A 72,089-nucleotide genomic window follows, 5' to 3' on the forward strand; every position below is an offset into this window, starting at 1 on the left:
CGTGTACAGTAATCAATGTGATAATATCGTAGTAATCGTTAGTAATGGAGATCTGATAAAATGTCTTACTTAAGGGGTCTGTTCAACAGGAACTTGTTTATGCAAAGTTAATATCCTACACGTTTTGGTCGAGGGCTGTCCACCATCGTGTAATAAGTAAACGATTCTGTTGGAAATTCGGTGCAGATTTCTCAATTCGACTGATATTCTAGAAATAATAAAAGTACACATGAAGAATGTCGTAACATTAACCGAAAAGTTTGCGAATAAAACACATGAGTACAGTAATACAAATCAGACAAACATTTCTTTTCTGAATACGAACAGATGCAGAAGCTTTAGATTTAAACATTTTTTTTAATTTATTTTCAATATCAGTTTTATATTTGTACATTCAATAAGGCTTTTGATTAAAGTTAGTTGTTTCTGCAAAGGATATTTTCTTTCTAAGTACGAATATTTAATAAAGAAATATCGCTATCACAAAATTAGCAAGAATGAAATTTGCTTTCATCGAATATTTTTGTCCGACATCTATCCACTACTAACAAAGAAATCCGACATATTCCGGGTAAAATCAGGATCAACAAATGCTCCAAAATTCTAATACATTTTTTTACATCGAATCGGCGAAATCGCCTATTCTTCAATAGAATGCATTACTTGCAATCTCTAGATCAGGACATATTGCGTTGAACCGGGAGGTGATTGCATTTTCGTGTGCATAGCACTGTGGAGAACCTACTGTTTATTTTATAAATTATGTTTATATATAATGACTTACAGTTTAAAAAATTAAAAAACACATCATTTCGAACGCGCCCTTTTCATAGCAAAGAACATACTGTCCATTTCGTATACATTTCTTTACTTCCTCTGCAGTAGTAATGACTTCAATTTAAGTAGAAAATGGGAGAGCCAAGTATCATGGTTCAATTGCGCTTTAAAACGAGAACTAAATTCCGAACGTTCCCTTATCATATTAAAGAACGTACTATTGCTTTTATATATCGATCCTTTTCTTTTTCAACAGATCATTTCGATTATCAATCCATATTGAATACATGCCGATACAAAACCTATCTAAGAACACTGGCATGTACCCAAGTACCTTCGTGTAAAATGTCATAAAAACCAGCCCGACCGTTTTCAGGTCTGTAAGAGACGAACGCAAAGTTTGTTTTAGAGAATAGAGCTCATTTACATCTACATTGCTTCTGTTTTATTAAATTTTAAAATAAAAAAAAGTCTGATTATATTTGCCTAAAATAGATAAAAGTCCGAACTTAGAAATAGCTAGTAAAAGATCGAATTTAAATAACGTGCATTTTTTCATTTTTAAAAAATACAATATATTATACATGGTTAATATTAAACGCAATTTCAAACCAAAGCCGTCAGATGTGTAGAACAATCTTCACTAGTTAAAGCATTACAGAGAATTCGCAACAAAAATATTGCAATGCGAAATACTAGAGTTCGATCTTGACAGCCACTACACAACTTGCTTTTTACATTAAGATTTTTTTTTGCCACTAGGCTAAAAAACGAGTTTTACTAGTTTATCATCCTTTATTTAATTCTGCTTAGCAATATGGGCGTTTTCAGTACAGTAACCAGTGTCGGAGTATCGCACACGTATTACCAGAAATTTATTATCCGAATTTAATTTAGTATCGACATTAAACATTAAAGGGGAGGGTGTGTTCGCAACTGTTATGTACTTTCACCTAACAATATAATAAATAAAAGTATCGTAAATAGTGAGACTTAATTAGACATTGAGGTCAGAAAGCAGTTAAGGGTTTTCTTTAAATATAATATATAAACGGCTATATGTCCGTCTGTGTGTCTGTCTGTGTCCATATTTTCAAACTCTAACTCTTTCAAAACTAAAAGTTTCCGAGCAGAGCCAGGGGCCTCAAAGGATTAGATATTACACGGAGATTTTTTATGCGTTTTAGCTGATATAAACAGTTTTTAATGGGTCAAAATTGAAAACACCCTCATACATTTTGTACATTCCTCATTAGTATATATTTAATTTTTAATGTGCGTTTGTAACATCAATGGATTTGAATGCTAGTTTCGGTTTGATTCTAGCTGATGGCGTACAAATACTTTTTTTTACTTTTTAAATTTCGACTGTACAATAATACGTACGAAATCTGGACAAATAATCACCATATTTAAGCGTATTTTACGCCTGCACTAAACCTCCCCCGCTAGTTATAAACTAAATACGTTTCCCTTTTATAAAATGAGAAAGATGTTTGTCAGTGTTATGTGTTTTAGTGAGAAATTAAAGCATGTAAAACCTTACTTTAAACAAATCAATATTTCAGAAATATTATTCAATGCAATGTATTTTAAAGAAATAAGAAAATATTTTAAACCCGTAATCTTACAATTTCAATCTGTTTTTTTGCTTCCTTGCTTTAATGGTAGAATCATTTAATAAAATAGTCTAAGGGTATTAAATGCTGAATCGTTTGTTGAATATGGAAAAGCAAAGTACATACGACTCACGATTGACATGCGCTGATTCGTAATAGAGTCTGGTTCTTTTGTTTCTCAGATTTTGGTATTTAGATTCTTATTAATCTGATACCGAAATATCAATCTTTAAACTCATCTTTAAATTTAAATCTAATGGCAAACAAAATTGTTTGGCGGTAAATTATGGCACTTCACTAAAACGGAAGGATATTTTCTCATCCGAAAAATGAACTGTTAATTAGAAAGAGACGTAAGGGTTGCATCGATGCTTTTGTAAGAAATACGTGTCCCCTAAGCGTGTACAGTAGTACGATTTTCAGATACAGAAATTAAGGATGGGGATAATGATAGATATGTTCGTATAAAGTTCAAACGTTGCTGAGGGAATTCGGACAAGCAACCAGATTTTATGTGGATGATACATCACTTAGAAATAGGAGACAAAAGGATCATGGAAGATAATGACAGGGCATCTAATGGTTCGGGTGACGATCGAAGTAGGGTAGTAGAAATTATAGATAGTAAATAAGTACGCATTACTCGTGTTTGACAAAAGGACTCTAGAATATATATGATAATGTCAAACAGAATTTTGACAAAAAGAGGAGCATGCAAAAATTGCTTCATAATATGTTGATAACCAATTGAGACACAGCTAATGGCCCTGGCCCTTTAGGTTATGTATCAACCGTAAATGTGTTGAATAACCCGGCTTACAGAGGTTAAGCATTTAAGAGACAAAATGCGCTGCCATACTAATAAAATGTTAGATTTACTAGTATCGTCTCGAATAATAAACAGCAAAAGGAAGTGCCAACGATTTAAGTAAAGTATTCTAAACACGATGTTTTAGAAAAAAAAATATATATATATAATAACTGATGTTATAGGTAAGAAAGTATTGAAGATTGTGATAGAAAATTGGAAATGAATGCATGAAAATAAACTTTACAACTTATTTACTTTTTGGTCGCGATTGAAAAGAAAATAAGTAGTGAACTTGATATACAATTAACGGAAAACATATTTGCTTTGACGGCTGTCGGTACAAGTAATACACTTTCATTAGTCAAATAAAAATACATGAATGCAGGATTAACGAGTTCAATAGAACTAAGATTGTTTTCCTCCTTTATTTAACTGGTTTTATAACATATTGCAAACATTCAAAACTTTAATCCTGGACAGCAAAACTGAAACATTCTGACAATACAAACAAATACATCTTAGCTATTGAAACAATTAACAATTAAACAATTAACTGAGTTTCCAACATTCCAACGAATTAAAACGTTGTCCTTTAATATGTAGGAAAATAAATTGGAAGTCCTTTTTTGGAATCGTAAAACGAAATAAACAAATAAGAAATTATGAAGGAAAAAGATAAAATTAAGCTATTGTCAAACTATCCATTGTAACATTATATTTGGATGTATTTACTTTGGAGTTTTTTGTTGTTTTCTTTTATAGCTCGAAGCAGGTTTTCAGAAATTCTTTTAAATAACAAATATGGCATGAGAAAGAGCCGTTGAAACATATTTAGCACAAGCATCACACAAATGCAAGTGACAAAGCCGAAGCATATTATGACGTCATAGCAGAGAGATAGAAGGGAGAGAAAAGCGATGATCAATTGAGAACCACGTGGGCAGCGACAGCGAGTAAAACCGTGCTCCAAATAAAGAGATTTAATAAACTTCATATCGGGAACTGGACTTAAGCAGATATGTCGACGCGGGAGCAGACAATTAAATGTTGGACAAGCAGCTTTGTTAAGCACATGGCGAACAAATATATTGTAAAACCTAGATGCAATCCTAGCTTGGAAATATCATGAATAGATAACTTTTATTTCAAATAAAAAAGCTAGGTCTAATTATTTTACTTTGATTTTAGTTAAAATTTTGTAAACAGAGTCGTGCCAGTATTAACATGTAACTAAAACGTAGCACTTTGTATTATCAATCGTTCTGAGCAATAATTTATAACTCTATTCATTTATCATAGTATTAGTTATCCCTCGTCTTTTTTCCATCTGATTATTAAAAAAACTCACACGTGGGACTACACAGAGAATCAAGCTCCCCCCATCCACCACAGCTTCACCTACAATGGTACAAGAACATGCAACTCTATTGCAGCTGCAATAAGAAATATAAAGAGAATGTCTTCTGACACTTTCAAAAACCAACTGGACATCTGGCTAGAAAAGATACCTGACCAGCTACCAACACCAGTCTTCCATAGTCCCAACCTCAATCGTCTAGTGGACTGGACCTCTGCATGAAGTGGACAGCCTGGGTGCAGTTCAGCTCCAGCTCAGCTGTGTCAATAACGAACGGAATAACACAAACTACAAACTAATGAATTATATTATTAATCCATCGTTTTATTCATCTTCAGTATTATTTATTATCCTATTATTTGTTCTTTTTATTCACTCGGTGTTTTATTTGCCTTTTTATGAATTAATCGTGTCATTCATCCATTGCATTAGCCATCTTATATATTATTATTTTATCGTATTATTCATTCATCGTTATTTTTTTATATATTGTAATATTCGCTTATCCCTTTACTAATCTATTATGTTATTCATCCATGGTATTATTCAGATATCGTATTATTTATTCGGAGTATCATTGATTTGCATTTGTTTCATTCAGTCAAAGTTTTTATCATATTATACACCCGCTTTTTCATTAATCGAGTCGTATTACAAATCTATCATAATAATCATTCGTCTTTTCAGTGAGTGTATTGTACTTTCTGATAATAATTCATTCTAATCCATTAATAGCTTGAGATTTCCAAGCTTACGTTTCATATATTGAGGGTGTGCGTCTCAAAGAAAACAACCCAGATAATGAACGCGAGTAAGAATCAATGTGCATCATTGAATTCATCCATGCAGATAAAATTGAACCGATCAAAAGTCCGCGACACTATTGAACGTTTAAGAGGTCAATGCATTTGATGTCAGTACAGTTTGAAGATGTGTTCGTCAATTTCACAGTGGCGATAGCGATATGAGTAACAATACGCACTCCACACTTTTAATGCATGAGCATTAATAATTTCGTTCATCGCTTGCAATAGTGCACGATGAAGAGTGGTGAATATATAAAAATAAACTTCCGGGGCACAACGTTTTTGTAGCTTTTCAAATTTTACCGTTTTGGGTTGATAATATGGCTAGGAGGCCTTAGATTTCGGACGACCCTTGTAGGAGGCGATTTAAGTAATTGTTGTTCCACGCTCGAAAGTGAGAAATGGGCAAGATTATATTGGTTAGGCTGCGTGGTTCTGCGAGTAATTCAGGTATTTACTTCCATTCGTACATACTTTACCAGAGTGTAATTGATATTAATTTTAAACTTGAGAACATTGCCTTGTTTTGAACAAACTCCCAAAATGTTTTCGTTTAATGAATTATTTGCAGAAACAACAATATTCAGATGATTCAAGATTCTTATCTCATACTTGTTGCTTCTTCCGTAAGTGTAAAACTTCTTGGTATTCATTCTTTAATGTAGAATTATTAATCTCAAACAAAACAGAATTTTATTACCTTTTTATCTGAGCTCATCTAATTTAAAATCAATGTAATGTTATTGCTTTCAATTTCTGAATAATAATAATATATATATATATATATATATATATATATATATGAATAAAAAATTTCATGAAGTTTAAATTAAAATTATTTAAATTCTATCGCACGGTTTGAATTTTATTTTCGCCATCTTGTAATTTATAAATATATATATATATATATATATATATATATATATATATATATATATATATATATATTGAAAAGTAAATATGTGGCGTTGTTCTTATTCGCACGTCGGATAGCTTTAACGCTAATCTGAAATGATATTGCTTTATTAAATTGATAGGTGAAAGTGCAAACACCTTAATAATTTACAATCTACATGTAAAAATTGACTTCTCAATATTTCCATAAGATGGTTATTTCACAATTAAATAAGTATAAATGATCATGAGAAAATCCCAAGTCTTTGGAAAGCTACCAGCTTAATAGTCCAATTATGGTTTGTGGATAGTACGTTAACTTTATTTCCAAAGTGTTTCTCGAATCCATCTTAAGATTTTGATAAATTATTACATATCTTTATTTTAAGATCATAGCATGTCATGAAATCTCAACGTGTCACAAATTCAGTCTTTCAAAAAATTGCTTTCATTATGTAGTTCACGGAATATACTCTGTTTAGATCAGAATTTAAGTTTAAATAAAATGTTTGCAGTATGCTTTTTAATTATTAGGTTGAACTACAAAACACGATTATCAAACTGTACAAATACCTAAATATGTTAGTAGATTATCCAATTCAAATTCTGTGAAATGCGTAATAGTTTGCTGATATTTTGTGAATACAACGTTTGCTGTGTTCCTTACATTATATTCTATTATTTACACCGAACAAGATATAGGGCCTACTGGACATAAGGGGCTGCTATTTGTCCCAAATCAATTAAGAACAAAATGATGGGAGTTGAGCCACAAAATGTCTGTTCACATTTCATTTTAAATACTACATGTCAGTACAGGCATCAAAGCAGGGAACAGGGAAGAAATTCCAAAATCAATACATCGGAGGGAAGCAATTATTAAATTAGAATACTTCCTGGCATCTAGGAACTTCTAGATATTAATTAAAACGTTTAACATTATTTAAGTACATGTTACCAAACTTTTAAAAAGGTCTATTTAAATTACGTTTGGAAGCAATTAGTTTTTTTTAATTAACGAATCTCAATGCGGAATCTTATAAAATTAGTGAACGTAAATTCTGTCAGTGTTTATTACAACATTTTAAATATAATGTTTCATTTTAGTAAATTTCAGCAGTGTTCATTAAAGATTTATTAAAAATATTTCACTTTAATTATGACCCATGGAAAATACAAAAGCAAGTAAACTAATATTTCAGAAAAATAAAGAGTAAGCGAAAATATAGTTCTGTTACTGAGTTTTTTTTATTCAGTGAAAATAACATGGGTACTAATGCACTTATTAAACCGTGCTGAAATAGTGTTATTTAGAAAGCCATTCTTAACATGACATAATATCTTCCATGACTAAAGGATAATATCAAAACATTATTCTTAGTGTTAACATGATACCATTAAATTAGAATTATGAGAACATCTTAAAGATATGTAAACGCAAGGGTTAATATTACATTTATGTTCTACGACTATTGTGCTAGCTGTTTTATTTCCAAAGTGCCCATGCGATATCGACTTATGCAAATGATTAAATGTTTTCATTTTAAGTTTTAAAGTTTCATCAAGTTCTAATTATTTTTTTCTTTTTCAAACAGTTAAAATACCAATTACTTAAATTACGTTTCAAACGCTGATGAATTTATTGCTCATAATTCTTGTTAAATGCTATTTTATAGTTGTTCATACAACTGCAATTATAAAATTTTAATTATGTTATAAATCAATTTATTACGCATGTCCTAATAAGTTATTTAATTGAAGCCTACTTCTATATTTCTGCCTCGTTATGTAGGCAATAATATTAATGGGGCGCCAAACGATTCTATATTTTTCAAACCTGATTCAATTATTAATATATATACATATTCATAGGATAGCGTGTGTGTTATTTGTGTGTCACGCTTACATCCTTTTTTTCTTCCGAGTCAATGTCGTTAAATTAGTCTGACCTTCTATTTCTTGTAATAAATAATTTTTACCAAGAATTCTTTAAAAGTTTCGGTTTCGATTATAGCTGAAAGAACTTAAATAATATATATATATAAGGTTCGGTTTAGTTTTCGATTCACGCTGATGCACTTTACATATATATATATATATATATATATATATATATATATATATATATATATATATATATATATATATTAAATCATTTTATAATATACGAATAGATAGAAAATTTAGTCTATAAATATATATACGAAATTTGTATGAACAAAATTATCATATTTAAGTGTATCTAGCGTCCATGCTAGATAAGATAAATAGTTTTGCAGTTTTAAAATAATAAATAATACGAGGGCGTCTTTGTTTACCCTTAACATGCACGAAATACCGACATAAATATATTACATCTGAAAGAGTCCGCTTTGGAATTACAACAGATTCCATTACTCTTTATAATTTTAATAGTAATTATGCATAGTTTAGTTTATTGTTTTCAATCGATGTTACTTGTTAATAAAAATCATCGATGTGTAATCGTATGTAAACACATAAGTACATTTGATTTGTAAGAAAAAACTTATATTGTTTTGATCTAATCACTTATAAACACAATTTAATTTACATATTTATCAAATATAACCAGATTCAAATGTTTAATCTATCTCCTTCGTTTGTCGTTCTTATGTGACGTCAAGAATCTTGGCGGAAAATGTGTATAATGCATGGTCGAAGGATATTTCAGCTAAATTGAATAGTAGTGCTTTAGCGTTAGCGTATATTTGACTAGACCTCTCACGCAGCTTATACATCGGAGATTCTTAAATTGTTTTAAGTCGAAAATGTGTGTCAATTGAAAGATTCTATATATTAATCCAAAATAAGTATGGCAAAGTTCACGGAATATGTCTCATATGAAACAAATTTTCGAGAAATATTAAGTAAAAAAAAATACTGATTTTATTGTTTGGGTATTTTTTATTCGTTTCTGAAGTGGGTTTGCGTTATTATTTTCGCTATGTTACTTGCCAGTTGGAAATCTCATTGAATATGCTTGACTAGCATTGCCTCATTCTACTTACAATTTCCATTTTGTAAGTCTGACTAAAAAAATCAAAACTAGAATCAAACGGGACTAATTAGTAAAAAGAGGGTTTAATCGGCTGGTTAAATTATAGTTTAATTGTGTATAAACATTTCTATTTGTCAAAGTACTGGCGATGTACTACAATTCTGTCGTTTCAAGACTCTGCATCCAAAGATGTACACATTAATCAACTAAAATGGTAATGCATATTTTATAATTTTTCAACATAGTCCCTTAGAACGCGATACTTAAAGTTTCACAAACCTCTCTCCTATATGCATTTATATAATTGTGCTTATGTTTGTATAAGTAGAAGGCCATCAACAGGACGTTGATTGCGAAACAGGTATCAAAACTGAAATATCACAATCAACAAAAGTGAATATGATTTTCACGTTGTCTTGTGCAGAACTTAAATCTGAATTTGAAATTATATTTAAAAACGAATAATGATCTCTGGCAATATTTTATATAATATTTAACATGGAAAAATGTCTATATCTGTGTTTTGTAAGTTTATTGAAGGTGATTTTGCAAAACTCTAATTACAATCATTTACTAGAAATCGTAAAAATCATGAGGGTAAAATCTATTATATGGTGTTAATATATGCGGATTGTTCAGTTTAGAAAGTTTATAGTTCATAGCATACTTAATTAGCTGAGCAAATCTGATCTCATATTTTGAATGAATCGTTTCTAATATTTCATTTCTATCATAACTTTTTCTTATTTCCATTGTAGAAGTTTTTATTTACCTTTGTAGATATTTACTTACTTGCACATTACTTTCAATATACATTTTATATTTTAGTCAAACATTGCACTTTATCGACATTTTCAATTTGCGAAGTTAACTTATTAATTCAAATTCGTAAATACATATTCTAAACTTTTATTTTGTTGGTTATTATCTACTGAAAAAAATAGTAATATGCGACACTCTATGAAATAATTAATAACTTTATAGATTTTTTTAACAATAAATGTTCTAGATGTTGATTTGCATGGTTAAGCTCTCACACATATACAGGGTGAAGCTAAAAACTTCACACATTTCTCTTTTCGAAAAACCACACAAGAAATGCGTTTATGAGAATTTTATTACATACTTAACAATGCTATATAATTGCCATTTTATGTAAACTATTTCTTAAAAATAACGTCTTCAAGACAATCTGCTTTGAACTGTAAAACACTTATGTGAGCGTATCCTAATGATTTCCAGCGCAATTCTCCTGGAATTCCATTTACTGTTTTGCAAATTGAAGCGGTCAGTCAGGCAATAGATGTTGGTCTCTGCTTGAACACCTCAGTCTTAACATAACCTCATAGAAAATTATCACATGGTGAAAGGTCAGGCGAACGCGCCGTTACAGGTGCTCCGTTAGTGAGACCATTTTCCACAAAATGAATAGTTTAAAAAATTCACCAGTTTTCTTTTTTAACAAAATGGTAGTTCGTTAATAACATGAATCTACTAAAAGTGGGTGAATAACTTTGCTGCCTATACTGACATGTAGTATTTGCAATGAATAAAAGTGGGATTGTTTGCCCCACCTTGTATCATTGCAGTGTAAAGATGTGTAGGTAATGGAAAAGGTGTATAAGTGGGAAGAGAAAATGTAGGCATAAAAGTATCGTAATTTTTATGTTGTATTAAAGAAATCATTGTCTTAAGGATAATTGGTTCCCAACACCCTGGAAAAGCTCATCAGTATGCACTGTATTTAAGAATTCAGGTGATGAGTGATCTCCCTCTCAGTATAGACCAATAAGTCTCCTGTGTGTCATGAGTAAGTTGCTGGAATCCATATTAAATAAAGAAGTAGTCAAAACCATCAGCAGAAATAACTTTCTTAGTGACATGCAATATGGTTTCCGTTCTGCTAGATCTATAGAAGATGTGCTAACGGTTATATCTCACAGGATTTGTGAATCTCTCGAAAAAATTTCCTTTCTATGGCAATTGCTCTTGACATATTAAAGGCCTTTGATAAGGTATGGCATGAGGGCCTACTTTACAAGATTTCCAGTTACGGTATAACTAGAAGTGTTTTCTCAATTATTAAATCATTTCTTTCTAATAGGCCCATAAGAGTAGTGATTGATGTGCAGAAATCAGAAGCCCACAGTAATAACGCTGGTATTCCTCAACGGTCCATCCAGGGCACAAATATATTCTTATCATCATCAAGGACCTCCCAAAACACATACTTAAATCATTCGTTGACGTCTATGCTGATGCCACGACCATCTATGGCAACACATCAAAGGCCGTAAATGACAAAGTTCTCTCTGATTCTCTCTCCTCTGATCTTGAGCGCGTTGTACAATGGTGGAAGAAGTGGCTTGTTACTTTTAATGCAGCTAAAACTAAGCTTCTATCTTTATATCATCAACGCTCTGGTGCCCATCTGGCATCAATTGAAATGGATAGCTCTCGTCTTGGGGAGGCTCCATGTTTTCACAGGCTTTTGAGATTGACTTTTATCCTAATCATAAATGGAATATGTGCATCAAATGTGTTGCCAAGGTCGCTGGGAAAATGGTGGGATCCTTCTACCGTTCCATTAGACACTTCTCAGCATATACTGAACACATATTGGATATATAGATTTGAAATACAGATTATAGAGTAGTCAACATTTGAAAAACTTTAATTGATTTTCATCAGGGTAAATGGGCTGCTAACGGTACAAAATTGAAGAAAATTGGAACTTAGATGTTATCGGACTTGTTGTTATTTGTTTTTTTTTACACAGTGATCACCACTTATCAAGGCCCGGAAGCCACTCAGGGATAAGGGTTATTGCAAGTACATTACGTTAGTGTGGAGATTTGATGAAGTGTTTACTTAAGGGGGCGGTTAATTAGGAATTTGTTAACGTTGGATTTGAACACATCCAAGTTGTAGTCCGGTGGGAAGCAGGCAGACGGAACAGAGTTCCACAGGCGTGCAGTTCTAAGAAAGAAGCTTTGTTCATGGAAGCCGGGTTTTGATTTAGGCACAGATATAGAGTAAGGGAAATTTTTCACAGTGGATTCAGCTAGGCGGGTGTTTTTCATGAAAGATTGGCGAGTGGGGACCAGAGATTGGAGTTCAGACGAGCACCTGCCATGGAAATAACGATAAAACAAGGATAGGCTCGCAGCGTCTCTTCTGTGGGAGAGAGGTTGCAGGGTAGAGAAAAAGGCATCCCCCCACTAAGCCAGGAAGTCTATTTTGTACTCTGTCAAGGCAGAATAGGCTGTTTTTAGCAGCTCCTTTCCAGATATGGCAATAGTATTCCATCCTTGGACGAGTATCTGTTTGCAAACCGTTTAGCGAGGTGTGGAAACACTTTTTCAAGATCTTGGTAAGCTGGTCTAATGGGTATCGTACTTGACATTTTAGGCGTTAGTTTCGATCTCAACTCGAATATTTTTATTTACATTTAAGTGTTAAGAAAAAAAACCATAATACTCGCATGTATATACGCCAGTTACTTTCTGTTTTTATTTCAATTAATAAATGGAATTTTACGTTACGTTTTAAATCGAGCAACGGCGGGTACATATTATAGTAGTATATAATCCAGCGAATATATTTCCGCAGATACCCTAACACATGTACAAATAAGCCTCTTTCTTTATTTCTGTCTACTTAAGTAACCGGTATTACAGAATAGTGTTATTCTTTTTCTATCTCCCCTGGGATCCTCCGACCACTCTGTTGTATCATTTAAGATAAAAATGAAATGTAATAAGTCTTCGGACGTAACTCTCCACCGTACTGTATACCAATACTCTATGGCTGACTTGGATAGCTTTCATATCTGATCTACCTCTGCATTCCATGTTTAAAAAAATGTTTAAAAGGATGTGTCCTCTATAGTATCAGACCTGACCGAATGCTTAATTTTAGGCATAGACCGTTTTATACGATCCAAAAGATTCCAACGAACACCTAACACCCAGCCTTGGTGTTCCCCAGAATCTGCTGCTGCCATCGCGTATAGAAATCACTTTTTCAATAGCTACCAACGTAATAGATGCACTGCGACTAAAGTTGTTTTAAGGGCTGCCAGCAACCACTAAAAGAGTAATAAAAAAATGCAAGAGAGCTATATGCTCAGTCCGTTTAATCCAAAGGAGCTGAGCAGCTGCTTGGTTCCCACCAGTTTAGGCAAATAACAAATAGCATCCTGAACAAAAACGTGCGTTCTATCCCAACCATTATCAATGGACTAGAGGTCATCTCGCTAGCATGCGACAAGGCACAAACTATTTGCCAAGAACTTTGCAGCTAATTCCACCCTATGCGACGAAGCAATCAACTCCCTGTATTTTCTCCTATAACACACAACACGCTATGCAAAATACAAATATCTGTGAGTGAGGTCGCCAAGCTGATCAAGAACCTTGATTCCAGTAAGGCAACTGGCCCTGACGGCATTCCAATTATACTGTTAAATAAGCTTCAACCAGAACTTACCCCCATACACACAAAACTGTTTAAGCGTTGCCTTAACGAGAAGTGCTTCCCAACACCCTGGAAAAGCTCATCAGTATGCACTATATTTAAGAATTCAGGTGATAAGTTATCTCCCTCTCAATACAGACCAATAATTCTCCTGTGTGTTATGAGTAAGTTGTTAGAATCGATATTAAGTAGAGAAGTAGTCAACAAACTCAACAGAAATAACCTTCTTAGTGACACGCTATATGGTTTCCGTTCTGCTAGATCTACAGTAGATGTGCTAACGCTTATATCGCATAGGCTTAGAGAATCTCTCGAAAAAAAGCTTCCTTTCTAGGGTAATTGCTCTTGACATATCAAAGGCCTTCGATAAGGTATTGCATAAAGGCCTACTTCACAAGATTTCTAGCTACGGTATAACTAGAAATGTGTTCTCGATTATTAATTCATTTCTCTCTGGTAGGCTCATAAGAGTAGTGGTTGATGAGCAGAAATCAGAAGCCCGCAGTATTAATGTTGGAGTCCCTCAGGGGTCCATCCTGGGAACAAATCTCTTCTCATCTACAACAATCTCAAAACACTCACTTAAATCATTCGTTGACGTCTATGCTGATGAAATGACTATCTATGACAACACATCAAAGGACGTTATCTCTAATTCTCTCTCCTTTCATTTGAGCGCATTGTACAGTGGGGAAAGAGGTGGCTGGTTATTTTTAATGCATATAAAACCAAGTTCCTATCTTTACATCATCAACGCTCTGATCCCCGTCTGGTACAATTGAAATGGATGACTCTCGTCTTGGGGAGGCCCCATGTGTTGATAAGCTTATGCGTTTGACTATTACTCCTGATCTGAAATGGAACACGTACACCCAGTCTGTTGCCAATGTCGCTGGGAAAATGGTGGGAGCCTTCTACCGCTCCAGAAGATATCTCACTGCTGATGCAATTCTCTATCTATATAAAAGCCAAGTACTTCCAAGGATGGAGTACTGCTGCGATATCTGTGCAGGAGCTGCTAAAAACAACCAGTCCTGCCTTGAGAGAGTACAAAATAGACTTCGTGGCTTAGTGGGGATGCCCTTTTCTATTCCCTGCAATCTCTCTCCCACAGAAGAGACGCTGCGAGCCAATCTTTGTTTTATCTTCATTTCCATTGATAGTGCTCGTCTGAGCTCCAATCTCTGGTCCCTTCTTTCTCGAAAAACACCCGTCTAGCTGAAACTACTGTCAATAATTTCCCCACCCTTTATCTGTGCCTAAATCAAAGCGTAGATTCCATGAACAAAACTTCTTTCTTTGAAATGCACGCCTTTTCCTCGCCTGACTTCAACTTGGATGTGTTCAAGTCCAACATAAACAAATACCTGATGAACTGCCCCCTTAATTAATGACACTTTATCAAATCTCCAATACTTTCGAATACTACAACGCTATCCCATTGATTACTGTACACGCAATAATCCTTATCCCCGAGTTGTTTCTGTCCCTTGATAAGTGGTGACCTCTATGTAAAAAATATCTTCTAAGTTTGTGACAAATATCACGGTCTTCAAATTTAGCAAATCTACTATAGGAATACATCTTTATTTCGTTTCATCATACGAAAAATATGGACATTTCCCCTTGGCCTTGTATGCATATTTATTCTTTATGTATCGTTCAAATTTACGTAAACGTATTTTCCGGACGAGGCCGAGATACTGCTGTTTTTATAAATTCGTGACTTACTAATCATTTTAATCAGCGTCGCAATTAAATGTTTACACGAGATAAGCGGTATTAATTTTAATGGGGTTTAAGAATTAAAACTAAAATTCAGAGATTGAAATAATCAAATTGTAATTATAAGACTTGTTTCATTCATTTAAACAAGTTAAAAAACAATACTTATCCAGGTTAGAATAAATTTATATTACGTACAAACACATTGTAACATTTCCGGTCTGAGATTGTTCCAGGTAAAGCTTAGAATATTTTCCATTAATTACCATCGGAGATGTAACGGCTCGCATCGACCCCGAGCGATCAGTGCCACTTGATTTAGCATATGTTGTCGACAATGTGGACCCGCCGTTTACTAGGAAGAAAGGGGTGATGTTTCTAGCGATCTTAGCTGTAGCTAGGTTAGTGACGTGGGTCTCGCGTCTGAACATTGTCTATGAGGGGCAATCTGTTTGGGATAACGATCTGGTTGGTTAAACATCAACTAAAAATGAAAATCAGATGTGATTGGGAAAGATTGCACCGCATAGACTTTGCTAAGATATGGGTACACATCACTAGTTTGTGCATCCGACGGGGTGCTCAGTTTGAGCTCGTGCTCCCGCCCTAGTGGTTATTGGTCGGTGGTGCTGGAGCCTCTTTTTCGGAACCTAGCCCTTTTGACAAGACACAGTCTTCGTGGGTAGAGCTTAGTTAGGCAAAGTAACCACCATGGGTGGAAAATGAATACTTTATTAGGGCCTAGTCTAGGATAAGTATGTGTGTCGATCCTGTTCCTGACTTTAATTTTTTCATCGGCACTAGGAGAGCTTCCAAAGATGCCCAGCCCACCTGTTTGTTTTGTGCCCAGTCTACTTTGCCCCTTACGTTTTATATCTTGAAGACGCCGTCCATCCCTGATGACCCAACCCTATGTTATTTTCGCGGAAGTGCTGTACCCTAGGTCCCCCACTCCCCATTAATGAACGACCTGCTTGCTTTCACCCCTTTCTTTTTGGGAGGGGATCGGAAGACAGCGGGCGCTCCATTTAACGATTAGCCAGTAGGTAGGGAGGGAGCCTTACTTACCCGCCCCCATAGGCATTTTGTTTAGTTGTTTCATTTTTCTTTCTTTTGGGGTGTTTTCTAGTTCGCCCCCCTCCCCTTCATCTCACCCCCATATATATAAAAAATATATATACTCCTTGTTTTGTACATATTTAATTTTGTTTGGTTTAACTGTAAATATTTAACTTTGTACATATGTTTTTTTTTGTTTTGTTCATTGTAAATATTTTATTTTTTCGCCCGCCATCCCGTAAGCTGGGAGTTGATGTTTTAAGTAGGTCCTGGTAAGAATGCAGGCGGTTGTTGTAGTATGATAGCGATTCTAGAATAGTTATACCTAATAAAGTACTTGTTTTTATAAGTCTAGCAAAGACCCCGTTTTTTCCCTAAACCCCCTTACTGGCCTTGGTGCCTAAGCGCTTTCGGGCCGAAAATGAGGCCTTGGCAGTAGATAATGTCAAGGTCGGGGCTGAAAGGCTAAATAACTAGTATCTGTTCTTACTACATGCTGTACTTATTGTGATATAAAGTGGGGGGTCAATTTTCTGTATTAATTTAATGTAAAATGATCACCCACTTTACAACCAATCAGTCTCAAAGCCATTCAATTCATTCTCCAGATCATTCAAGTTGTTTTTCATTAAAGTCATTCTAAGTTATTTACTTTTAATTTATTAAAGTCATTTCAGCCCATTTACCGATCATTTTAGTTTATCTGTAAGAACTTCATGTCAATCCTACATTCACGTATTCATTCATTACACGAGGGCACGCGACTCATGACTATCGGCCTTGTTTTGTAAAGATTGGTAGATGCGACATATGAAACCGTACATGAGCATGAATAGTTATATTTGTCCTGCATGTAAATAGGGCATTGAATCGAAGAAACTTCCGAAAATGACTGCTAATGCACACTAATAATATTTAACATATGAATGGATTTTCTACTAGTTGCATCTTGTAAATATTTGGACCGGAATTAAAAAGAAGTATAACTAACAAATAAATTGAAAGTTATTTCATTCCACGTGCATTAATAAATTCTTCATTATTCAACGACGATGGCTCTTACATAGAAACTGATAAGCTAACCCTCTTCTTAGCGTGCATTAATGAATCCTTCACAGAGACTTCGTTTCTAGAGCAATATTTGATAAAGGATAGCATAAAATCTAGTTCACAAGTTTACCAGCTCTTAATTAGCTGGAAATGTCCTCTCTATTATTTAATCCTATCTCTCTGATAGGCATATAAGTGTAGTCGTTGATGAATAAGAATCAGGAGCTCATTGTATTAATGCTGGTGTACGTAAACTTCCATTTTGGGCCTAACTCTCTTCCTGACCTCATCAATGATTCTTCAAATCATATTTTTACATTACATATTAACAGCGATTATATGTTACTGGGCTTGAGAACGTTGTTGAATGGAGAAAGCTGTAGCATGTTAATTTTAATGCGTCGAAAAATAACAACTCTGACCTCTATCACGCCCCAATTAAAATTAATGCCTCTCGCCGTGCCGAAGGGGCATGTTCTGACATTCGCTCCTGATAAAACATGTAACACATGCATCAAATCTGGTGGCAATATCGCTGGAAAAATGGTTGGATCACTGTGCCGCTTTAATATGTATCTCACTTGCATTGCAATCCCTTCCCTGTATAAGAGCCAGGTACGTCCTGAAATTGAGTATTTTGTCACATCTGTGTAGGAGCTGCTCCGTGCGCATTATCCAGCCTTGGTTATTTAAAATACACTTATAAACCTAGTAGACAATGCCATATAATTGCGAGCCTGTCTCTTCTCTATCATTATGTTTATGGTAAGTGCTCGACTGAACTTCAATCTATGTCCCTCCCTGCCAAACTATTAAAAAATGACTAGCTAAAACCACTACATACAATTCTCCCATTCTCTATGTATGCCTTAATATAAACGCAGATTCCATGAACAAAGCTTCTTACCTAGAATTACTCGCCCACGGAATCCTGCGGTTTGCCTCCTGTTTGAATGTAACATGGTAGATTTCAAATTCAAGGTAAATAAGTACATGTTTAGCTGTCTCCATGAATAACTAAATTATACCTAGTTTACACCATTAACGATTAATTAACAGATATCACTAAGTTGTCTTCGTGTTGACTCCTAAGAAAAATAAAAAACGAAAACTTTCAGCAATCACCTTTTTCTTTCCCCTAGAAAATAATCATGATATATTTAATTAGTAGTATAGGTTTCGCTAAGCATATTTTTCGAATATCTAAAGTCATCCCTGAAACCCATTGCGTACAATAGACATATATTGCGACGCTAGACCGTTAGCTTTTAATATACTTATTATATTGAATCCGGTCTTTCAAGATCATCAGAAAATATATTTACAGTATTTATGCATGCAAATCATAGGTAAGATTTTTACCTAAAAGGGTATGAAACAACTTCATGTTAGGAGATAACAAGAACGAAAATAAATCATTGCAAAGACAGGGGATATCTACTGACTTTATTCTCGAAAAGAACAAGGTTAAATGTAGAAGTGAAATAGCAGAAATAGAGTTGCATAAGCACGCGGTCCTTGCAAAAAGACTTCTCTGATAGCTGTATTACAATACGGCATAAGAACAGTGAATTAAAAGACCACTAGACCAAACGAGGAATAAACTTATCAATTATAACAAATAGTCTGATCGCACAACTGAACGTACATTAAACAGGTAGCCAACTTAAAAGTAGCCAAGAAAAATGTAATAGAGAGAAGGAAAATTTTTTTTTATTATTTAAATAACCTGTAGTGTAATACAATATGCTGGAAGTGTTCCCCGTTGACATCTATGTTCTGGGCATGTTGTACTACGTTTGAAAATATTGGCTGTAGATCTTCTCTGGAGCTTTTTTCTGATAGCGTTGGTAATGTTCTTTTTGTTTTTAAAATCATCCAAATATAGAAAATTACATGATGACAAGTCCGAGGAACGTGGTGCCCATAACCCTTTGCTTAATGTTATCTCTTTCGTAAACGTGTCATGTACTCGTGTCGACCAGCTGTGAGAATGTTGCATGTAGCACCATCTTCTTAGAAATAGAATTGCATTTTGTCTTGTGGTGTCAGTTGGTTGTTAAAAGATTAGAGAGACTGGGATACTGTTAAGTGGGCCACTTCGCAGTACTATAATTAAGCGCAACACATTGCGTGAAAACAATAGAACTTCCATTATTGAGTCTCTCTTTTATCTTCTTTTCTTCTCTTCTTCTCTTCTCTTCTCTTCTCTTCTCTTCTCTATATAAATAAAATGAACTCATTTTTCCCCGTCTGATTTTGACATTAATAGGATTAAAAATCAAGATATTTCATGCAAATATAATATGCACAAACGGCAGAACAATATCTGAGGTGTGTTATAGGCTTATTATTTCTCAAATTCCTCGATAATCTTAGATTTCTATACTTTTTCTGCTGAGAAGTCACGGCCAAAATCGGTTAAGATCAATGGAAGTGGTAAAATATTTTCTCTCTAATAAATTCCTCCTCCCCCTGCCACGACTTAACACCGTTTGGGGATCGTTCACAAGGAACAGTTGAGAAGAGAACACCGGTTTGGCTTCGTAGTTCTTTCATGTGAAGTTATTTAAAATCACTAAACTAAGCTGCAGTGCTCTGTGGCGTAGTGGTTAGCGTGCTGGACAATTCACATTATATTTTCACGTTCGCGCCGACCTACCGTAGTCGATTTTTTTTTCCTAAACAACTGGAATGGACTTTTCTTGGTGGCCGAACTGTTGACGTTGCAGATGTTTTTTTTTGGTTTTTTTCACACTTTATTTTCCTACTTTTACTCATGACTCCGGGTTTGATCCTTCCTACTTACCTACCATAACATTTTTTAAAACTCCCCCTCCGTCCCGGAAACAAACACTCGGGCAACACCGGGTACCCCCGCTAGTCTTTAATAATGTAACCGGTATTAGAAAAAAAACTGTTATTCCTTTAATTTGGTGTGAATATTCATAGTCTTCAAATTAACAAAAGTCTATAAAAAAAAAATTATATCTTTATTTATGTGCAATTATATGAAAAGTCTTGATACTTTTTCTGAACATTGTATGGGGCGTTATTCTTGATAGATCGTTCCAAGTTATTTGCGGACTGTTACCTTTATCTTCACAATTATTGTTTCGCGACGTTTGGCCAATTATTCATCTGGCTTTCGTCATGTGCTTAAACGCAACGGGTTAGGAATGCTGGTGAGCCTATAACAACTGAGGATACAGTTCAGACTCAGCATTCCTATCCCGACGCGACTAACCACCTGATGAAGGCCAAAAGGAATAATTTACCGAACCCTCGTGAAAGAAAAACTATGAAGATGAAAATAACTGTCCGCAAATTAATCTTAAAGAATTCCAATGATAAAAATAATTAAGTCATTTATATTGACGGGACACGGTTGCGAGTATTTAATAAAGCCGTAATCTACTCTTAATTTTTAACATATTTTTAAAGTGTTAAATCTATTTATTAAATATAATCCTTAGTGGTAATAAATGCGTTTCGAAACCATGGCAAAAGCTTATCAGCAAATATTTACCTTTAGTGGGATGCAGCCTCAAATCAATACTAACATCTTATGCTATGGAGACTCTATGTTGTTCATTCTACAATATTGATTTACAAGAACCACCGATTGTCCTCACTAATAGCACTGCATGTAAGATATCGTTAAAATATCTCCGCTTAATATTCACCGATCAACATTATTTGCAACAAATAATTGAGCACTAAATCTACTGCAAAATATGTATATTTCCTCTACTTTGTTAGAAAATTACTTGTACAGTGTATGGTAACAAAAATAGTTACAACTATTAATCGAACACAAGTTTTCAAAATTAACATTTATTCGATATTTTATTCATTAATTTTTAACAAAAACACCAAATTTGAATTTGATAACAAAGTCTCCTCACTTTTCCTCTTGTTTTGTATACAGTTCAATAATTGATGACGTGTTTAATCCACTCTCCTCTTCTGTGGATTACAACTGCAGCACATTGAAGTTTATGATGACATTGCCACACATTTCAAGAGGAATTGTTCGAATTTCCTGACGGATGTTGGACTTCAGGGCTTCAATGCCATGACGGTTGTTTTAGTACACTCTCTCCTTCAGGTACCACCATAGGAAGTAGTCATTTCTCTCTGATAGGTTCATAAGAGTAGTGGTTAATTAGCAAAAATCAGAAGCTAAGAGAATTAATGCTGAAGTTCCTCAGTGGTCCATCCTAGGTCTAACTCTCTTCCTGATCTACATCAATGATCTTCCACATTTCATCCTTATGCGTAGACATTTATGCTGACGACACTAATATCTCTGGCAGTACATTAAAGGCCGTAAACGACCAAGTTCTCATTGATTCTCTCTCCACTGTTCTTGAGCATATGGTACAATGGAGAAAAAGTAGCTAGTTATTTTTAACGCATCTACCACCTTCTATCTTTACATCAACAACGCTCTGACCCCATATGGCTTCAATTTAAATGAATGGCTCTCGTGTTGTGGAGGCTCCCTGTTTTGACAAGCTTCCGAGCTTGTCCTTTACTCCTGATCTAAAATATAACACGTACATCAAATTTATTTCAAAGGTCGCTGCTAAAATGCTAGGATCATTCTATTGATCCAGTAGATATCTACCTGATGATGTAATTTTCTACCTATATAAGGGTCAAGTATGTCAAAGGATGGGGTATTGTTGCCACATCATCTATAAAGATCTTATCCTACTTTGACAGAGTTCAAAATAGACTTCGTAACCTATTATGCCCTTTTCTCTTCCCTACAATCTCTTTCTCACAGAAGAGACGTTACGATCCTGTCTCTGCATTTTCATGGCAAGTGCTCGTCTGAACTTCAATCTATTGTCCCCCTTGCCAAACATTTACAAACAACACTCGTCTAGCTGAAAATACTATCAACAATGTACCCCCCTCTTTATAATTACTAAACCTAGATTCCATTAACAAAGCTTCATTCTTTGAACTGCACACCTGTTGAACTCTCTTCCGTTTGCCTGCTTTCTAGCTGACTACTATATGGTCGTCCTTAAGTTAAATGTCAACAAATTCTTGATGAGCCGTCGCCCTTAAGTAATCCAATATACCAAATTTACACTAATAACCATTACTCTTATATTGTCTCATTAACTACTGTACACTCTTTAATCCTTATCCTCCAGGGGCCTCTGGTCCTTGATAAGTGGTTACTTCCTTGTTAAAAACAAGAGTAGACAGGCAATAGGTTGTTTATGCAGCGTGAGATGAGTCTATTCCCCAAAAAGTACTCGTTGAGAAAATCCAGGGACACATTTGAGCAATGCGGAGGCGCATCATCCTGCTGGTAAATGACATTATTAATATTGCCTCCCTTCTTTCTCCTATAAGCAGGAAAAATCTCCTCTTCAAAATTTTTACCTTACTATCAGTGTTGACATGCTGATGATTTTAGACTTGAGGTACGAATTTCATATTGTGCTTATTAACATGTCCATGTAGGTGGAAATGTGTTTCATCACTGAAAAAATTAAATCCAACAAACCGGGGTGATCTTTTGGTAATGCATTGACTGGTGTTTCTACAAAAATATTATTTCCTCTTCTCTATTTACTGCCGTCTGAGCTAGCAAAATCTAAATCTTGTAGTTAAAGAATCTGTGTTTAGTATGTGTCCAACAGAGGTTCTATAAAGAGCGGTCTCCTGTAACAAACGACTGGTTGATTTTCTTGATGGTTCCTCCAGAAACTGCCTCACGGTCTCAGTGTTGATGGCTGTCCTTGCAGACATTAGCCTACCATTATGTTTTTTATCGATCTTGATTCATATGCTTCTACGATCTTTACTCTCTGTTCTACAGTATATTGGCTTCGATGCATTGAGGTTAGAATTCAGTTTTTAGTTGTTGATATTTAATTTTTGAAAATTGTCAGAATGTAAAAAAATGGTGATATTTTTATTGGCCCACCCTGTATATCATTTTCATATTCCTTGTTTGAGGTGTCTAACCACTTTCTCGTTATCTTACACAGTATCCAAACGAGGAGACTGCAATCTAATTTTTCACGCAGTATTGATCAAACATTAACGTATGACACTCAAATGATTCATTGTACTGTGATAAATTCTTTTCGACTCCATATTCCAGACTCTACAAGCAGCGAAATTAACCCCCTTAACTGTCGAGGCCTCTAAATCTAACCTTATAATTTATTAGTTATGGAATCCCCTCACCGTTCTCTTCTTCCTAGACTGATCTAATAAGCAGTGTGTTATATTATTAGAATTAGAGCATTTATTGCTCCAATTTCCTACATATTAATTCATAGACATGATCCTAAATAGTAGCTCCTTAGTACAAGTGGCTGCATACATTGTTTGTTTAAATAAAGAATAAGTTAAGTTTTATTGTTATACATAATATAGACTATTAGATTTTAAAGATTTCATTCCACTTAATTGCCATTTATGGAATATTGTAAGTTTTGAAATATCTTTTTAATATTTAACAAACCCTTGTAAAAGTTATATATTTCTAATATATGAAATAAGATTTTTGCAGGATTTATGTGTTTTTTACTAAGGTTTTACCGTAAAATACGATATACTTTCGCCGTTTTCCGTAGTTCTACAACAGATAACTAATTATTGGTGCTAATGCACTTACTGATCCGCGCTATTTTTAAAATCCTATTTCCAAGTTTAATTACATTTTTATGATATGTTTTTATTCAATTGTAAGGTTATAGTACAGAATAGGTAAAAAATCCCCTCCCCTCCCCATGTTAAGAATGGCGTTTTAAATAATAACGTTATTATTTCAGCACGGATCAATAAGTGCATGAGTACCGAATTATTAATAGTGAATAGGTGCGTTTAACTTTAGAGTAAGAATTAGTTCTAATTATGCTTTCAAAAACCTTTTCACTTCTATAAAAAATAAATTGGTTTGCAGCTTTCGTTTTAAATAAATTTTATTTAGTTACTTATAAAATAAAATATTAATCGCACTCTAAGTGTCTATAACATGCACTGTTGGCCTTTATTAGACACACTCAAAAGATAATTGGTTTTTGGTGAATAAATTATATCCAAAAACAATTAAAAAAACAGCTTGTAAGTCAATAATTTTCATCAATACTAAGAATTGACTAAGAGCTTATACTCATTACTTCCTCCATAATTATTGAAATTATGCATTCTTTCTTACCTAAGTTCTTTAGTTTCCTACACATTTACTAATCCACATCACGCGTATTCGTCTCATCAAATTACATGTTAATTTAACTTAAAATCTTACCGTTTATTTAAAATGAAAAAAAAACTACTTAAAAAGTAAATAAAACTGTATTTTTTCTATTCAGTTTAGCATTTCCATGCTTGCCATTTTGAATATTCAATATTTTTGCAATTATAAAGGTGCACACAGGTGTTCTGCTTAGTCGTGCGTTCCCTCGCAAACCGAGTAGCCGTATCTACCACCCGAGAGCATTAGGAAACTGTAAGTATAATTTTAGATACATTTTTTTGTAGAAAACTGCTAAGGTAAAAGTTGCGGTGGAAGAAACTTAGTAATCGGATATATTCGGAAACGATATTCATTATATATATAGATATATATATATATATATATTATATTAATACATTAGTAACTAAGTTGACCTCAGTAACGCCCATACAATACTAACATGTAATATTTATTTTAACTGTCTAAATACCACGTTCAATCTTTTTCTAGATAAATTATGATCTAGCTGCTGCTGTACGAATGCATTGTTTGTAACCAAACTAAACATTTCCACTGATTAATGTATAAATATCAAACTGTTCAAAATATACAAATCGAAACACTATTAAACATTTCTACAATAAGTTTGTGCATGTAAGCAATTTACGAGGTGGTTAGATAAAATTATAATATATTTTTGTTTAGATGCAAGTACAAGTGTGCATATGAGACAAATAAATGGGGCGAAGTAGGCATTAAGCACATATTCTCACACGACAGTATAATAGTAAGACTTAAGCTGGATAGGGCTGGTAAAGCTAAGCTTATAGTCGATAATATATACAATGCCTTTGAAAAAGCCTGGTATGATTGCTAATGAAAATTAAATCGTTCGGTATAACTGGACGAATATTAAATATAATTAGATCCTTCTTAGACAATAGGGCCATCCAGGTCGTCATTGATTGACAACTATACAACCAGCATAACATTACTGCGGTAGTGCATCAGAGTCGATCAGTGAACTACTATTAATCCTGGCATTAATAAACGACCCCCATGATAATATTGTTTCCGAGATTAGTATATTTGATACAACGCTTTATAATATGCATGAGGTAAGAACCGGTGTACATAAATCTAAGCCCATGATTGGAGTGTGTGATTTAATACAAGTAAAACAAAGCTGCTCCCATTAAAAACATACAAGAAGCCTCTCCATCCACCGATGTCCATGACAAATAACACCGTACCTGAGAATTCTTAAAACTCATCGGCTTAACATCTTCAAGAAACCTGAACTGGGACAAATTCATTAAGCACATTGCGGAGGCTGCTGCAAAGGTGGGTTCCCTTTTTATCGGTTGGAAAACTAACACCTGCGAGTATCCTACACTTCTAGAAAAACACCATTCGGCCGTGCATCGAGTATTGTAACCACATCCATGTTGGCACATATACCACTAGAATAGCATAAAAATGTCTTCAATCAAATAAGCCCCAGTTCATCAACTACGCTCCAACCCGTCTCTCATCTTCGAAATATTACATCTCATGACCTGTTTTAAAGGTATTTTAATGGAATGTTCTCTGAACGTGTTGCACTTATGCCACCCCGACGTACATATCCCCGATAAATCCGCTTATCAACAAAATCACACCCCTTCACTGTTAAAGTCCTTAGATGCCAGTGTTTTCTACTCTAATAGTTTGATTCCTTCGAACAACTTGCAGTTTGATTCTCTTCCTGCTCCCCTTACTGTACTGATAAGCAGAAGTTTAAATGTAACATTAATCGACATCTTAATCTTTCCTAGGCCTGGTCCCAAATAGTAACCCTCAAACTCAAGTGCCGATATGCCTTGTTAGGTGTAAATGTGAGTTAAATGTTAAACTTTTCAACTCATTATGTTTTAAATTGGTTTCTAAATACTTGGCCTGCCATGTCTGTACTTCCTGTAATTTACATGATTAGGTTAGAAAATTTAAAAATAATGGGGGGTCTATTTTAGAAGTTTTAAGAACTGATTATATTCCGTGAACTCTACACTCTAATGTTGTTCACTCCTTTCATATGTTAACGTAAGCCCTTTTTGGCCGTGAGATTCCCTAGCCATAAAACAGACGTTAAAAAAAGCGATTCACATTTTTTTTTTTTTTTAAGCTACAGAAAATAAAGCGTTTTTGTGCGTTTAGCGTGTTCGAATCGAATTTTTTTTATATTAAATTTGCGTTGATTCAAAGCATTTATTAGACCTAATATGTAACCACCCTCTTCTGAATACCGTTACATTCCTAGAATGATACCCACAAAAAGAAATCAAGTGGGATGCAATCGATTAATTAAATCATTTTAATTTTTTCATATGCTGGGGCTTTGTGTACGTGTGTTTACATGTGTGTGATTGTATGACAGATGGATAAATCAGTAAAACTCAAATAGACCACGGGTTTTGATTTAATGTTTAAAACGTTCACGATGCTTTAAACTCTTCATGTACCGATTGCCTAATATATATATTATATACTTGGTGTCTCTTGAAAATATGGAACTGCCCGATCGACGAAGCCAGTCCAGTTTTATATTTATATAGATACCGATCATAAAATTGTGATATCAATTTTACTAATTGATATATTCTGTAAACTCAAATAGAAAATCAATATTAGTACTAATATTTATAAGGTAATTTTACCCAGATCTAAAATGTGAATAAAACGTAATATAGAATATTCTAACAATATATATTGGGTTTGTATTACTGTACACATAGATTCGAAAAAGTTGTCAAAAAACAAATATATAGCTAATAAATGTTATTAAAGGAAAGATAAGTAACTTTTCTACCTAACTGGATATATTTTTTGTGTTTTTATTCAGTGTAACATGTTTATTCAGCTCGAAAAACATGCAGTGTTTACCGATGTATTGGAAAATTCAAAATGGCGGCCGACTCTCTCTCGGAGAGGGCAAGTTTGGGAAAAGGTATTATAAATAATAAACTAGACAAAATACTGTTAGAAATTCGCTCAATATATGTTACCGTGACATAAGTTGACATATATTCGGTTGTTTTTAAATAGTATTTTGTCTAGTTTATTATTTATAACATCTTTTCCCAAACTTACCGTGTTAAAGAGACAGTTGGACGCCATTTTAAATTTTCCAATACATCGGTAAAGACTGCATGTTTTTAGAGCTGAATAAACATGTTACATTGAATAAAAACACAAAAAATATATCCAGTTAGGTAGAAAAGTAACTTATCTTGCGTTTGATAACATTTATTTGTTATATATTTGTTTTTTGACAACTTTTTCGAATCTGTGTACAGTAATACAAACCCATATATATTATTACTCTGTAAATTACAATTATCGAATATTTCTGCTTCGACCATGAAGCATTGACTATTTGTTGTATATGTTCATTGTGGTTCCTTGTCAAATAGTAACATTTTGTAGATTCTAATTTATGGATTTTTAATTATGTACAAAAGAGTAATGTGCGTGTGAGGACACTTCTTAACCTATATACTCAGCGAATTTTTATCTGCATACTTGGCCCTTTGTATATAGGGATTTCAGACATGGATAAAACTATTAATCTGTTTGTATCCAGAAAAAAGGGGCTGCTAATGGGGTAAAAGTTAAAACATTTGTACGTGAGGAGTTATCTGATAATTACATGTCTGTCAATTGTTTTATTATGTTAATAAGGAGCTTTGAAAACTCTTGAAATACCTAACTGTTATCGTATTTGACTTACTGTTTTTAAATTTTGGTTTCAATCTAAACTCCATTTTTGTACTTACAAGTATCAATACTAAAAATGTATAATGCTCACATATACATGTCCCAGTTTCTATATTAATAAAAATAATATATTCCGTTCATAGTTTATTGTGGAAATTACGATTGCAGATCGAGACTAACAATGATTTTATTTTTACAGATTTCGACAGATTTCTGCGCCGATGAAAACATACACAGCTAGTATTGTATTTTTAAAGGATTGCGATACGTTTTTCCCATGATAGCATTTATCAGTAATACTGCTGTTTAATCTATGCAGAACTCCAATGGACATACATTTTTCTAACGTAGCGTGTCACCGAGAATTTTCCTTTGCAAAATCATTTGAGGCGTTATATCGAAATTCAGATAGAAGAAACCATATTACTGTAGAGTGTGTGGCTATAATTTTTTTCCACGTAAAAACATTGCATTGCAAGAAAATACACGCAGACATGAACACCTTTATTTGTGAAATTTGTAAAAAGGTAATTAGCACTAAATACAATTATACAGAACATATGACCATACACGAGGAAAATAAAATTAAGTGCGAGATTTGCGGAAGTGCGTTTTACGGAAAATTTGATTTACGATATCACATGGAAATGCATGAAGAAATTAAACCGTATTCGTGCCCAGTCTGTCAATCAGCATTTTCAAATAAGCATCTTTTGAACTGTCATATGGAAACGCATTCTATAACGACATTGCCTTTTTGTAAGCTCTGCGAACGTGAATTAATCTATGAATATGAATTAGATGAACATATGGAATCTCACGTAAACCATTGCCCGTTAAAAAAATACGTATGTCAGGGTTGTAATTCTTGCTTTAATGCCAAGTCGCTTATAATAAAACATCTCAAGGTTCACACGAGAACTATCATATTCGTGTCCATTTTGTGGAAAGACATTTTCGCAGAAAGGTATTTTGAAACGCCACTTACGATTGCACAAACAGAAGTTTGATATTTCTTGTGAGATTTGCGGATGTGTATTTTCGCAGATATTAAATTTGCAACTTCATTTCAGAACTCATACGAAGGGGGATTGGTATATTTGTTCCATATGTGAATTGGAGATTGAATCGAAGGATCTTCTCAAAACTCATATGTTAATACACAAATCTTTACAAACACCAAACTAGTCAGTTTGTGTTTGATATATATTTCATCATTCTTTGAGGTGTACAAATTCATCTATCGCAATCATGAAGGGAAGACTTTAATTCATAATTAAAACGATTAAAAGGACTTTAGAGGAGTGAGAGATATTTTTAATCATGAATTTAGGTCACCCATTTATGATTTCGATATGTGTGTGTGCGCCTGTCCGACTGCTACGATTTTAAACATTTATTTTAGGATTATTTTAATTAAGAGTGTAAGGTTTATTTAAAGAACACATTTAAGCAACATGATATAAAGACGTTTGTGCCCCAGGCTATGATTCCTACGTTCTCAATTTTTATAAACTACCTTTCCGATTAAATTGTCTAAGCCGAATATATATCTAGATAACAAAACTCGTTGTTATTGACATGCACTTTAAACGAACATGCTTATTCAAAGCATACTTCGAATCGTACAAAATTTAATTCCAGTCGCTAGTAAATTGTGGTTAAAAATGTAATATCGTAAAAATAAGACATGAGATATGTATCAAAATTTAGAACAAGACGTATTTACAAATAGTAGGTGTTAGATAATAGTCAATGTTACTAATATATGCAACTTTGTAGCTTTTTTTCCTCTACGTATCCGGTTGACTGGAATGTGGTAAGACCCCCCCCTCGTCAAAGAATTGCCCTTCTAAGTAGTAATTTCCGTCCGAAATTATACTTTTCTTGTGATCTATTTCTATTGTGTTAATTGTTTTATTTTATGGCGATGGGGCATCCTTCACGATGGCAGACACCCACCCACATTTTCAGAAAATTGTAAAATTTTAACCGTTCCTTTGGGTGCAAATGTTTGTTTTTCTTGCACAAATTTTAACGGGTACACTCGAAAAGTAGTTTTCGAAATTGTTTTTCCATATCCAGGTGCTCCTATAATTACTACTTGTTAATCAGCAGAATCATAACCCATTTATTCTATACTAGCTGTACCCTACCGCGCGTTGCTGTGGCTCAAATTGGCGCAGTGGAAAAGTTCCAACATGAGAAAATACCTGTTTCTTATAAGTGAAATTTTCATTTCGTATGGGTACAGATTTCATTGTTCCATTTTCTTAAATGCTATAGATATTTTTCTGGTTTGGTGACTCTTGAACACATAACATAAATTGTCCATGTGAAAAAAAGTGTGCAGCTGTAAGCTACATAATTATAAAGATTGTTCCCTGAGATGTTTTTATGGTTATTGCAAACAACAAAATTGGAAAATGCAATTTCCTAAAGTGTAATGGTGTATCCGGTGAAATCTTAGGAAGGCGTGGAATGAAGATATCTTCACCTGTGAAAGGTCCTGTAAAGATTGTTTCTATCATATGGTTTGTTATTTACTGCAGGCCATGTGCCATAGCAAAGATCTGATTGGTTAATTTTCACAACATAATTAGTACGCCAATTTAAAATTACAGTGCATGCGGTGGCATCCCTGGCAAATGTAGCTGTTGGATAATTAACCACTTTATCTGCTGCCACAAGTGTCCATGGATTTGTATGTGACTACCTCACTTGGAGTTTTATGTTGAATTCTAGCGTTAAGTTCATGGCCGCCTTTGTATTGTGCTACTAGAATGGCTCGCACGCTCGGTCAAGTGGAATTGGTATAATTAATCTGAATATCTGGAAAACTTTTTAATCAACTCTTTTGATGTAATAAGATTACAGAAGTTAAGAGCCAAAGAAGTACCAATTTCCCACAAGTGATGCAAACATTTGTATTCGGATCGAGCAGTCTTCAACTGGACACGCATATTTTTATGAGTTTAGTTTTCACATGGCACCAAAAAGTAGAGTATTAGAGGCAAGTATTTATTTCATCTGCTGGTGTTGTTTTAGGAATTGCAGGTAAGATTTGCCTGAAATATCCTGCAAGCAATATTACTGCATTCCCAAATGGTCGGACATTGGCACGCAAATCTTGCAAGGATCGACCAAGAGCCTCGAGTATTTTTTTTTTTTTTTTTTTTTTTTTTTTTTTTTTTTTTGCGTGCCATTATGCATTTATCCCAAACAATAAGTTTGCATTTCTGCAATATTTTTGCTAATACTGAATGTTTTGGAGATGTTGAACATATTTTTGAAAAATTGAAAGCTTAATAGTAGTTTCAAAGTAGAATAAGTAGTTCTTCTACTTGGAAGCAAGGTCGCAGATATTCCGCATGCAGCAGGGGCTAAGATTTTGTCATTTTATCACCGAATGGCTGGCAAAATCAATTTAATTAGAACGGTTTTACCAGTTACTTCTGGCACTGTTCAAAGTAGCAGTGATTCCCAAATAACTTCTATACTAACAGTAATTAAATTAGGTGCAGAAAATAGGACTTGTCACTATTTGATAATGCCTTATTCACTGTAATAAATTTAGGAGACTAAAATAGGATGAGGAAGTAGAGATGAACAGGTAGAAAGATAGTGAGAGGGAAATAAAGAGAATAGGGATTGGGAGATAGTTAGAAACAGTGAGTGAGACAGATAAAAAGAGAAATGGTAGAGAGTTAGAGATATAATGGGTTCAAAGAGAGATGGAGAGGGAAATATAGACAGAAAGATAGATTGATAGGGAGATATAGATGTGCAAAGATATAAATAGAGGAAGTGAAGAGTGGGATAGAAAACAGGTTACCCACACTTCACCGTGTTTTCCTCAATCAGTAGAAGAGAAATCCTTCGAGACTATTTTTGTTACTATCTGGAGTACCCTGTTTTTAGGGAGCTTGTTTCTCCATACATTAGAAATCGGCCGGGTTGGCTGTACTTTCATTTAACAATTTAATAAAAAAAAAGATATGAAACTTGAAATTATCGTGAAAATATTTTTATAAAAATAGCAGCGTAACATATCTGCATAAGCGCCACTTTATTTTAAATATATATTTTCCAAAGGACTATTTCAATAAATCAACATTTATTTAAATTTTTAGTGTTAAGTAATTATTTTCTCAGCGTTCGCCTCGGCTTTCACAGGCGCATGACGTCAATGGCCGGATAAAATTGATCGTTGCCGATGAAATAATAACAACGCTATGTGAAAGAAAAGTGAAGTAAAATTTTAAATGTAGGCACATTTTAACAAAAACACAAACAACAAAAAACTAAACACCTACCGTTCATTTGTATTTCTTATTAAATGTTTGTTGAAAATGTCATTTTTTTGTCAAATAATTAAATTTTGAGTAATTTTTGCAATAAATAAGAGCAACTTCGTGAATTTTTTTGAGTTGCCTCAGCGTATTGAAAACACCTCAATTTCAGAATAAACACCCCCAATGTAAAAGAACGGCTTTTGATATTTGAGGGGTGTTTAATCCGAAAGCCGTTTTAAACATGGGGAGATAAGGCTGTCTATAATACGCTGGGCAAATCGTAAAAAGTAACGAGCAATTTTCTTTTTTAAAAAAAAAAGTGAAAGTTTTTATGTAAACACCAAACAATACTGGTATATATATATACAGTGCCACGCAAAAGTATAGGATACATATTTTTTCATAACTTTAATTAGGGTTCAAGATTTTACCTAAAAGTTGGTCAGTATATTCGTATTACTATTCTAAATTATATTTGGAGTAGTAATTACAAAATCAAAGTTTATATTTAAGGAAAAATATAAATTAACAAACGCAAAAGTATTGGATGCACTTTTAAAAATTGTTTTTCTGAAATAAATTTAAATGACTTTTGCTTAGCGTGTTGCAATAATACGAACGAGTTATCACTACTCAATCAGAGAGCTTTATATTAAAATACTTTTATAAAATTCTACCAGTTTGTGCTCACTCCTTCAAAGTCAACCAGTTCATTCATAAAAATGCCTTAAACTAAGGAGTTGCCGATAGACATTCTTCAAAAAATTATTGAAAAGCACAAGAAAGGAAAAGGGAATCGAATAATATCAAGGGAACTTAATCTACCACTTAGTACGGTTGGAAACGTCATTAGAAATTTCAAAAACCCTGGTAAATCTGTTGCAAATCTTCCAAGATGTGGTCGGCCAAGAAAATTAAACGAAAACAAATCAACGTTGGTAAGCAAAAAGGTACAAAACCACTTTTCTCACTCGTGGTGAAATTCAAACCGACCTCAGAGAAGCTGGGATTAATGTGAGCAAGGATACAATAAGTACAGTTCTAAATCGTGCAGGTTGTGTATTAAGGTTCCCAAGAAAAGTTCTATTATTGAAGCTTAAACATGTCAGATCACGTTTGAATTACGTTAAAACATATGGGGAACAACCCAAAAAGATTTGGAACAAGGTAATCTTGTCAGACGAAAAAAAAATCGAAATCTTTGGAAGAAACACAGCAACACATGTATGGCGTAAAAATGGCATCGCCTATAACAAAAAAGTATGCCATCTCTATAGTAAAGTTTGGCGGTGTCCGATTATAATATGGGCATGTTTTTCATCCAAAGGTACTGGTGAACTAGAAATCCTCAATGATAGAATGAGTGGGCGTATGTACAGGGAGATTTTGGAGAAAATCCTCAAGAAATTCGCTGATTTGTTGGGACATAATAGCAATTTCGTGTTTCAGCAAGACAATGATCCCAAACATACTGCCAAACTAACCAAAGAATGGTTTAGAAATAACAGAATTGACGTTCTTATTTGCCTCAGTCAGTCTCCAGACCTCAACCCAATTGAAAATTTGTGGAAAATATTGCAGATCAATGTCCACAATAGGAATGCAAAAATATTCAACAACTAGAACAGTTCTGCAAAGAATGGCGCAAAATACCTGCATATATTTGCAAAAAGCATGTGTGCAACTATGGAAAGCGATTAAGACCTGTTGAACGCAATAAAAGCTATGCAACCAAATATTAAATCAATGTATCCAATAGTTTGCGTAATTTGATATATTTTTTCTTTAATATAAACTTTCTAAACTTTAATTTGTAATTACTTCCCCAAATATTAGTTAAAATAGTAATAGAAATATACTGACCAAATTTTAGGTAAAATCTTGCGTCGCACATATATATATATATATATATAAATACCCATCCACATACAGTTTTACATGGTAACGCTAGAACCCCGAATTAGATGAAATCGAGCAATTGTATCGACAAGGAACAACGCCAGGCCCCAAATAGGTTTCGATGTACTGCATCTAATCAGTGATGTGCGCCGACATAGGCGCGAACCCAGGTCGTCGCACGCATGAATTGGGCAATACTGACGACCTAACCATATGGGCCACGTGCTATCTATTGGCTATATCTCAATTTTAATTTTATATTTTTTTATCTATTTCTATATTCTATATATAATAGCATGGGTGCCCGGCGTTGCCCGGGTGTTTAGAGGTGTGTGCTGAGCAAAATAAAATCGTGGTAGAAAGGCAGGCTCGAACCCGTACCGCGAAGGAGTAAAATAACGTGAAAAACGTTACGTCTTTGCTGTTACGACCACCGCCAAAATGGAAGTGACGTCGGTTTTAATTAAGGCTACACAATCGAAACGGGGGAATGACTTTCGAAAATACCAGCGAAAAAACGACCACTTCCTGTAGAAAAGTGCCCAGTTGAGGATGAAGAAATTAATGTTTTTAGCCAATTTTTCGGTATTTGTCGTCTGAAGCGTCGTGCTTCAAAACTATACTGACCCTCTGAACATCCCTCTGTTGAAAGTTTTAGGCAGGAATACCAACATACATATATGCATTTATATATTTGTAACTCAAATTTTCGACCCAAACTGATTGAACAGCTTGCCCTATCTTTGAATATCCTTTATGTAAAATTGGAAATGTTTAGACCAAAAATTTTCTGAGTAATTTGGTAGCGACCGCAGAGATCCAATTTTTTTCATATTTGACCCCTATAATGCCCCCTTATCATTTATTTTGGGCTCAAATCAAATATTAAGTTAGATCCATGTCCAAGGAACGTATATCTATATTTTCAAGTGTTTAGACCCAAAATTGGCGGAGAAATTTGATAGAGTTCTCACAGGTCAAACGTTGAACTTTGACCCCTTTACCGTCAAATTTCTGGCTGAAAACTGATTTTAAAAATTTCCCAAATCTTACCACCCTGTATATCAAATTTCGAGTCTGTAGACTGAAAACTGCCAGAGTTATTATGTAGGAAAATGTACACAGACAGAGAAACACACACAGACACTTTCACTTTTCTTGATATACTAGCATTTTAGCCCGGCGTTGCCCTGGTGTTTGTAGGTGTACGATGAGCAAAAAAAAGCGGTCAATTTTTTTTTAACTGTGACCCTATTATGAGTTTTTAACATTTATTGTTTCAGACTCAAATAAAGTTAAGTTAGATCCATGTACAAGGAATCTATATAAAAAATTTCAAGTATTACGACCCAAAATTGTCGGAGGAGTTTGGTAGATTTCTCAAAAGTCAAAACGTTGAACTTTTATAGATATATAGATACATAGTCGAATACCTGCGAATAGTTTTTTTTATGGCAGGAAGCAACATTTTCTCTGGAGGATGTATTTTACTGGAAGGTGGGGTTTAGAATAGTCGTGGTCGTATCCAATGATCGAAGTGTTTCTTTTTTTCTTTTTCTCTATTCCAATTGCTATCATAATTCACGTCTGATGCTCATTCGTTTCTTCCTTCGTGTCTGTTATAGAGCGTGGTGTTATCAGCAAATATACACATCTCAGAAACAATTTTATCAGAGAAGGCATCCATGAATATAATGAATAACAAGTGACGCATGCATGGTCCCCCGTGAGTGTACAGTGAACGAGGCATACATAAATGATTAAGTTTAGCATCTCCAATAATTTAATCCCAAAAGACTACGGGGGGCGTCAAATCCTGGTGAAAATGAACAAACAGCCCACATTCATATCATATTGTTTGTACGTGCAACAATTTGTTCTCTTATTTAAGAACGGTTTAATTATGTTAAATTCTCTGTTTATGCTGGTATACGTCAAGATTGTAATTCCATTGAAGGATCCACATTTTTTTCAATGTTTTCTTTAACATCTTAACATGTCATTTTTTTATTAATTTGAATCCTAACGGATTTTGTTTTAGGGGAAGGAAAGCATGCATTACTAGGAGACAAATTTAAATTGAAAATCATATCTCATTTTTAGTCAGAGCGACGTAGCGTACCGGGTTACTGTTTGGGATGATCTCTAAAAGGGGATTTTTGAATTTTTGTAGGATTTTGTCTATAAAAATTACGTAAAAACGTCTTCATGCCATTCAAGTCAGTGTAGCAAAAAGGCGGGGAGGAATATCAATAGCAGTTTTATTAGAATATCAAACTTTACATCTAGACCTTAAGAGCGAATGGGTTAGATTTTTCTGCTGATCGGGTTGGTCAAGAACATGCACACTGAGGAGGGTCACACCCAGCAATATCATGACATCACGCTGAATTTATCGATACATGAATTATGTGGATGGGTGGCCAGTTCAATATATATTTGATTACGATGGACAAATATAATAGAGGAAGATTTCATTTGCAGATGTTCAGATTGTCAGTAATTTAAAAACCCTATCTATCAATAATATACAGTTTGGAAAAATGTTTTCATGTACAGAATAAATTCTTTCTTGTTGCGATAGTACAAGGCAAATGATGACCAGAAAAAATTTAAATGGGATGAAGAAAATATTGTAACTGAGTCGAATCCCAAATAACAAACATCCCTTAATAATGAAGACGTCACGAACGAAAATACAAAATCATTCACTGGATTGCAGAAGCTATTTTTTTCTATTTACTCTGTCCACGCGAAGGCTTAATTACTCTTAAGATGCGCCATGCATGTAACGATTGTGAAGTCAGAATCAGACAAAGCCAAACTATTTTCCAAAGACGTTGCAGCTATTTCTACTCTATGCGACCAAGGCCATCAACTCCCCGTATTTCTTCCTATAACATACAAATATCTGTGTGTGATGTCGCCAAGTTAATCAAGAACTTTGATTCCAGTAAAGCAACTGGCGCTGACGGCATTCCAATTATAGTGTTGAAAAAGCTTCAACCAGAACTTGCCTCAATACTTACAAAACTGTTCAAGCGTTGTCTTAAGGGGAATTGCTTTCCAACAGCCTAGAAAACCTCATGAGTATGTCCTGACTTTAAGAATTCAGGTGACAAGTCATCTCCCTCTCAGTACAGACCAATAAGTCTTCTGTGTGTCATGAGTAAGTTTATTGGAACCATATTAAATAAAGAAGTTGTCAACCACCTCAGCAGAAATAACCTTCTTAGTGACATGCAATATGGTTTCCGTTCTGCTAGATCTACAGCAGATGATCTCATATGAATAGTGAATCTCTCGACAAAACTCGGTTAAAGGTGTTAAAATAGTCATGTAATGTTGAAGTTTTGAGACAGTGTGTTGAACAAAGATGGCGTCGTAGTTCAGATCAGTAACAAAGATTGTTCAACACAATGTCTCAAAACTTAACAAGTTTCAAATCTGTTGAAGTTGTTCGATGTGAAAAGTGTGTCAGTTGAACGAACAGAAAATACTTTTATTATTTATCATTGTTTTTATTGTTCGATATGTAAACGTCTATTTAACCGCTTGTACTTCGATGTTGAAGGTTTTTTTTTATTTTGAATACAGAAAAGAAAAAAAGCGGTTTATTTAATTTGGTTAAACAATTCAGCTGAGCTCATAGCAGACGCGCATTTTGCCATTTAATACTGTTATTGTCTTGATGAATTCATAAGGAGGTTGATAACTTCCATGTATTTCTTTTAATATATGAAATCAAAATAGAAATATCCAAGTTCTTTGTTTAGTGTTTTACGATGAAATTTCTTCTATCGTATAGTTAAAGATTAAAAATTATGTTTACAAGTAAACATCCTCTTAGGCGAAGACGAAAAAATCATGTCTTGGGAGCGTAATATTACTAAGTAATAGATATCGAGAAGTACTTCCGTTTCTTTATAATTTATCAAATTTCAAGAAATAAAGAATAACTTTGTTTAAAACACTGCTTTTTATAGCGTCCAAAAATTCAAATGTGAGCAAGTGTTTAGGATAACTAGTATTTCGTTTTTATGTATCGTTTCTTATTCAGTTTTGTTATGTGACATATGTATTAGGTTGGTGCAAACATAATGAAGGTTTTGTACATAAAATGTCACGTCAAAACAATATTATGTTTGCACCAACCTAATATAATTATCTCATTGAAAGGTTGCATAAATAGCAAATTGAAAATTGCAGTATATATGTTCTCTAAAGGTTTCAATACAAATATTACCAGCTATAAATCGCTGATGGTTTATGTAAATATGTATGCTTTTAAAGTTACCGGAGTAATGAAAATATACTATTCACTTTTGCGACGCTAGAAAGCCATTTGAGTACACAAAATGTCTTCGATAAATGTTTGCTGTAAAGTGACTTCGACCGTAATGAGAAAGGGGATAGATGACTAATACTGTGATAGCTTGCGCAATCAGTTAATAAATAAAGGAAAACAATGAAAGTGCCAGCTGGAATAGTTTTGCTTGTTATGCGATTATGAACGTGGTACTATACTTAATGAAGATAAGTCACCTTCTAAATAGAAATCTTTTCTACTAGGAATATATGCTCAAAATATATCAGTAAATTAAATATTTTATAGAATCTTCTTTCTGAAACGTCACTTAAGCCGAATAAACTAGGTAGCTGTACAAAAATATTTTCTTTTCTGTTATTATTTTAATATGCAGCCAAAAACTGATAAAATGACAATAATTTCTTACAAATATTTTACTTTTCTCTTTTGAGGTAAGAACAGGAATAAAAGTTAATAAAAGCTATTTTAAGAGCAAAATAGATGCAGCTTAGAGAAAACTTGCCAGAACCACTAGTAAAAGTATCGAGTTGCAGACATTACGAAATTGTTTTTTCTACAAAGTATATAAAAACGTAGAATGATGTACCATATTTTATACATTTAACAATCTTGAGATTGTTTGGATCGTAACCGGAGGGTTAACTTTCTTTGGACATAGAAATCACTTACTTCCAGATTTTACTCTTGCGAACAAAAACCACACTCGATGATCTGTCTAATCCATCTTCCCAATTTCGTGATATTACATAAAACGTATGGTGGCATCATCTGCGTTTCTATCTACAATATTAAAAAATGCACCGGTGAACCATTCAACAAATAAAACACTAGTCCACGCTTTCATAGATAATCTAACCACCAGGTCCAGCATTGTCCACCAAATTCCAACTTTCTGATTTAAAGAATATCTGAAACCGCTTTTTATCATAAACTGTAACAACCCTTGATTATACTAAAACAATTGAAAAGATTGCTATGTTTAGTACAAAGCAAAAGACGTAATCAGTTATAATGTAAACGTATTTATTTATTTTTTTGAATCGTGAAATGATATCGTTTGCTACATTTTAATTTTCTTGTCATCTTTGGTGTTTTATTTTTTCAGAATAAAATGGTTGGTTAACTGGTTGGTAGAAACGTGCGTTTTCGTTCGCAAATCTGTTAGCCGTGGCGATCCTTTGAAATACTATTTGATAAATATAAGTATGCGATTACTTATAATTTTATGAGAGGTTGATAGGATTTGCAAAACAAACGGTGTAGGAATGCGTAAAGAATATATTTTTAACTTCCATAGTATGCATATATATTTAATTTTACATTATTATTAATGCAATAGGTGACTTAAATTCCCTATAGTATTTGTATACAAATTTTAAACAAATAGTTATATATTAGTCAATATGTTAATTAAAATATTAACAAATTTTTTTGTAGTGATTTGCAATTGAATATTTACAGAATAATACGTATGTCAGTACATGTTACCGCGCTAAAACATCATTATCAAGCAACCCATTCTAAATATGGCGGATATTGTTTTGTAGCTATTCTCTACATGTACCTAACTATTTAATAAACAAATATATGGTAAAAATTGATTAAAGTTTTAGTTTTTAAAATTTTGAAGTTCTATTTTATTTTCCTTTTCAACTTAATGATTCTGGTAATAAACACCATATTTTGTTACCATTTTCACCACTAAAGTGAGAAAGAAAATGAATTAATCGCAATCGTAAAATTCTAATAAGTAGATCGATTGCTTTTTTTTTAACACACAAAAAATACTTATATAGAAAAATAATTAATCAGCCGAAATACAGGTTCTGCGCTGTCTGTTTAAAGATAAATTAATACAATTACTAATATTCTAAGTGAATTAAGCTCTAATTAAACTACTTTTGACTATATCATATTTTTTATAAACATCGTCAAAAACATTTTCGCGATAAATAATTTACCGAGAAACAAAGCGTTAAAAAACAAAATTTTGGGAGTTTTCGATAGATCTTTAGTCCGGACCATTTCATTAATGATTACGATTTACAATTATATATAAATAATTATTAAAAACTGCAATATAAAACAATGATTTTTTAAGACGTGTTAGAATCTTACTTTTTCATATATCGTTTATATGCACTAGTATTAAACGCTACTGATTCCTTTTACATATATCATATCATAGAATGAAAACATATAGTATGTTGCCACTGCTATTCTGTCGTTTATTTAGATATTATCGTATAAAGATTAAACATAATTTCACATTTGGGAAAATAATACCATGGAAAATTAATTAGCAGAAATATATTTTCTCTGCAAAAGTACTTCCATTCAAAATATTCCAACACTTGATCAAATATTCATTTAAAGGTTTAAGTAACTTTCATTTGTGTTCTTGGACAGATGGTGATTGTGGAAGGTATAATAGAATGTATATTTATTCGAATTTCCTCATTTTTCCGTGAATTTACAAAAAATTTATTTCATGCGAGTGCATTATTTGATGATATATAAAGTAAAATATTGTTACACAAACATAGATGTAAGCTATATTCGAATTTAGTTTTATTAATTCGTGGGATATTTTGCCTTGAATGTTTCCTTTTCGCCGATAATGCTTTAGAGTGTTTTATTACTAACTGAACACTAAGTGCGCAGCTAAATAAGGTAATCGACTATGTTTTCGGATTTGCGAATAGAATCTACAACGGAATGTCCCAACAACTACACCGTGACACAGTAATAGATTACAATCCATGCGAATATGACTTCTAACAAATATAAAACATCACTAATGCACTTGAAATATTATCAGCTAAAAATAGTTTTACGTGTGGATTGTTTATTTTCTGATTGTGAGCGGTATCGTTAACTTTAAAAGCGATTAAAAGTGTTTTTTAACATTAATGATTTTTAGAAAAGACTTTATAGGCTTATATTGAATAGTACGATATGTATTTTTTATAGCAAACTTCTATTTCTCTTAACAGTCGACATTTTTAATGTTCGACGATTGTGTATTTTTGCATGATTATAACATTTAAAACTATCAGAATATATTTTAAATTTAGGATAAAATAATTGAAAGGATGAAATATAGTTGACTAATAGAAATATATCACATTTCTTTACAGGACTCGCACATTGAAATTGTGAAAATGTTCGGGTTTTTTTTTTTAAATAATCCTTAGATATGTAATGAATACTTCAATAGCACGATTATATTCGGTGGATACTACGCACATCGTATTGGTTACAAAGAATTCATTGAATAAATTATGATGATTAATTTTGTAAAACTATTACTTTGCGTACAGACGTAACACTAAATGATCTTAAAACCACCCCCTCTCAGGTGTATGATATCATAAAAAAAACCTTGACACCTCAACAGCATGTGAATCCGATCTAATCCCGACTGTGTTGCTCCAGTTCTCTCCAAACTATACATAACATGCCTTAATGAATATTTTTTCGGGGCTTTTTTTTTTCTTTTTACATGGAGTTCACCACTTATCAAGGCCCAAGGGCTACTTGAAAACTGTTTCTGTTGTATCAGTTTCCAAGAATTCTGGCGAAAAAAATTGACACATTAAATTATCGCCCCATTAGCCTCCTCCCACGCCAAAATATTTCAGTCCATAATCAACCAAACTCTAGTCCATCACCTTACAGCTGCTAAATTTCTGAACGACAAACAATATGGATTAAAGCAAATCTATTCCACAGCAGATATCCTAAATGTAATCTCTGAACGTAATATACCATACACTTTATTCTACCTAATATTCATAAATAATAAATAACCTGATAAAATTGTCTCTGAGAAGGGTATATTTGCTGATGACACCGCGCTCTATAACATGCACGAGAGGAAAACAAATGAACATATATCTAAGGAAATGGCAGAAACTCTAGCGGAAGAACATCTTTTTGTAGTGGAATGTGGACATAAATTAATGGCCACATTCAATGCTGCAAAGACTAAGCTTGTGTCCTTCAATAATTACAAGAGTCAACAACCTGGTAGGTCCTGAACTGTCATCCAAGCTTCAACTTTTGTCCCATCGACGAAATGTCGCATCCCTCTGTCTGTTCTACAGGTATTTTAATGGTGAATGATCCGACGAACTACAAGCATTTGCACCCTCTCGACGTAAATACCCTCGACACCAGACAAGCAGCAAAATCCCGATCCTACAGAGTAGAGGTCTTTAGATTAAGGAAGCCTTCTACTCCAATAGTTTCTTCCCCCGGAACTGCTAGATTTTGGAATTTCTTCCGGGATTCAGCTTTTTCAACGACATGCAGAAATTGAAGTGTAATGTGAACAAACAGCTTGCTGTTCATCTCCCTACATAGCATCCCTCAACTTACTCCCTGATAGTAGTCCCCTACATCAAAGTGGTACTGTGCCCTCTTTGGGGATAAACTGGAATTTAAAAAAAAAACATGTGTTTTCATTATTTTAACTGACATTGTATGTACCTTTAGTTTACTTGCATCAATATGAATATCAAATTTGAATGATTGTTATTTATGTGTTTGCTATTTTTTCTGGTTCAGTGAATTCGTCTATAGTATCTAAACTATGAATCCGATACTGTTTATAGCAATGAAATTAAGGATTATACGCTGATGAAGACTACATATGTTTCATACGGATGTATTACTCTGATTTTCGCATTGCAAAAATGTTTTTCAAGCATGCTGTGTAACGCGTTTACATCTGATAAATTAATATTTACCAGATGATATAAGCGGCAGTATTAATTTGCCGCTTATATCATTCAGTATATAATCGTATGATGATAATGTTTCAGGAAGATACAATAATTTGATTTTAATTAGGATGTAGCTCTTTCTATGCCAAAGGAATGTCAACTTTAAATCAAGGAACCTAACAAATATTGGTTTAAATTTTGATTTTATAATTATTTTAAATGTGTATGTTTATCTTTTCGAACAACTATAATGACTTATGATTATATATTTCAACAAGTAGAAAAAAAGCAATGTTATTTTTTTAATATATTAAATATATGCAAATAATTATTTGTATCAAAATCATTATTCTTATATTTATCTTGATTATAATTGTACATATTTATATAAAAGAACAATGCTTTTTCAATTATTTAGACATTTCTTTCTTATACAAATAACATTATGATTAACTTTACTTCAGATCCGGTATTAAATACTAGTATTATTTTTAATCAAAGATGATTAAATCAGTTAAAATAGATTCGTTTAATAACCAGAAAGTTACTATGTTTATTAGAGAACACTTTGAAAGGGTTTTTAGTCTTCAATTGAGCATACGTAAATGCTACTATTTCATTGTATACATTAAGTGAGAGAAACCAGAATTTCATTGATTATTGAATATATTATCATCAGATAAATAAATAGTAAGGTTAATCCTAATTGTAGTTTGCAATACATTACTATTAAATATTTTATATATGTCTGTACAGATGTTGTATATTTCATAGGATTTTGTATTAAAATGTCTTTTGTTCTTAACTCCCATGTCTTCTTTATATAGTAAGTGTATATATGACTCAATAGGATTTGACAGTGGTATAAAAAGTAAATATTAAGTTGCTGGATTTTATACTAAAAATCTATATGAAATAAAGCTCGAGAGATTTGTTTACGTTTTAATTCATTAGTTTATAAAATACTATGAAGAAATAGGTGGCAGTCATACTGCTTTAGTATTTTGTATGTGTAATGTATCTGCTAAGTAGTTAGATACTACTCGTTATTGAATAGGAATTATCGAACGGATGAGTTGCTGGAGCAAAAGAATTCTTTCATAAACGTCTTGCTCTACATATTATATACATTTTGTTAGGAAGGTTGTTGTTTGTATATGAATTGAATGTTGTTTGTATATGAATTGAAAATAATAGACATTGGCAGGAGTATATCCCCTTAGTGGTTTTGTACGCATGCGCAAATATACATTTATACGTTAAGGTCGGTTTATGTTTAACTAATTTTTTATTGGTTTGACAATAGCTAAGACTTTAATGACTAAGGCTGGGACATTAAATGTTTTGGTTTTGATTGTAGCTATTGGCACACAGCAATATTAATTATTTACTTTTAATAATCACTGCTATATATTGGATACAATATAATAATAAATAGATGGGTGCTCTATAATAATAAATACGAAATATGCATAAATTAATATATATATGCATATATATATATATATATATATATATATATATATTTCAGTCGATGTTAAATATTCTATAACTCAATACGGTATATATTGTTATATTATTTATTTTAATATAATGTAGAATTAAATAAATGCGCTATGTCTGTGAATAATTAATTACATCTGCTATTTAATATCTTTTCGAATATAAAAGACAATACAAATGATTTTTATCAACATTATTTGTAAGGATTATTTTTGGAAATGTCTCTGATTATCGTGAAGCCATATATATTTTAAGGAAATACCATTTTCATATTTTTTATTATAATAAAAATTAGTACGTATACTGGCTTTTTAGTTAATAAATATACAAGAAACTATTCTGTTTTTACATGAATACATTGATGTACCATTTCAATTTGAGTCATGCATTTAAAATATCTCAGCTTAAATAACAGGCTTTTTAGCTTCAATAAACGTAGTATGCGTTATATCAAGAATTAATTCTCACTAGCGGAAACTGTGGAAATTCCACAGCGAACTCTTTCATATGTAATATATTGATGTTGGAATTCTGTGGTGTACCACGTAAATGGGGACGGCCTGATATTATCATAACTCTGAAAAATTATTTATTAAAGCAAGCAGGGACGCCCGCGTAGCCCGATCGTAAAATACGCTTAAATATGATATTTTAATTTACGCAGATTTCGTACATTTTATTATTGTCAATTTCCGATCGATTCTTATATATTATAAAATGTGATTTCAAAAATAAAAAAAATATATCAATATGACTTTGGGGCATTAACTTTAATCGAAACCGAAACCAAAACTTATGAAGAATTCTTGGCAAAATTATTTATAAAAACTAGATGACCTAAGTGCCGAAATTTAATCCAAACCTTATGAATACTCTTGGTAAAGTGATTTATTACAATAAATAGAATGTAATACCAATTAAACGACAGTCACTCGGAAGAGAAAAGATGTAAGAACACACTCGCTATCGTATTAATATATAGAATTGCTGACGATTTTTCATTTTTAAATAACGACTAATTTTATAGATTTTTTTACTTCAAAATTCATTTAATGTTAAAGACACATGTTGCGAAGCCTTGTTTTTCTTCGTTCGTATTTCTTTTTTGATAATTCTTTATTAAATTATAACACAAAAATATAGCTGTAAATATTATCAAATATTACTGTTCTTCAAATAATTATTTGTACAACAGTTATATACCTTCAACTTTCATTTAATTAAATGTTAAATTGTAATAAAGTTTTATTTATGAAGAAATTGATATTTTTATTAATATATTTAATTTGATGCTGCTCATGAACATAGTGAACACACCGTTTTGACTGCTACAGTTTAGAAATAATTTATCTCGTCAGTGGACTGCAATGATTAAATTATGATTAAATACCGTGTCCAGTGTTTTTAAATTTTATTGCAATTATGTAATTCTGAATAAGATCATTGCATAATAAAAGTATAGAACGTGCCTCTAAATATTATCAACTATTATCTTTCATCACTTGTCTGTAGATACGTTCATTAGGTTTGGAAGTTTGCGTTTTGCTTATTTTACATAACCTGTACGACATATACGCGTTGAAACACCAATCCCCGTTTTATCACTGCAGTTATGGGTAACCATTTGAAAATTCCATGTGTTCTATGTGCTCTCTGCTTATCTCGGCATTGTTTCCAGTTGATTCAAGAAAGATATAGCTGGGATTACGCCACTCTTGCCTCACAATTTCACGTGCATCTACCCTTATAGGAGAGCATCTATTGCTTTCGGGACTGAACGGAGGTATCGCGTTTTACATAATGCCAATTTCATTGTAAACATTCAAGTCAGCGAAACGATTAACAAAATATTCTCCCCTAAAATTTCGTTCAATGTTTCTTTTAAGATACACACGATTTAGTTCATTTTATTAATGGATTTGTTTCGGTTCATTCACCCTACCAATTTATGGGGGGGGGTAGAATAATGTCGAATCTATAAACAGATTTGATGTAACACACCCAAGAAAACTAATATTTGCAGCTAAATTTTCTCAATTTAAGTTTAATATGAAACATTTTTATTCGAACATGTTTACCTATTAGTAAATCTGCATTTTTAATTCAAATATTATATATCAGTTTAAAAATTGAAAATCAACTTTTACTAATCTGACGAGTTTGGCATTCAAAACCTTCTTGAAGGTTAGAATTATAATTAAAAAAAGTGTCTAGGATGTTATATGTGAAGGCCTAGTCATGTGTTTTGCTTCGCAGTAGTGCTTGAATGAAGAACTTTTCAAATGAAAAAAAAAATCATTATATTACCTCAAAACTGAAAAGGAGTATATGTATGTAAATAGCTTTTCACATTTAACTTGAGAATCTCTTTGTTATATACTGGTGGTATTATCAGGATGACGTATATTCTGTTGTTCGTTTTAGGAAGATCTTAGTGGAGATTAGATATTCTTAATGTGTTGAGTGTTCATATGTCTTAAGATGTTCATGTTGTAAGAGATGGAGACATTGGTGAGATATAGACAGAGTACATATGAAGAGAGAGACAGTCCTGTGTATATATAATAGACAGTGTAAATGTTACTACAAGAGAACCAATTCAATGAGAGGATATTTATGAATATCTTGATAGATAGACCGAGAGATAGTGCGTTTGACATTTACGTTTTGACAGTTGTGCATATAATATAAACACGTTACCTTTCTCGTTCTAGTAATAACACAGAAGACGCAGATACACAAAGATGATGGCGTCCTTTATTCAGTACCGGTCCATGATTTCGCGTGAGGAATTCAAAGTTTCTTTACATGGTTATTTCTAAAAGCCTCTCACTTCTAGAGGGTGTCTTGATTCTAACAGAGAATCGGTCTAAACCTCTCTGCACCTCTGATCTGACTGATTTATCTCTCTCTAACTTCGAACTCTTTCCTATATTCAGAACTCGTCACGTCATCGCATGATTAAACATGTGCTCATAAAACACGTTAGATGACATGCATTACGTTGCCAAACTTGAGATAACCCCGAGTACAGTAACCTATTTCTCAAATAACATTTTTTACAAAATGTGTTTACAATTCCAATTGACGATTAAATTCCTTATTTAAATTTTCACAGAAACAAATTCCATTATTATATTCCTTTTCCATATACAGATATGTAAGCTAAACAATTGCAATTCCTTATTTCAATAACATTCTGTATTCATTTTAACTTATGATTGAAATTTTGAATTCCAAATCTAGCTTCGGTAGTTCGAATCCTTGACTATTCACTTTCATATTTACTAATTCATATTTAACTAATTCCCCTTTTTTTTTACTTAAATGAAAAGGGGTCAATCCTTTATCATGTAACATCTTTACATCAGTACACTATGTCAGTACACTAAGTTATTATTTCATATATATATATATATATATAACCGTAATGCCTCTTCATAATTGATAAAATAAGTTTAACTACAGTTTTAATGACTTTACCTATTGAAAATTAAAATAAGTTTGCCATAATATGATGTGTCTTGTTTATTTACGTATAAAAAGTAAGGAAAATATCTACATTGATGAAAATAAATTATATCTTAAATTGTATTTTTTTACATAATTGCAAGAATCCGTAATTCTAATTTATTGTTTCAAGTATGCTGAACCCTATTGCCTATTATCTGTTCCATTGCATCCTGTGTAAAGAAACGCGTGACGTTCAGAATAATTCGACACGTTATATGAAATCTGAGCCAAAACAAAAAGAATATCGATAAAGTATTTGTAGCTTTAGATTTATATTGATAGCGAAGCTAGAACAGAACATGCAAGCACACATAGAAAAGACACCGTATATCTGTGACGTTTGGATAAATGTATTTACTATAAATTCAATTATGCGACGCATGAATATACATGAGGAATATGAAATCCAGTAATATTTGTCGAAGTGCATTTTAGTTTAAATTACATTTACATCACATGAATATTCATGCAGAAAAAACGTATACCTCACAATATTGCGAATCTGTATTTTTTCAAACCATGTCTTTTGGAATGGCATAATCAAATGCACATGAAAAATGCATCTGTGAACGGATATATTCATCACAATCTGAATTGGATGGACAAATGGAAACACACATGCAATATTGTCCACCGAGAACATATATATTTAAGCGTTGTTCTTCTCCGTCTTCTCTCGATTCGAGTTCACTGGAACACATGGACCACACACAACTAAAAAAAACACTCATGCAAATTCTGTGAAAACACATACACTCGTAATGTAATATTCGAACATCATTTACGAATATATAAAATTAGGGCAACATATTTTTGTAACCTTTGTAGAATTGCATTTTCTTGAAAACGAATTGTACACACATATGCGAATTCACAGAAACGGGAAATTGTATTTTTGTAGAGAATATGAATCGTCTTTAAATGACTGGGTCAACTCGCAAATTCTCAACCAGCTATTAATAGCCATTAAAGAGAACTGATGTTATTTCAGGCGACATGAGTCAGCATTTTTCAAACGTAGATAAATATATTGAATTTGAGTGAAATTATATAGTAATAACGTTGAATTTTTCGAAGAATTTATGCTAACCCATGGCAAAAAACTGTTGTTCACCTAGATAGAATTAATCATTTTGACTGATTTTTCGATATTTATTTTTCGGAGAGTCTGATAATTTTATCGGTTCAACTCTCTTCCTGATCTACATCAATGACCTCCCTAAACACATACTTAAATCATTCGTTGACATCTATGCTGATGACACGACCATCTACGGCAACACATCAAAGGCTGTAAATGACAAAGTTCTCTCTGATTCTCTCTCCTCTGATCTCGAGCGCGTCGTTCAGTGGGGGAAGATGTGGCTGGTTACCTTTAATGCACCCCAAACCAAACTCCTATCCTTACATCATCAACGCTCTGATCCTTATCTGGCATCAATTGTGATGGATGGCTCTCGTCTGGGTGAGGCCCCGTGTTTTGACAAGCTTCTGGGTTTGACCTTTACTCCTGATCTGAAATGGAACACGTACATCAAGTCTGTTGCCAAGGTCGCTGGAAATATGGTGGGATCCTTCTACCGCCCCAGAAGATATCTTACTACTGATACAATTCTCTATCTATATAAAAGCCAAGTACGTCCAAGGATGGAATACTGCTGCCATATCTGGGCAGGAGCTGCTAAAAACAGCCTATCCTGCCTTGACAGAGTACAAAATAGACTTCGTGGCTTAGTGAGAGATGCCCTTTTCTCTACCTTGCAACCTCTCTCCCTAAGAAGAGACATTGCGAGCCTATCCTTGTTTTATCGTTATTTCCATGTCAGGTGCTCGTCTGAACCCCAATCTCTGGTCCGCCCTCGCCAATCTTTCACGAAAAACACCCGTCTATCTAAATCCACTGTGAAAAATATTCCCCACTCTTTATCCGTGCCTAAATCAAAACGTGGATTCCATGAACAAAGCTTCTTTCTTAGAACTGCACGCATGTGGAACTCTGTTCCGCCTGCCTGCTTCCCACCGGACTACGACTTGGATGTGTTCAAGTCCAACGTTAACAAATTCCTAATGAACCTTCCCCTTAAGTAAACGATCCATCAAATCTCCACACTAACGTAATGTACTTGCAATAACCCTTATCCCTGAGTGGCTTCCGGGCCTTGATAAGTGGTGACCACTGTGTAAAAAAAAACTCTTGGCAGTGAAATTTTTGCCCCAAAACAGATTAAAAGCCTTGCTGTATGTGTGGATACCCTTTATGTAAAATTTAAAATGTTTAGACCCAAAATTGGATGAATAGTTTGATAAAGACCACAAAAATCAGATCTTTGGAACTTTGCCCCTTGGCGATTAAAAATGTTTTTCTATGCCTGTATACACTGTATGTAAAAATTCAAATATATAGACCCAAAATTGCCTTAGTAATTTGGTAAGGACCGCAGAGATCAGATTTTCTTTTTAAATTTGGCCCCAGTTTTACCCCCTAAACATTGTTTTGTGCTCAAATCATATTAAAAAAATAATTAGTCCATGTCCAAATAACCTTCAAGTGTTTAGAATCACCATTGGCGGAGGAGTTAGATGGAGTTTTCAAAGGTCAGATTGTTGAACCTAGATCCTGTCACAACTAAATTTCTGGCCGAAACCCGATTAAAGAGTTTTCCTTATGTCAAATCTCGAGTTTGTAGACTGAAAATTGACAGTCGTCTGGTAGGGAAACGTACACACAGAGACAATTTCTATTTTATTGAAATATATATATATCAGAACTTGCAATTTTTGTAATAGCAGACATATTTCTTTGACTTGTAATTATTGCAAGTTTATAATTTTATTATATGTCCGTATATATATTGACGTTTATATTTATAGGAGTATTTACATTTCGACAATTCTTGCTACAAAGCTCACACTTTATTTATGTTACGTGAATACTGCATATAACAGACTCTCGTAAAGTGATTAATTTTTTCTCTTTTTATTTTATAACAAGTTTTGAAAGTTTCATCAAGTCTTATTACTTATTTATTTTCGAAAATTCGATATTTTAATTGATTCGCTGATTCGTATGAACTCATGTTTATTGCTGCTGTTTGACGAAATCTATGCAGTAAACGAGAATCATTAATTTTTCATGAATTAAAGTATTATTAATCAAATTTTCAGCAGAAAACCAATTGAAATTATTTACTCGGTTAAAATATAATGTCGTACATCTGCGTTATCAATTTAGAGAAAAAAGAATTAAAGTAATGTCTAGAGATTTATGATTTATTTCTTCACTAGCATGGGTGTCCGGCGTTGCCCTGGTGTTTGTGTGTGTGTGTGTGCGTGTGTGTGTGTGTGTGTGTGTGTTGAGCAAAAAAAAAGTGGTAGTAGGAAGGCAGGCTCGAACCCGTACCGCGAAGGAGTAAAATAACGTGAAAAAACGTTACGTCTTTGCTGTTACGACCACCGCCAAACCGGAAGTGACGTAGGTTTAAATTAAGGCTAGACAATCGGAAAGAGGGGATTACTTTCGAAAATATCAGCGAAAAAAGCGACCCCTCCCTCTAGAAAAGTACCCATTCGCAGGTGAAGAAATAAATGTTCTTAACTAATTTTCGGGTATTTGTCGTCTGGAGAGTCGAGCTTCAAAACGATACTCATCCTGTGAAAATCCGTCGCTCTGTCGAAAGTTCTAGGCAGACATGCAAACATACATATATAGATGCATATATTGCTATCTCAGATTTTCGACCCAACCCGATTAAAAAGCGTGCCCTATCTCTGAATACCCTTTATGTTAATTTTCAAATGTTTAGACCAGAAATTGTCTGAGTAATTTGGTAGACCGCAGAGATCAAATTCTTTTTTTTAATTTTGACCCCTATTATTATCTCTTTATTGTTTTGGGCTCAAATCAAGTTATTAAATTAGATCCATGTCGAAGGAACCTATATTTAAATTTCAAGTGTTTCGACCCAAAATTGGCAAAGGAGTTTGGTAGAGTTCTCAAAGGTCAGATTGTTGAACTTTGACCCCTTAACAGCGAAATTTCTGGTTAAAAACGGATTACAAAGATTTTCCCAAATTTCAGTACCCTGTATAACAAATTTCGAGTCTGTAGACTGAAAATTGGCAGAGTTATTGTGTATGGAAATGTACACTGATACACAGACAGACAGACAATTTCACTTTTATAGATATATAGATATAGATTGTTATATAAACCAACCTTCATTTTGTGTGCGCTCGTTTCCTATATACTTTAAAACGGCTCGACCGATTAATTTGAAATGCCACACTTGGGTACGTTATGTGTATCAGTAGCAGTATCAGAATTTTGGGGCAATTTTTGACACCCCTAACAGAAAACTGCGAATAAAATATAGAAAACTCGTAATTTCTCTTTCTAAAGTGGGTTATTTATTTTCTTTATAGAATATGCTTCCAAAATAAACTATTTAAGTTGTTTAAAAAATAATAGAAATAATATTTTTTATTGTTTAAAAAACAGTGTTTACAAAGTGTGTGCGTGCGCTCTGGGAGCCATTTTGTTACGTAATGAAATCAATTGATTTTTATGAAATGAATATTTTTCAATTTTTAAACTTTAAAAATCTATCAAAATTTTCCTATTCGTTCAATTATTATGTTTTTTTCAGGGTGAATGTAAAATTTTATGCTCTTTCCGATAAACTAAATATAATATTTCAGAGAACCGTTGTTTTATAAATCCCCCCCATTTTGGAATGTCTATGAGAATTTTAATAATTAATTTTGGTTGGCACGTTTTATATATCACAAATTGAAGATAAAACATGAATAAATAAAATACTCAAATTTAAAACAACAAAAAAATATCACTTATCTGTAAATTTACCGGTAAAGTCCAAAATGTAAATCCTTCTTTTTTCGATAACCACGTGTTTTTTTTTTTGTTTTTTTTTTACGTGGAAGCTTAATTTTTGTTTAGAATTTTCCAGTCATTAATGGTCGGTCAGTGTATATTTTTATATTTAATTCCTGGTTTCCTTTTTTTCGATATAAAAAGACGAAACCCGATAATGCAGATTTATAGTATAATAAATAAAAAATTCAGGTATTTCTTAAGATATTAAAAAAAAATAACATTGCATATCTTCGTCATTTCGTAATCCGTGTAAATGCAAAAATGAAAAATCCCAGTTTTCATGTACGACAGCGTAAAGGCGCAAAAATAAAAAAGGACAAGTTATCTCCCTTTTTTCATATACAGTCAATATGAAGCCACCCTCGAAAATTCCTTTAAAATTACTGCCAAATCTGTTCATTGCAATGCGGTCATAAAGTGGGTGCCCATTTGACGTCACATCATTATAGAAAAGTGACCCCCACTTTGTGACCATTTGTATTTTTTTTTATCTTGGAAACTACTAGTTTCGTTTGCCGTATATATAAATGGTTATTTCCGTTTTCAGCGCCTCCGAAAACCTTTAAAAGTGGAAAATTTGAAGGAATATAATCCAATATCGAGATTATTAAGGTTTCTGAATTAATGTTTTTTTACACTTATAGGCTTCCGTACATAAGTAAGTTATAATTTTCACTTCCGGTGTCTTTACAACTTTCTTGAAAGACACGCGTTGTCGCGATGTGTGTTGGAAAAATCCTTCCATTTAAAAATACATGGATTATAATACATAGATATGAATCAATTCTCATACAGGAAGATTAAAAGAAAGCATATCTTACTCATTAACCAGGTAAGTTCTTTATTTTGCCGTTAAAATAATTATCGTAAGATTCAAGTAATATGTTAATCGACAATCCGTGTAATGTTATGTGAAGAAATCGAAGGAAAAATAAATAAAATTGTTTATTTCTCTATTAAAGCTTTTATGATATTAAAATTTGGTCTTTGCTCGTTTTATTGAAATAAAATTTACGGGTTTAAATTACGTTTTCATATTATTAAAATCTGATAGAAATATAGGTGTCTATTCAAAATGGCGACTCGGCTGAAAATTCCCCCAAAATTCTGATACTGCTAGTGTATCAGTGCGTTCATACGTAGATGTTGAATCGAATGTGTTTTATAAGTATCGATAATCGGAAAAATCCAATTAACACTGAAAATCCGATTTTGACCAAAGTAAACACTTTCATACAAATTAATATGACAGATTCATTTGAGAAGTCTTATCCCTGCATAAGCTGAAAGGCGCAGTATATAGAACGAACTATAGATTCTTTTATAAGATAGGGCCGCTTACAAAATGGGTGGGCCTGTTTAGAATACAGTTGAACTATTACACTTGACTTTTGCATTTTAAACTTTAACTTGAACCATTATTTCCATGTAATTTTATAAAAGTAACAATATATTCTCTACACTATAATTAAAACCACGGTGGGTTTTAGACACTACGGAACGGCATATAAACCTTCCCTCTTTACACTGAGGTGGATCCTCGACTAGAGCAGGAAATCAGTTGATTTGATTGAAAATAAATGCGCGATTTCACTACTTCCGATGACATTAGAAGTACTGGAAGTTTGAAACATTCGTTGATTCTCACTGAATTCCGGTTAGCGTTTGTAATCCCTTCTAATCACACACTAAACATGTTGTGTAGCAGGAGATATATTTAAGAGATGGCAGGTTCATATTGGGGCAAATGTACGGGTTCCTGTACTACAGGGTCTCAGAACAGATAACGCTGGGGATGAGGGAGAGATTTATACATATTACATCACAACGACGACTGTGACAATGCTTGGAGTGTAATATTAATGACGCACTGGAAGATATTATGCAAGTTCTTAACACATATTATAGGAGAGGATACTTCACTTATGATGATGGTGAGGACACATAATACTTGGAAGGGTTTACACAAGAGTTCGTTATAAGATTATAACACATATTTACCTTTTTTGGTTGTGATGAATGACGACACGAGACAAACAGTTAAACATTATTAATGGTGATTGTTTATTCATCTGACCGGCCGGTCAATAAAGTCAGGAATTCAGCTTTTATCAAAATGGTCTAATCTTCTTCCGATATAAACAATATTAAGTTAATATTCTTTCATTAAAAGAATAAGACTATAAGACATTCTTTTAAAAAATAGATAACTGGAATGTGTAGAAGGCGGTACAATGCAGAGGTAACGGAAAGACACAAGCTGGACCAGGTGAGAAAGTTTATTTAATACAACTTACAAATATATGAGTACATATTCATATATTTCTTATACCCATTATATTTATATTTGCACCGTGCTCACCTGGGAAATCGGCCTGGTGCTATATCCGTGTTATATATTTCGAGAAAGATCTCTTCGACAGATATTTATTTGGCTTCGGTTCAAACGTGCTGTTGTAAACAGTAACAGTCTCGCGGCAAACAATTGCCTGAAAACAATTAAATTAAATTGCTATCAACAAGTTCTGGGAAATTGTTTACCGTGAGACTGTTACTGTTTACAATAGCACGTTTGAACCAAAGATAAATTATTGTAAAAAATGAGTGCGGGTGTGCATAAGTGTGTTTTTGGATACTCCCGTGGCGTGTGTATTTATGGTTTCGACATATTTGGAAACGAGGATGAGATAGAGACACGAGACATGTTCTAGTGTCAAGTTGGAGCGAAAAGAGAGAGAAAGAATGTTTGTTGCGTTTACAAACTTTTTAAATCGGATTCCAGCACAAGATTGCTGCTGCTAATATTTGGTTTGTGAAAGCGTTAAAAACAATCTGCTAAAATATAATTGTCGATATTGTCACGTGGTATTTTCTTCGCCTACGTCCGCCAGAAATATGTCTATTTTGCTTTTGTTGTTGTGAGAAAAGCGTGTGGGCGTATTTTAAATTATATCATTGCTAGAAGAACTTATTTTTGTGCAAATGCGCGGAGCAATAAAAATCAATGAAGGTTCGTTTTGGGGGTACGAACGTGTGTGGGGGGAGTGAGTGAGAGGATAACGTGCAGACATACTTCCTTGCTTGCTTGCCTTAATCTTTAGTAATATCCATATTTTAAAAATAGATGAAAAGTGAATTTGTTTATATATTTATATATATATATATATATATATATATATATATTATAGCTTCTGTAATAACACTTAAGGATAGGGTCTGTGTGCGGAATTATAATTAAGGCAGTCAACTAGCGGCTATGCTATGTTCACAACTTTTGTTCGTGCAAACACTTTAGATTGTCCTCGTAGTCGCCTGAATTCGGCGTTGAATGGTTCTTAATCCCTTCATTTTCGGAAGAGGCTCAGCAAAAGGTTTTTTTTTACATAGGCGTCACCCCTTATCAAGGCAGATCGGCCACTCGAGGATAAGGGTTAAAGAGTGTAGAGTAAAAATGACAATATAGTAATCAATAGTAATGGAAGTTCGGTAAATTTGTTAATTTAAGTGGAACGGCTCATCAGAAACTTGTTCACGTTGGACTTGAAGACAACCATATTATAGACAGCTGGAAAGCAGGAAAACGGAAGACAATTCCACAGGCGTGCAGTTATAAGAAAGAAGCTTTGATCATGGAATCTATGTTTAGGTTTTGGCACAGATAAAAAGTGGGGAAAATTATTGATAAAGTTTTCAGCTAGTCTAGTGTTTCTTGTGAAAGTTTGGCGAGGGGGGACCATAGATTGAAGCTCAGTCGAACACTTTCCATGAAAATAACGATAAAGCAGAGACAAACTCGCAACATCTCTTCTGTGAGATAGAGGTTGCAGCGAAGAAAAAAGGACATCTCCCACCAGGCCACGAAGTCTATTTTGAACTCTATCAAGGCAGGACAAGTCTTTTCTAGCAGCTCCTGCCCATATGTGGCAACAGTATTCCATCCTTGGACGTATCTGGCTCTTATATATAGAGAGAATTGCATCAGCAGTGAGATATCTACTGGATCTATAGAAGGATCCGACCATTTGTTCCAGCGGCCTTGGCAACAGATTTGATGTACGTATTCCATTTAAGATCAGGAGTAAAGGTCAAGCCCAGAAGCTTGTCAAAACTTGAGGCCTCCCCAAGACGAGAGCCATTCATTTTAATTGATGCCAGATGTGGATCAGAATGCTGATGATGTAAAGATAGAAGCTTGCATTAAAAGTAACCAGCCACTCCTTTCCCCATTGTACAACGTGATCAAGATCAGAGGAGAGAGAATCGGAGAGAACTTGGTTGTTTACTGTCTTAGATGTGCTACCATAAATGGTAGTGTCGTCAGCAAAAATGTCTACAAATGATGTAAGGATGTGATTTGGAAGATCATTAATGTAGATCAGGAAAAGAGTTGGACCCAGGATGGGCCCCTGAGGGACTCCAGCATTTATACTGTGAGCTTCTGATTTTTTGCCCATAACTACTACTCTTATGAGCCTATCAGAGAGAAATGATTTAATAATTGAGAAGACATTTCAAGCTATACCATAGCTGGAGATCTTGTGAAGTAAACCTTTATGCCATACCCTATCAAAGGCCTTTGATATGTCAAGAGCAATTGTCCTAGAAGGGTTGCCTCTGTCGAGAGATTCGCTAATCCTAGGAAATATAACTGTAAGCACATCTGCTGTAGATCTAGCAGAACGGAAACCATATTGTGTCACAAAGAAGGTTATTTTTGCTGAGATGGTTGATTACTTCACTATTTAACACAGTTTCCAGCAACTTACTCAGGTGGTTTTCTAACTGGGTTTGTATTGCATGATCTGCAGTAATAGCTACCCTATAGTGATGATTGCGTAAGCGTGAAACATAAATTTCATATGAATGTATGTGCGTGGCGCAGAGGCTAAGTAATGAGAGTGAAGCGCTGTATGTATTGGTTTCGATTGTAGCTGATGGCACCGGTCTATATATATTATATATATATATATATATATATATAATGTGTGTGTGTATGTATAATGGTTTATCCCTTTTTTTATCTTGTTTTACATAGGAATCACCAGTTATCAAGGCCCGAAGGCAACTCGAGAATAAAGGTCAATGAGTGTACAGTAGTCAATGAGGTACTATCGTAGTATTCGGAAGTAGATGAAATTTGGTACAACAAGAATTTGTTTACGTTGGACTTGAAGACACGTAAATCGTAGTCAGCTGGAGAGCAGGCAAACGGAACAGAGTTCCACGGGAATGCAGTTTTAAGAAAGTAGCTTTGTTCATCTAGGTTTAGGCATAGTCACGGATAAAGAGGGGGTAAATCATTGATAGTGGTTTCAGCAGGACTTTTTTTTCGTGGATGTGCGGAAAAGGGAGACCATAAATTGGAGCTCTGGCGAGAACTTGATATAAAAATAACGATGAATAGAGACGGGCTCGCAACGTCTCTTCCGTGGAGAAAAGGCATCCCAAACTAGGCTAAACCCAGAAGCTTGTCAAAACAGGGGGCTTCTCCTAGACGAGAGCCATCCATTTCAATTGATGCCAGATGGGGATCAGAGCGTTGATGATGTAAAGATAGGAGTTTAGTTTTAGATGCATTAAAGGTAACACGCCACGTCTTCCCCATGAACCACGCGCTCGAGATCAGAGGAGATAGAATCAGATACTTTTGCCATTTACAGCCTTTGATGTGTTGCCGTGTCATCAGCATAGATGTCAACGAATGATTTAAGTATGTGTTTAGGGAGGTCATTGATGTAGATCAGGAAGAGAGTTGGGCCCAGGATGGACCCTTGAGGGACTCTGGCATTAATACTGCAGACCTCTGATTTTTGTCCATCGACCACTACCCTTATGAGCCTATCAGAAAAGAAATTATTTAATGATTGAGAAAACATTTCCAGTTATACCGTAGTTGGAAATCTTGTGAAGTAGGCCCTTATGCCATAACTTGTCGAAGGCCTTTGATATGTCAAGAGCAATTGCCCTAGAAAGGAAGCCTTTGTCAAGAGATTCACTAATCCTGTGAGATATAACAGTTAGCAAATCTGCGGTAGATCTTGCAGAACAGAAACCATATTGTGTGTCACTAAGAAGGTTATTCCTGCTGAGGTGATTGTCTATTTCTCTACTTAATATGGATTCCAGCAACTTACTCATGACACACAGGAGACTTATTGGTCTGTACTGAGAGGGAGATGACTTATCACCTGAATTCTTAAATACAGGGCAAACTGATGAGGTTTACAGGGCGTCGGAAATACATCTCCTTAAAGCAACACTTAAACAGTTTCGTAAGTATGGGAGCAAGTTCTAGTTTAAGTTTTTAACATTATCATTGGGATGCCGTCAGGGCCAGTTGCTTTACTGGAATCAAGGTTCTTGATTAGCTTGGCGACCTCATGCACAAAATCTATCATTCAGAGAGCTAGCCTGAACGAGGGTTTCCCAGGTTAACCAGTACAAATCTCGTTCAACAATAAAATATATCTGTTTTAATTCAAGTATTTTGATAGCTGCCGTTGTCCGGGATTCAATTAAACAATCTTAGCATATTTACCCCGTCTTCTTCGGGTCCCAGAGGGGTCTCTACCTCATCAATGGGGAGCAATTCGCTCTATCAAGCCGATCATGTTACAATGTAAAGTCATGTAAGATATATCCTACATTTTAATGAAATTTTTAAATACTTCTTTTCTAATTTCTAAAAACAAGTAATAAAAATATATAACAATTATGATTTTTCAATTTTATAACATTTTACTCTTTTTGCTGATTGACGTTGATCAATAAATTTTAGAATTACTGTAAAATCCCTATCTTCAATTAAGTGATGTCGAATTTAAAATTTAAATAAATACGTAGAAACCCTCAACTAAAAATATTAAACGAATTTATTTTCCCGAAATTATATTTTTCTATACCTGATTGTTCGGATAATGAAAGTCAATTCACATCTTATGAATTTGGAGAGTTCAATAAATTATCAATTAAACATGTCAAAATTGCTCGATAATATTAATGATATATTAGCCAACGCATGCGCTAACATTACGTTAGTGACGAGAGCAAAAATAATATTATTTCTAAGATTTGTAAAGAATAAGTGGCTATGAAATTTGTAAATTTAGTTTCAAAATTCTGCTCAAATGTATTTATTTCTATTAAATCTGGTACATGATACAACAAATGTTGTTTAAGAGATCATTTATACTTTTAAAAATATTCTAAAAACCTTATGTTATATAAAATGTGCATAAAAATTATGAATTTTATGTTTTTGATGTTATCAACATGCCGTTCATAATTATTAATATAATATATAAACGGTTATATGCCTGCCGTTCTCAATATTTTAAAAACTAAAAAATCGCATAGCAGTGCTAGAGTCCTCTAATAATTGGATTTCTTATGGGCCGTTGTTTTTCTAAGTCTTTAACTGGTAAAAATAGTTCTAACGGGGTCAAAAGGGTCAAAATTTAAAACCTTTTTATAGATTGTTTGCATTCATCTTAGTTTAGTTTTAATTTTTAATCAGTTTATATGCGTGTAACGTCGGTGCAGTGGTAACGCCACTAGTTCTGAATACTGCAGTTTCGGTTTCGTTTTTACTTGATAACACCAAATATTTTTAAATCCCGACTCTGTAATAATCTTCCAAATCTAGACAAATTAAGTATATCTTATATATATATATATATATATATATATATATATATATATATATATATATATATAATATTATATTTAAGGGTATTTTACGCCCGGACAAAGCACAAACCCCCGCTAGTGCATTAAAATGCAGAGTTGTTATATGTGGAAGTCACGCTTATCAAACCTTAAATGCCATTCGATAATAATGTGTTCGTTGTCCGTGAAAAAAATAAAAAAAATTGTTATTCGTTGAAATTGGGTAAACATTTTAATATTATAATATAATATAATAATCGTAGTGTTTTTTAATTTTAATACTACTACAATTTTATACCTTTCCAGTGTAACAACTATCATAAAAACATAATATTCCTTAGCAATTACCTGAATCTTCGTATTAAATAATCATGATGAGGACTAAGAAGTCTGAGTTTAAGAAAGTTAACTTGTTATCAATTTTAATATACATTGGTATGTTTACCACCACCATTTCCCTTTCCTTCTGTCTCGCTAACATATATTGACAAAATATGTGCAGATTAAAATCAAAATATATAATTGCATTGCCTAAACCAGTCGTTCCTAACCTTTCACATATAGCGACAAATTTTAGAACAAGCAATCATTAAGCGACCCTAATATTTAAAATACATACATTCAAAAACACGCTTAAATACAAAGTTTCAAACTCATGAAAATCTGATTTCTGTTCGAAAAGATTACAGATGATAATAGAAGGAATATATTTCTGTAAGGATACCGACGTGGAAAAGCCGTTAAAACACTTGATGTATGAGCAAATAAGAATTTATGATAGTTATCACAGAGACACGGAATAGATATTAGTCTTTATCTTGATCAAGGCTATAGCTAGAAGGAAAAGAATCAACAGAAACAAAGTTCCGCAAGTCTGCAGCTATTGGAAACAAGCTTATTAAATGGATAGATATACTATAATGAGGCATCAAAATAGCCAACTGAAGAGCACTTGATCGACGAAACGTACAATTCTACCAAAAATACATTCCATAAAAGTTTAGTAGAAAAGACTTAAAATACAAGGAACAAATGTATCAGATATAAGGAAAGGATAGGAGCCAATCTAATTACAAAATGTTTCCACATATCAGGAAATATTAATTGGAATCAATTGGCGGGATTCACCAGTAAAAATAAGATAACAATATTCAATACACCTTTCGGACATATACACATGTATATATGCGGAGACGATTACTGATGAAAAATAAATGAATAGAAAACATCTGTTAGCATTATAAGACAATGTTAAGTGTGACACAAATCAAAACATTCACTTTCAATTTACCATGAAGCTACATGAAAGAAGTAAGGCTCATAAAACTTTTTATGCAAATTCTCATGTCAGCGTGCAATCTGGTCTAACTGGAAAGAGCTAACCATAAATTCACAATTTAGAGATGACTATGAAGATCAGAAAACTCGAAAGTTTATATTTACGTATGACATTGACATTCCTAAGAATGCATACAACTTACTAAGTAGAATCACAAAGAGTTTATTGTTATTAGATAGTTAATTGCAAAATGTACAACATATTAGTTTGATGAGATTATTATGATTATTTGCTATCAGTTTGTTATATGCTCTATGCGGTGTTAAAACTTCATTAAACAAAAGTAGGTTGTCAATCTTTTCAAAGGCCTTTTAACTGTAAACAAATAAGCGTTTCCTCGATAAAAATATGCTGAATATAAGGTTATGAAACTCAGTTTTGAAAGTAAAAAAGGTTCTGTTATATATTCAACATATGCATAGTTTAATGTCACTTAAAATTATGAAAAGATTGGCATCTTCCTAAGATTCTACTTTATATCCACGTTGCACATAAGACATAGTCTTTCGCTTAAGTCTCAGTCCTGTTTAACTCACCGTCTTCGGGCACACTGTGGAGAAATGCGTGACTTACCTGGATAGACCACGTGCGGGTCGGTCACCAAAAATAAATAAAAAGAAAGAAAAGAAATGGTCAAGACTCTTATTTATAGAGTAGTGATCACGTGAGTTAGAAGAATATGCAAATAGAGGTGAACGATTTTGCGATATAAAAAGCCTGTGTTGTTAAGAGGAGGAGTAGACTGTTGGCAGAAGTCAGTGCTGTCAGACGTGCTTTAGAGTTTTGTTATTATATGCTGTGTTCGATTGTTGGGAGAGAGAAAAGAGAAGAGGAGGAACCAAGAAGACATTCTGCAGATACTTGACTTTGTGTTGGTTTTAAGCTATTTCGGCGCTTGGTGTGCGGTTACTAACAATGGACAGATTCGACATTCGCTTAATACCCGAGTTCGACGGATCTACCACTGGACCGGCTGTCGTTGAATGGATTGAAAAGGCAGAGAAAATCTGTAAACTGTGCAAAATTAAAGAACCAGCCACAGTTATCCCTTTGAGGCTAACCGGAGGGGCCTATGCAGTCTACCAACAACTCGGGGATGAACCAGACTGGGATGAAATCAAGCAGAGCCTGTATACAGCGTTTGGTACAGATCCATTTGTTGCGTGGCAACAGTTCACGAGCCGGACACTTCAACCCAAGGAAACAGTCGACGTGTACCTAGCCGACCTGCGAAAATTATCTGTACCGTTTGGTGGGGTCAACGATAAAATATTAAGCTGTGCTTTTTTGGTAGGCCTACCTGAGGAGGTCAGTAAACTGTTGCGGGCATCATCAAGAATCGATGAATTGTCAACTGATGAGTTATTGGCCCGAGCTCGAAACATCTGTAAGGAACAGGAACCAATTGCAGCAGCAGCTCGTTTTCGACATGGAGGCAATGTGGACTCTCTTCCAGATAGTAATAAGCATGCCACCCCAGTGTGCTATAAATGTGGGGAGGCCAATCATTTTGCTAAAGAGTGCCGGAGTGTTAGGAGAGGTGTTTATCCACAATCAAAGAGACCAGTGCAATGCTATCGCTGCAATAAGTTTGGGCACATATCTCGCAACTGTTCGGGAAGCGAAGTTGGGGGCAAGGTACTATCGCTACCCTTGCCCCCTGCCAACCAATAAACACAGGATTGCCTGTCATTAGCGTTAAACTTGATGATGTGCAGTGTTCAGCACTTATAGACACGGGGTGTTCCCGGTCTATAGTTAGTGCCCATTGCTGTCCGGTGTGGCGGAGGAACCCAGTCGGCGTTATGACCATCAATGGCTTATCACGGGTATGTTGTGGTGAAGGGACAGTCACAATCTGCACTGAGAAGGGTGACACAGCTAAAGTTGACGTTCTGGTGATGCAGGAGAAACCCCTTGGCTACGACATGTTGCTTGGAATTGATGCAATACAAGCACTAGGAGGCGTTACAATCACAGCAGCTAGAGGTATCAGGCTTGGAGAAGGGAAAGACGTCTGTGCAGCCATGTCGATTGAAGAAAAGGACTTCTGTGCTACATTTGATGACAACGAAAGGGTGTGGACTGCAAAGTGGAAATGGGCAATGGGCCAGGAACCAGATCGGCTGTGCAACACGATTCCAGAGTATGCAGTTTCTACCAAGAATAGGGCCGCATATGAAGAAGAACTTCAGATGTGGATTGACAACGGTTGGTTAATACCATACCCACAGGAACGTCTGGGACCACCCAAGGGATTAATTCCGCTCATGGCTGTTGAACAACCTACCAAAGAAAAAATTCGTCCCGTAATGGATTACCGAGAGTTGAATCGGCATGTTGATGCGTTTACCGGAAACGCAGATGTGTGCGCTGCTAAACTGAGAGAGTGGCGTCAAAAAGGGAGCAATGTAGCACTTCTGGATCTAAAGAGGGCCTACCTGCAGATACGTGTCCATGAGTCATTATGGCCGTTTCAGACAGTACTACTCAAGGGAAAACTATATTGTTTGACACGTTTGGGTTTTGGCCTAAACGTAGCACCCTTGATTATGACAACCATTATTAAAACTGTTTTGATGCAGGATGAGACCACAGCAAAAGCTGCTTCAGCCTACATAGATGACATCTATGTTAATGAGGACATAATGTCTGCGGATGCAGTTCGAATAAAACTGAAAGCGTTTGGGTTAATAAGCAAAGACCCTAAGCGCCTAAAGGATGGAGTGCCCGTGCTAGGCCTCGAGGTCTGGGAGGAGGGCAATACGTTGCGATGGAAACGAGAGAGCCCACTTCCAAAGTTACCCAATGTATTAACAAGACGTACTGTGTTTTCTATCTGTGGTAAATTGGTAGGACATCTACCTGTCTGTGGATGGCTCCGATCGGCAACAGGAGTGGTGAAAAGACGAGTGACTACAGTAACAAAAAGATGGGACGATGTTGCGGATGATGATTCTCTCCAACAAATGATGGCTGAAATGTTGTCCAGAGTGCATAGGAATGACCCTGCCCGGGGTGAGTGGCAAGTGTCTGGAAACGAACTAAATGCATGGGTTGACGCAAGTTCGTTGGCTACAGGTGTCGTGTTGGAGCAACTAGGTGTTGTTGTGGAAGATGCATGCTGGCTTCGTCCGAAAAATGATGCCCAACATATAAATTTGGCAGAACTTGATGCCACGTTAAAAGGTCTTAATCTCGCATTGCAATGGCAGACTAATGTTGTGCATCTCCACACTGACTCATTGTGTGTTTACCATTGGTTAACCGACACCTTGACTGGAAAGGCTCGAGTTAAGACTAGAGCTGCAAGTGAAATGCTAGTACGAAGGAGACTAGCAATAATTAAGCGTCTAGTTGACGAATACAGCTTGCAGGTAGACATTACGTTAGTCTCGTCGATGCAGAATTTGGCTGATAGCTTGACTCGAGTACCAAAGAGGTGGATCGATGCAATGAGGCAGGGATCCGATCTTCAACAACAAACATGCGCGACTGTAACGGATCAATTAACACCTGACCAGATCCGTATGATACACCAGCAGATTGGACATCCTGGAATTCAGAGGACTGCATATTTTGTCCGAAGAGTATGCCCTGCAACTACAAAAGCATCAGTGAAAGCAGCCATACGTTCGTGTGAAGAGTGTCAGAGAATTGATCCGGCACCATCCCAATGGCAAAAAGGGAAGCTCGAGGTGGAGGACAACTGGCAGCGAGTAGGGATGGACATAACACATTATGGGGGCAAACATTTTTTGACCATGACGGATTGTGGCCCGACGCGTTTCACAATATGGCGCCTGTTGACACGACAGGATGCAGCCAGCATTATACAACAGTTGAGAGCCGTCTTTTTTGAACGTGGTGCCCCGATTGAAATTCTGACTGATAATGCCGCCACATTTCGATGTCAAGAATTTCAGAAATTCGTGCACGAATGGGGGATTAAAATGCATTATCGGTGTGCATATTATCCCGAGGGTAATGGTATAGCAGAACGGTGTCACCGCACCATCAAAAGAATTGCAGCCAGGACGCAGTGCTCTATTCCAGAAGCTGTGTACTGGTATAATATAACACCCAAGGACAATGCAACACCAGCAACTGCACCAGCCAATGGGATTTACCAATATGAACAGCGTGTGAAAGGAGTTGATGCCATACCATCAGTGGTGAGTGTTGTCAATACACCATATCAGGTGGGAGACCTTGTTTGGATAAAACCCCCAAATGCTGGGTGCACTACGAAATTTTTCCGGGGAAAAATAGACGAAATCATAAGTCCTCAGACCATGTTGATTGGTGGCATACCACGTCACGTAAAAGATATCCGCCCTTGTTATACCTCTTCTGATTCTGAGGACGATGAGGAGGATCACACACCGTTCAGAGATGACCCTGATCACTTACTGCCCCTTCAGGTGAGCATAGAAACACCACCAACAGAACCAGATGAGGGAATGATGGGACATACTGATGACAATAGTGAGGAGAGCGATGGACACAAGGAAGTAATGCCTCATCGAAATACTCGACAGAGACGAATACTGCCCACCCCCCGTGATTGCGAAACCCCGCGAGAAGGGATGATGGAGCATACCGAGGAGATGACGCCTCCGATTCTTCGGAGAAGTACCCGACAAAGACGGATACTTCCCCCCTGCCCTGATTGTGAGACACCGCCTATGGAACCACGAGACGGGATAATGGAACAGACTGGTAGCAATGATGGTGGTAATGAAGAAAACAGCAATGAGGAAGTGCTTCTTCGAAGGAGTACCCGCCAACGACGATTGCCTGCATGTCCTGTTTGTGATCATGAGATCAGGGGGGAGTGTGGAGAAATGCGTGACTTACCTGGATAGACCACGTGCGGGTCGGTCACCAAAAATAAATAAAAAGAAAGAAAAGAAATGGTCAAGACTCTTATTTATAGAGTAGTGATCACGTGAGTTAGAAGAATATGCAAATAGAGGTGAACGATTTTGCGATATAAAAAGCCTGTGTTGTTAAGAGGAGGAGTAGACTGTTGGCAGAAGTCAGTGCTGTCAGACGTGCTTTAGAGTTTTGTTATTATATGCTGTGTTCGATTGTTGGGAGAGAGAAAAGAGAAGAGGAGGAACCAAGAAGACATTCTGCAGATACTTGACTTTGTGTTGGTTTTACACACTAACTTCTACGTATTTTTAAATGAGCTATGCCATGCGATGGGAGGAGTAACAGATACTTTTCTAAATCATTTGGGCGATGTTCTATTTACGAGAGCTCATGTTAGAGGAGATCCTGATGCAGCTTCGGCTTCCGAGTCTTCTTGTAGAACGCTTATATATAGGGATGAATCATTATTCAGGGATACATATAGTAGTAATAAACATACATAAAGTAAGCCGGCTTACAAAATTAAATCGACCGCATTTTATGTCCCAAGAGTTATCGTGTCTTTTTTTCATTTAGTTTCATTAGAGGGCAAACGCAGCGTTTCTAGTAAACTAAAACGTAGTTTACTTATTGGTGGCACGGTAAAAAATGACAAAGGAAATGATGATATATTATTTGTAGTAATGACGGTAATTTCAAGATTTTTTTGCAATTCCGATTCTTTTGGAAATCTATAATATACAGTTGTTTTTATAAGAACGAAAGCGTACTACAAAAAAATGATGAACGTGCTCATATATTTTTACAACAATAAATACATTCAGTGAGATTGATCTATGGATTTTACTTTAACAGCTGGTTTTAAAGCAATAAATACTTTATCACAAGTCATGCGAATATGAGTTTAAAACAATAACAGAACAACAGAGTAATTTAACAAATCGTTTTGGTAGTTGGGAAACTATTCTCGATTCAATACTCTGGATTTTGTATATGATTCTAATTGAACGTCTCAACATAGTCTTAATATATCCAGATCACAAAACTTTATGAAGGTACCCTCGTTACCAATACAGCGACAACGTGAATCTACATTAAATATAATTAACCACTGTTAGATATTGGTAGAGCGGTTCCAAAATATTTGGTTGTCGACGATGCTGATAATTATAATATTTGACAAAATAGAATGTTGTTATAGCGATAAAAAACATTTACAGATAAAAGTATTTGTAAGATGTTTTAATAGAAAAGAATGTCAGGAAACAAGCAATAATTTAAAGTTAAATTAAAGTATAGAGTCTGATATATCACCACGTAGAGGTCACTTGAAATGACGTGCACGTTAGGTAGATCTCGGAAAAGAAACTAGTCAGGAGTAAGAGAGAGGAGATTGTGATGCCTCCAAGTAGGTGAAAATGTCAAATGTAAAAGACTAGGTCCAGTGTTGCAGATTTCCAATGGGGCAAACTGTCGGTAAATAAAGCTGTTGCAAAATAACACCAGGACTTTGCCTTGCACGAATCTTTAATTGAAGCTTTTTGAGGATTAGTCGAATAAGACCAAAGATGGACCCGGTATGTTTCTCCCATTGTAAAACCCAAAAGACTTTTATACTCCTCTCTATTTTAAATGTTACATATCCATTGTTAAAATATATATGTTAACACATCAACACTGCCGTAATGTTATGCATGCACCAATTTAACAAACAGTAGAAAAAACTGGATAGATAAAATATACACACGTCATATAGATGACTGTGACACGTATATACAAACGTATGTACATTCTGTTTGCACACATTCAGTAGAACATTTTATACCACTAGAATGTCCATGTGTTTAGACATACGTACATAATATATACTCGCCCAGTATACAACACAATAACATACTGTGAGGGTCAAAAGTGTTTGCAAAACGCATATACTTATAAATGTATGTTTCAATATTTTCCAGTATAATTGCTATGTAACTCATTGTTCGATATGCAAATATATGAAGTAAATTCCTAAAAACGGAAACCAAATAATCATATTCTGGGGGAAATATGGATTTTTAAAAAAATTCAGCAATAAATATGGGCCATAAAATTTTGCAAGACTCATTTATTTCAAAATAACATTTTCAAACATAATTTAATTTGAAACGTTGTGTCATTATGATAATAGTACCATATATTGATAACATATTAAAAGAAAACCACAGTTATTTCTCAAATAACAATTAACAAAACAATACTAATTTTTAAAACAATTCAAACGTTTATGTGCATTCCTCTATTCTTAATCAGATCACTCAGCCTCCTATCAACGGAGGATGTTAATTTATGCACTTGTTGAGATGTGATTGCAGAAGATACATCCTTAATCCTCTCCCAAGGGTCAATTTTACTGCTGAATTTATGCCGGTTTTCGTAAACATGCCTCTTTAGAATCGACCAGAAGTTCTCTATCGAGTTTAAATCTCGACTCTGAGGTGGCCAATTTATCAGACTTCACTAGAGATTCCCTGGGCTGAAAGCCAAGCTTTTGTTAACCGGGAAGCATGGCTTGGGGCATTGTCTTGTTGAATAATGAAATTCTGGTGATTTCAGCCAGAGCAATAAATCCTGATCTAAAAACGTGCAGTAGTTCACAGAATTCATTTTGACACCTTCAAAGACAAGAAAAAGGCCAAGAATGTAGTCCAAATTTTTATTCCTCCACGTCTTTTTTGACATCTGAATCGCAAGCGGTGGCGATTGGCTTTAAGAAACCATCCTTTTGTTCAAGCTCAGGCCACCGAAGGTTGCTCCAGCCTCGTCAGTCAAGAGAAAACTTTAAAATTAGTTTTCAAATGTGTAGTGGCCAATGCCGATCGCTTTTGACATTTGATATCACTCAAATGAAAACATTTCCTCGGTGTTCTCTAGTCCGTTATTTGTTTCAAAACCCGGACCTTTTTAAAGATGCCAGACACTCCCGCATGGCAAAATTAGCTTTGCTTGTGCTGTGTAGGTTTGCTAGTACACTCCTCTGGATTTTTCCCAAATCTCGTGGTGAAGTCCCCTTTGGTCTGCCATTCTTCTTCCATCTTTGCCATCAATGTCGGAACGTTTCACAATTCGATGATCTCACTTCCAAATTTTTTAAGAATTTCTAATATAGACTTCTTCGTAGCAAGTAATTTAACAATGCCATCTTTCTCACTGTCGTTAACAATCTTTCTTTTGGCCATTATTAATAAATTTAAGGTACCCGCAGAAATCTTTGGCTCGCCTAAAAAGAGAAAAATGCTTAACAATAATTAAGTTCTTTTTTTTTGTAAGATGTAATAATAAAAATAAACAAAATAGCAAGTAGAAAATAGTGAAAGCGGTGAAACTAAAAAGTAAAGAAAAATTAATAATGAAATTGAGAAAAAATATACTTGCGAACTCTTTTGCCCCCCCACAGTACACGCGTTTATATTGAAACATATGAAATATTAAAAAACGTTTGTTGTATACGACAGCCACTCCTGTAAAAAAGAATGATGACATCACCAATGGTCTAAGTAAAACGTAAGTCATCGGAATTAATATATGGAGTATTTTATCTGGGATGTTGGTGTTAACAATTGAAAAACATCAACGTATATTATTCGAGAATATATCTGAGATGAGCAATTGTTTAAAACCTTTTAACCTGAGTTGTTAACGCAATCAATCAGATGCCTTTCCATTGTGTCTTCTCTGTGAATAAATCTTTACGGGAAATTTCGACAAAATCATTCCACAATCGTTAGCTTTATATATATTAATATTCGAGCAATAGTCAAATGTTGCTACGAGATGAATTCATCCAAACATATAACTTAAACAACATTCACTTAAAGTATGCATAATATCAAGTACTCATCAGCCAAATGAAAAGAGTTTAGCGTTTGTTTTATTTTCATCGCTATATAAAGAGATTGTTTTCGTCAATTTATTAACGACGGAATAAAAAATTCACACACTTGGTATCATATTAAAGGCCTACACTCCGGACGGCAAATAGCGGAAAATTAGCCCAAAAGGATCATCAGAAGTGCGTCAACTGATCTATTTTCTGCAGAGTGGGGCCCAAAAGTGACATTTTAATGTTAAACATTACATATTTTTAAATCGATTTATAACTGCCCCAAAAAATACGGGCGCCAACTCTTCTACATAAAGTATACACGGGGCTGTTTATTTTGGGTCAACTTGTATTTAAAACCCGCTGAGTCATGTCACCTGATCTTGACGTCAGCAAGCTCTAATGGCAGTCTGAATTTAAAAATTGTTGTTATCGGCAAAAAAAAACTTAACCCTCACACAAGCTAAACTATGAACTTCTACGCTATGACAACGTTACCAAAGTTATTAGCACATTAAAAATACTTACATACGATAGTTACACGAAAAATAACAAGCCAAAAATGTGAAGTAAAAACAATACGCTTACAAAAAATATTTAAGAT

At 34.3% G+C, this 72,089-nt stretch overlaps 1 long non-coding RNA gene across 1 annotated transcript; it reads left to right on the top strand.

Moving 5' to 3' along the window:
• Nucleotides 1-22,864: 22,864 nt before the first annotated feature.
• LOC145284041 (uncharacterized) lies at nt 22,865-31,735 on the top strand. Its single transcript, XR_013868784.1, has 3 exons — nt 22,865-22,931; nt 25,004-25,085; nt 28,768-31,735. It is a non-coding gene; the product is annotated as an uncharacterized LOC145284041 (long non-coding RNA).
• The last annotated feature ends 40,354 nt before the right edge of the window (nt 31,736-72,089 follow it).

The sequence above is a fragment of the Euprymna scolopes genome, chromosome 8 (genome assembly GCF_053919585.1).
Source record: "Euprymna scolopes isolate OS-2025 chromosome 8, ASM5391958v1, whole genome shotgun sequence".
Classification (NCBI taxonomy): Eukaryota; Metazoa; Mollusca; class Cephalopoda; order Sepiida; family Sepiolidae; genus Euprymna; species Euprymna scolopes.